General features: G+C 40.0%; 1 protein-coding gene across 6 annotated transcripts; it reads right to left on the bottom strand.

Moving 5' to 3' along the window:
- Positions 1-46,709: 46,709 nt before the first annotated feature.
- tmem275a (transmembrane protein 275a) lies at positions 46,710-59,801 on the bottom strand. Of its 6 annotated transcripts, none has more exons than XM_073062385.1 (3): positions 59,376-59,801; positions 56,934-57,073; positions 46,710-48,306 (listed from the first exon to the last, which is right to left on the bottom strand). In XM_073062385.1, exon 3 carries the CDS (start codon positions 48,248-48,250, stop codon positions 47,696-47,698), a length of 555 nt encoding a protein of 184 aa, XP_072918486.1. In that variant the 5' UTR covers positions 48,251-48,306; positions 56,934-57,073; positions 59,376-59,801; the 3' UTR covers positions 46,710-47,695. The 6 variants fall into 6 exon arrangements, with proteins under 6 accessions (XP_072918486.1, XP_072918489.1, XP_072918488.1 ...); XM_073062388.1 differs by lacking the exon at positions 59,376-59,801 and adding an exon at positions 59,279-59,314; XM_073062387.1 differs by lacking the exon at positions 59,376-59,801 and adding an exon at positions 59,174-59,277.
- Between the last annotated feature and the right edge of the window lie 12,288 nt (positions 59,802-72,089).

Genomic DNA, 72,089 nt, shown 5'->3' with positions numbered 1-72,089 from the left:
CAGGAGTCTTTTGTCCGATCCTGTGCCTCTCGTCCTGTAGCCTCGTCTTGTCCTCACCTGGTTCTGGAGTCTGAGCCCGAGTCAAGACTGAGGTTCTGGGTCCTTGTCCAGTCTCTGGCTCGGAGTCCAAGCCCAGGCTCCCCATTTCCATGTACTGGTTCCCTATCCTTGTCAAGTCCTAGCCCAGGCCTGGAATGCTTGTCTTGTCCAGGGCCAGTGTCATGTCCAGTGTCCTTTCTTCCCCACTTTCCTTGCTTCCTTCTCCTGCCTAGTCCTGTTCCTGGTAGTTCAGTGTCTGTGTCTTGCATTTGGGTCCGCTCCCAACGCCCCCATTATGACAGTAACAGTATCTCTGATCAGCAGTGCCACACACCCACCTGTTTTCCCTCCCTCCCTGTCCTTTCTGAAACATCTAAAGCCTGGCACTCTAAGTAGACATTCCAATCCCTGAGTCATCCAAGTCTCTGTAATGGCCAGTACATCATAGCTCCAAGTACTGATCCACACTCTAAGCTCATCCACTTTGTTCATTATGCTTCTTGCATTAAAATAGACACATCTCAAACCATCAATCTGAGCGCATCCCTTCTTTGTCACCTGCCTATTCTCCCTCTTGTACTGTCTACAAATTTTTCTCTATTTGTGAGCCAACTACTCCTTTCTCTGCCTCTTCAGTTCAGTTCCCACCTCCCAGTAATTTTACTTTAAACTTTCCCTTAGCCTTAGCAAACCTTCCTGCCAGGATATTGGACCCCTTCAGATTCAAGTGCAACCCGTCCTTTTTGTACAGGTCACACCTGTGTTACGTACTCGTGACACGTGACAGTGGTACCCTTGTCACGTGACTGGGGTTGAAGTTATACTGGACTTGAGGTAATGGTCTTGTGATGGTGGAGTGACGTCATTTTCCCGCCAGTAGAGGTCATGTGACAGGTTTTTTTTACAGGGTATAAGAGGAGGACCCCACCCTGTGGGGAGGGGCAGTTTGTGACTGGATTTGCCAAGTTGACTTCATGCCACTGCGTGATTTAATGTGATGATGCAGTTTAGTTGAAAAATGAAGTTTTATCTAATGCCTAAAGTTTACAAGGTCATTGCCAGCAGTTTCTTTACTGTGGAGAGTGAAGATAAAAGTTTAGGACGTTAAAGATCGAGGAGAATTGAATTTCGACGGTGGATTGGGTTCGACCTTGTCTGATCCTCATTCAGAAGGATTTCGTTGACTGTTCTCGTGTTAATCTCTGCGGGATAGCAGGAGATTGAGGACAGAGTGGAAGAAAAGGTCAGTGCCTTTAAACCGTTATGTTTCATAAAATTTCTTCATGGGAAGAGTTCGACGCCGGGGATCGAAGGAGAACGACGTGGAAGAGAATTTAAATCGCCTTAAAAAGTCTCTCCTTTTTAAATGGACTGAGCATTTTGAACTTTTGGCAATATCGCTTTAAGAACTGTGAAGCTGCCACACAGCAGCTGTTTTCCGGTTACGTTAGTGTTTGTTTACTTTTGGGGGGGGTTTGTTTTTAGTGTTTAATAAACGTGTTATTTGTTATAAAAACCCTTGCTTAACTCACATATATTTATTGTTGCCTGAATACGTAACATAAATATGGGGGCTGCGTCCGGATTGGATCGTTTGAGTTTAAATGCTTGTTAACTTTTGAATCGGTGTTTTGGAAACGGGGATTACTCGATTCTTTTGTTTGATTGGCTTGTGAGTGGTATTCGGCAACGATGAATATTGATGAGTTTCTGGATTCGCCAGGCGCGGATTTGTTAGTGAAGGCGAAAAAGACTGAGTTGTCTGAGATAGCTAGTAGATTGCAACTTAAAGGTATTTTGACGACTACATCAAAAACTGTTATACAGAGAAAAATCGCCTCTCACTATGTGGATTCGGGTGTTTTTGATGATTTGGTTTTAGAATCGTTTCCAATAAGTAATTTGGAGATGCAGTGCAAATCGAACAAATGATGTTAGAGCAGTGTAAATTAGAGGCTGCACAAAAACAGAGGGAGTTTGAATATGCAATGGAGAAATTAAGGTCTGGGAAACAGTCTTCTGGTTCTAAAAAACTGTTTGTTGCTAGTCAAGAAATTAAATTGGTCCCTCCATTTAGTGAAACAGAAGTGGAAAGATATTTTCAACATTTTGAAACTATTGCTCGGATGTCAGAGTGGCCGAAAGATAAATGGTCAGTGTTGTTACAGAGTGTAATTAAAAGCAAAGCACAACAAGTTTACACAGCTTTAACTGCTGCGCAAGCATTAGATTATGATATTGTGAAAACGCATATTCTCAAAGCGTACGAATTAGTCCCAGAAGCTTATAGGGAAAGATTCAGGAGTTTGGAAAAGTCTATGGAAAAGACTTATGTGGAATTTGCCTATGATAAAGCTATGTGTTTTGAGAGATGGGTTTCTTCTAAAAATGTAAATGGGGACTATGATACATTGAGAGAGCTGATTTTAATGGAGGAATTTAAAAGAAGCATTCCTGTTGAAGTAAGGACCTACTTAAATGAGAGGGATACTGATAAATTGCAGGACTGTGCTAGATTAGCTGATGAGTATGTTTTAATCCATAAGAATAAATTTCCTCAGGGCAGAATTTTTAAGAGGAGAAATAACATGGAGAATCAAGGTAAATCAGAAATTAAATCAGAGGTTAATGAGAAAGGTAAGGAGGAAGGAAACCCTGTGAAGGAAAGACAGTTTGGTCTTATTTGTAATTATTGTAAGAAGCTTGGCCATGTAATAGCTAACTGTTTCAGATTGAAAAAGAAAGAGAAGGAAGCAGTTCTAGATGCTTGTGTGCAACATACTGAAGCACTTGTAAAGTTACAGGGTTTGATAAACACAAATGAGGTTTTGTTAGAGTCTGACCAAGTTAGAAAGGGATATGCTCATTTTATAACTGAAGGGTTTGTATCCTTGAAAGAAGGATCTACTCGGGTGCCAATAAAAATCCTTAGGGATACTGGAGCTTCTCAATCACTGATGTTGGACAGTGTGTTGAAGTTTAATGAGGAGTCTGATACTGGTGAGGTAAATTACGTAAGAGGTGTTGGGTGTGATTTTATGCCTGTACATTTACATAAAGTAAATTTAAAGTCAAGGTTAGTTACAGGATTTGTTAAAGTAGGATTACAGCATAGCTTACATGTGAAGGGTATTTCTTTATTGTTAGGTAATGACTTGGCAGGTGGACAAGTTTTTCCTGAAGTGCATTTGACAATGGAGTCAGAGGAACCAGAGATGAATTCTAACACAGATTTTTCCTGTGTTGTGACTAGAGCTATGGCTAAAAAGATTGATGTGCAGAATGAGGTTGTTACTCATGACTGTTCAACTCAGGATTCGAGTTTTGAGGATGTGTCAGAGACTTTCTTACCTTCGTTGTTTGAACAAGATTCTGGGAGTAAGTCTGACTATGAAGATTTATCTCTGTCTTGGAAGGAGATGATAGCAGAGCAGTATAGAGATCCTGAGATTATAAAATTGAGAGAACAAGCTTTACTAGGTAGTGAAATTGAGAAGGTGTCAGTAGGATATTACTTGGAAAAAGGAGTGTTGATGAGGAAGTGGAGGTCGCCTACAATTCCTGCAAGTGAGGAATGGAATGTTGTTTACCAGGTAGTTGTTCCTAAAGTTTATCGAAATGAGATTTTGACTTTAGCTCATAGTGTGTCTTTAGGTGGACATCAAAGGGTAAGGAAAACTGTGGACAAAATTTTAAAACATTTTTACTGGCCTGGTCTAAGAAAAGATTTGGCGATGTTTTGTAAAACATGCCATACTTGTCAAATTGTGGGTAAACCAAATCAGGTTACACCAGTAGCTCCATTACAACCTATTCCAGCATTTGGTGAACCGTTTTCTAAAGTTATTGTAGATTGTGTTGGTCCATTATCAAAGACAAAAACTGGTTATCAGTATTTGTTGACTATCATGTGTACTTCGTCTAGGTTTCCAGAGGCAGTACCACTAAGGATTATAAAAGCTAAAACTGTGACAAAGGCTCTTATAAAATTATTTACTTATTTTGGATTACCTAAGGAAATACAAACTGATCAAGGCAGTAATTTTATGTCTGGATTGTTTCAACAGATAGTTTATAAATTGGGAGCTAAGCAAATCACTTCGTCTGCATACCATCCAGAGTCGCAAGGTGCCTTGGAGAGGTTTCATTCTACCCTCAAGAATATGATTAGGACATATTGTGTGGAAAATGAAAGTGACTGGGATGAGGGTATAAATTTACTTTTATTTGCAGTAAGGGAATCGGTACAGGAATCTTTAGGTTTTAGTCCATTTGAACTTGTGTTTGGGCAAAGAGTTAGAGGACCTTTAGCTTTATTGAAAGAACAGTGGATTAGTAAGGAAATACACACTAATTTGTTGGACTATGTTTTGAAATTTAAGGACAGGTTACATAAAGCTTGTAGCTTAGCCAAAGAAAATTTAAAGTTGGCTCAGGAGAAAATGAAAACTTGGTATGATAAAGAAGCTAGGATGAGGATGTTTAAGCCTGGAGATAAGGTGTTGGTTTTTTTCCCAGTGCAGACAAATCCTTTACAAGCTAGATTTCATGGTCCTTATGAAATTGTGTCTAAAATCAATTATGTGGATTACGTGATAAAAACTCCAGATCGTAGAAGGTCAACACAACTTTGCCATATAAATATGATTAAACCATATTTTCAGAAACAATCTGATACTGTGACTGTTGTGGTTAGTGAGAATGAGTTTGATTTAACTAGGAACATGATAGATGATTCATCTGACTTTCATTCTAAATCTAACATTGTTTCTGTTAGGTTACCTAATTCAACCATTCTGGAAAATATGGATGAGAAATTAGCACATTTACAGCTAGAGCAGAAACAGCAGATGAAGGAATTGATTTTTAAGTATAAGGATTTGTTTCCAGATGTTCCGAGAAGGACTACTATAGCTTCACATGATGTAGATATTGGAGATGCCAAACCTATCAAACAACATCCATATAGGATGAACATTGGAAAATGTGAACTTGCTGAGAAAGAAATTGAATATATGTTAGAGAATGATATTATTAGACATTCTAACTCGAATTGGAGTTCGCCATGTGTTATGGTGCCAAAACCAGATGGTAGTATTAGGTTTTGTACGGACTATAGAAAGGTGAATGCTGTAACGAAAACAGATGCATATCCAATTCCTAGAATAGATGATTGTGTAGATAAAGTTGGAAAAGCAAAGTTCCTTACAAAGATTGATTTATTGAAAGGGTATTGGTGTGTTCCATTAACGGACAGAGGTAGAGAGATTTCTGCATTTGTAACTCCATCTAGGTTATATGAGCATAGTGTTCTTCCATTTGGGATGAAGAATGCCCCAGGTACTTTCCAGAGGATGATTAACTCTGTGATTCAGGGACTGAAAGATACTGATGCTTATATTGATGATTTAGTGACAGGAAATGATACTTGGGAAGCACACATTATTACAGTGGAGAAATTGTTTGAAAGGCTTTCAAAAGCTAACTTAACTATTAATTTAGCTAAGAGTGAATTTGGACATGCCACTGTGACTTACCTTGGTTATGTTGTGGGTCAAGGTAAGGTAGCTCCTGTTCAGGCAAAAGTTCAGGCAATTTTAGAGATTCCCACTCCAATGGGGAAAAAAACTCTCAGAAGATTTTTGGGAATGGTAGGATATTATTGAAAATTTTGTAAGAATTTTGCTAATGTTGCCCTTCCATTAACTAACCTTCTGCAGAAGAATGTGAAGTTTGTGTGGACAGTGCCTTGTCAAGAAGCATTTGAAAAATTGAAAACAATGATATGTCAACAACCTGTGCTTAAGGCACCTGATTTTGAAAAACCTTTTTCATTAGCTGTAGATGCTAGTGATGAAGTTGCGGGAGCAGTATTAATGCAAAGGAATGAGGGTGATGAGGTTGATCATCCAGTAGCTTACTTTTCTAAGAAATTTAATAAGCATCAAAGAAACTATTCAACAATAGAGAAAGAATTGTTATCTCTTGTTTTAGCTTTAGAATATTTTGAGGTATATGTTGGTACAACTCAAAAACCACTTATTGTTTACACTGATCATAATCCGTTAGTTTTTCTGAGTAAGATGAAAAACAAAAACAGAAGATGATTAAATTGGAGTTTGATGTTACAAGAGTACAATATTGTGATAACTCATATTAAAGGTAAAGATAATGTGGTTGCTGATTGTCTATCTCGATGTTGAATGTACAATGTAATTTTTTTTATGGAGTGGTTTTTTTTAATTGTAACGCTCCTACTGTATTGTGAGTTGTAAGATGTTATATGATGGTATTGTATATTGTGTATGTTATATAATTTATACATTTGTTTTTCTTGTAAGTAATTGTTAAAATTTTTGTTCTTGTCAGACCAAAAATGTTTTTTTTGGAGGGAGGTGTTACGTACTCGTGACACGTGACAGTGGTACCCTTGTCACGTGACTGGGGTTGAAGTTATACTGGACTTGAGGTAATGGTCTTGTGATGGTGGAGTGACGTCATTTTCCCACCAGTAGAGGTCATGTGACAGGTTTTTTTTACAGGTAATAAGAGGAGGACCCCACCCTGTGGGGAGGGGCAGTTCGTGGCTGGATTTGCCAAGTTGACTTCATGCCACTGCGTGATTTAATGTGATGACGCAGTTTAGTTGAAAAATTAAGTTTTATCTAATGCCTAAAGGTTAAAAGGTCATTGCCAGCAGTTTCTTTACTGTGGAGAGTGAAGATAGAAGTTTAGGACGTTAAAGATCGAGGAGAATCGAATTTCGACGGTGGATTGGGTTTGACCTTGTGTGATCCTCATTTGGAAGGATTTCGTTGACTGTTCTCGTGTTAATCTCTGCGGGATAGCAGGAGATTGAGAATAGTGTGGAAGAAAAGGTCAGTGCCTTTAAACCATTATGTTTCATAAAATTTCTTCGTGGGAAGAGTTCGACGCCGTGGATCGAAGGAGAACGACGTGGAAGAGAATTTAAATCACCTTAAAAAGTCTCTCCTTTTTAAATGGACTGAGCATTTTGAACTTTTGGCAATATCGCTTTAAACAACTGTTTTTGCAACATCGCTTTAAGAACTGTGAAGCTGCCGCACAGCAGCTGTTTTCCGGTTACGTTAGTGTTTGTTTACTTTTGGGGGGGTTTGTTTTCAGTGTTTAATAAACGTGTTATTTGTTATAAAAACCCTTGCCTAACTCACATATATTTATTGTTGCCTGAATACGTAACACCTGCCCCAAAAGAGGTCCCAATGATCCAGAAATCGGAATCCCTGCCCCCTGCTCCAATCTCTCAGCCACGTATTCATCCTCCACCTCATTCTATTTCTATACTCACTGTCACGTGGCACAGCCAGTAATCCTGAGATTACTACCTTTGTGGTCCTGCTTCTCAGTTTCTTTCCTCACTTTCTGTAGTCTGTTTTCAGTACCTCCTCCCTATTTTGTGTATGTTACCTCCCACCTCAACTTCCTGATAGACAGACTGCAATCAGTAAGGGAGGAAACAACACCTTCATCATAATCATTACCAACACTGGTGCTCCGCAAGTCTGTATCCTCAGCTCCCTACTCTACTCCTGGTACACTGACAGATTCTTCTCTAGCTCTATCTACAGTTTTGAAGATGATACCACCGTAGTGGGCCATATCTGAAATAGTAGTGAGCTGGAAAATAGGAAGCTTAGATGACATGGTAGCATAGTGGTTAGCACAATGCATTACAGTACTGAGTTCAATTCCTGCTGGTTTCCTGGTTCCCTTCCACTTTTCAAGACGCACCATTGGTTGGTTAATTGGCGTATGTAAATTGTTCTGTGATTGGGCTAGGGTTAAAGTCAGGAATTGCTGGGTGCTGCAGTTCAAATAACCAGAAGGGCCTATTCCGCATGGTGTCTCAGGAAGTAAATAAATAGATAACTTTACATGGTGTCCTGACAGCAGCCATTTGCTCAATATCATCAAAGCAAAAGAGCTAGCCATTGACTTCAGGAAGGGAGAAGTGCACATGCTCCTATCTACATCAACGGTGTTGAAAGCTGAGAGGCCTGTAAGTTTCAAATTCCCAAGTTTAAAATCAACAATAATCTGTCCTGGTCCATCCGTGACCAAGAAAGATCACCAATGCCTCTACTTCCTTGGGAGGCTAAAAAAATTTGGCATATGTCCATTTTGCCCCTTACAAATTTCTATTGAAGCACTAGAGAAAGCATTCTATCTGGATGCATCACAGGTTGGTTATGGCAATTGCTCTGTGGTGACTGCAAGAAACTACAGAGAGTTATGGGCACAGCTCAGCACTTCACAGAAACCAGCCTTCCCATGGATTCTGTCTGTACTTCTGTCTCAGTAAAGCAGCCAACGTAGTCAATGACCTTACTCATCCCCAACACACTCTCTCTTTCCCCCCTTCCATTAGATTGAAGACACACACCACCAGGCTCAAGTACAGCTTCTATTCTGCTGTTCTCAGATCGATGAATGGTTCCCTACTCTGATAATATGCTCTTGATCTCACAGTCTACTTTTTTATGATCTTGCACCTTATCGTCTACCTGCACTGCACTTTCACTGTTCCTGTACACTTTATTCTGCATTCTTCACTCTGTTTTACCTTGTGCTACATCAATGCCTGGATGATGATTTGATCAGTGTGAACAAAATGGAAGACAAGCTTTTCCTCGTACTTTGGTACATGTAAAAATTACAAGCCAGTTCCAAATCCAAATGTTCATTTCCAGTTTCAGCCGTCAAAAATGAAAGCCCAAGTCTGGCCCACTCCACTCTTGCATCTCCAATCAGGGAAATACATATTGCAGACTCTGAAGTGCCCTGCTCTTCAATCTAATCTGTCAATTAACAATATCTTAAGTCACAACAAACTGGATTAGAGGTAAGTATCTCTATTGGCATTTCTTTCACCAAAATGGATATCTTAGACTCACAGATCCATCTCCAATGTTATGAAATATCACCAAGGACCACAGCAAGTGACCCTCCCAAAGATGTTTATAAGGAACCTTGGTGAGACTGTATCTGGATAGACAGATAGAACTGGCACAGAATGTTAGTGGTTGGAACAAAGCTTTACAGTACCGATAGTTGCCAGTTGGTATTCAATTCCTGCTGTTATCTGTAAGGAATATGTGTGTTCTCCCCTTGACTGTGTGGGTATCCTCTGGCCTCTCCTGTTTCCTGCCACAATCCAAAGATGTACAGTTAGGGTTAGGGTTAAGATGAATAAGTTGTGAGTATGCTATGTTGGCACTGGAAGCGTGGTGCTATTTCTAGGCTGCCCTAGCACAATTCTTGACGATTTGATTTGGCGCAAATGATACATTTCACCGTATTATTCAGTGTTTTGGTGTACATGTGACAGATAAAGCTAATCCTTAATTCCTTCAGGTCTGACAGAGTGGAATGCAGAAATGACACTTCTAATCGCTTGGATGTCTGAAGTCTGGAGTCACAGTCTCAAAATGTGGGCTTGGATTTTAGGAAAGAACTTTCTTCACCCAGAAAATGTCAAATCTTTAGAATTTTCTACCCCATAGGACTGTGAAGATTCAGTCACTAAGTATATCCAAGACAGAGGTCAACGTGGTCTCAGATAATAATGAGCTGAAGGGAAATGGAGTTAATGTAAGAAGGTATGCTGAGGTAAAACATCAGCTGTGATCAAGAGGAGTTAGTAACTGAGAGCAATACGTTGCAAGGGAGCAGGCAAATATGGAGAGGGTGTATACAGTCAACTGCTCCTCTGGGAGTTGGCTCAGAGCAGACGAACCAAATTACCTCCTTCTGTATTATCATATTTCTAAAAAAAAATTGAATTCTGGAGCAGGCACAAGGAGCTGAATGACTGACTTCTGTTTCTTTATTTTAAGTTTTCATGTAATATTTTGGCAGCATAAATGACAGGAAGTCATATTATTTACTGTATGCATATTTTGAATATGCCCAAACTCATTAGAGTTGACACTTCGCACAGTCACATCTCCCTGATGTTCTTTCACATTCACTTGTTTTTACAGACGGAAGCCTCAAGCCACATAGTGTAATTTGCAGATTTTGGCATCAAAGCCTGGCAGTTTTGCCTTTGTTCTCATGAAAAATTGGGGCAATGTCAGGTTACTGTCAAACCAACACCAAATTCATTGCCAAGTGAAGCAAATTCCTTTTTGCAAGGAATCGTCCTTTCATTTAATTCAGTTTTTTTTATTATTTATTCTTATTTTACAAAGCAGCACAGCATATCATAGAGCAGATACAGTACAGCATATTTACACAGCCATCCCATGACAAGAAAACAAATAACTTAGAAACAGAAAAAAGTTCTAATTTAAGTTTAAATTAACATACAATCAAAATTGATCCCACGTGTCTTGCACTTTTCCCTCATTGTTAATTCTTCCTAACATGTGTTCATATAATGGGAAGAATTTCCCGGGGAAGAAAATGTTAATCATTTCCTCAGTCCATTCCTTCACAGTGGAACATCTGGGTTTTTTCCAGTTTTGCAATATAATTCTTGCAGCTGTTGATGAGACCCACCTTTAAAATAGTAAATTTGTCATTGTTTACAGTAGGTATCATTGTCCTATCACCCAGGAGACAAAGCCATGGGCACAAGGGCAGTGTAGGACCCGACCAATTCTCCAACAAATCTAGAACTTTAAACCAAAATGGACGAACCATGGAATACTCCCAAATCACGTGAAAATATGTGCCCACCTCATTTCTACATTTCCAGCATAAATTATCATCAACAATCCCCATTGTGTAGAGTCTAGTTGGTGTCCAATAATATCTGTGTACTATCTTATACTGAATAAATTTCCCTCTCAATTCCCTAATATATTTACCCACATTTGATAAAATATTTGACCACTCGTTACCTTCAATATCGCTTCCAAGATCCTTCTGCTATACTTCTTTGAGATTGTTACACGATTCATCCACAGAGTGCTTGAACATTTTGTAAAATACTGATACTTTATGAACTTCCTGTGGTAATGTGAAGTATTCAGTTAAAGGTTTACTTTGTGGGTCACCGTCTTTGAATATACTACTAACGCAATGTCTTATCTGTAAATACTTCCAAAAATTCCCTTTATCTACAAAGTTATATTTCCTCTGCAAATCCACATATGACCTAAAAATCCCATTCTCATAGGGATCATCTACTGTATTTACACCTTTAATCTTCCATTCTTTCCAGTACACCATTCTTTTCCCAATGCATACCTCAGGGTTATTCCAGAGCGAGATGTATAACTGGTTTAAATGTGACATTCTGCAAGCTATATGAATTGTACTCCACACACTCCTTGAGTGAAATAGTAGAGGATTTAGATTAGTCTTGTTTTCCACATGTTGTGAGAGGGTGTTAAGGGGAGAATGTGGTGCAGCCAGGCTCCATTCTATAATTCCCCAATCTAAATCAACATCAGCTCTGTCCCAATGTTTAGCTAACTTGGTCATTTCAAAGGATAATTTATATGCCCTGACGTCTGGTAGACTGAGCTCACCCATGTCCCTGGACATACACATTTTACTCATTTTAATTCTGGGCTTAATTCAGTTTTAAAGGAGCTGCACAGCAGGCATAGGCGGGTAGGAACAAACGAGGTACTTATGGAGAACAAGAAAAGCAAGAGAATACTTAAAAAAGAAATCAGGAGTGCTTAAAAAAAAGGCATGAGGTTGCCCTGGAAGACAAGGTGAAGGAGAAACTTATCAAAATGTGGAAAGGCCTTCATAGAGTGGATGTGGAAAGAATATTTCCTACGGTGGCAGAGTCTAAGACCAGAGGACACAGCCTCAGAATAGAAGGACCTCCATTTAGAATGGAAATAAGGGGGAGTTTCTTTAGCCAGTGAGTGGTGAATCTGTGGAATTTATTGCCACAGGCAGCTGTGGAGGCCAAGTCTTTAAGGATATTTAAGGCAGAGGTTGATAGATTCTTGATTGATCACAGCTTGAAAGGGTATGGGGGGAAGCAGGAGACCGAGGCTGAGAGGAAAGTGGGTCTGCCATAATGAAGTGGCAGAGCAGTCTTGATGGGCCAAATGGCCTAATTCTGCTCCTATACCTTCTGGTCTTATGGAGAATCCTATGGGATTTCACAGATGCGTTAAGAGTAAAAGGATTACAATGGACAAAATTGATTCTCTGGAATATCAGAATGGTAATCTATGTGTAAAGCCAAAAGAAATGGGTCTTAAGTGGATTTTTGGCATCTATATTTAGTTGGGAGACAGACACAGAGCCTATAGAAGTGAGGCAAAGCAGCAGCAAGAACATGGACCCCATACAGATTACAAAGGAGGAAGAGTTTCTGTCTTGAGGCAAATTAGGGTGGATAAATCCCCAGCGCCTGAGAAAGCATTCCCTCATACTCTGTGAGAGGCAAGTGCAGAAATTTCAGGGACCCTAGTAGAGCTATTTAAATCATCCTAGTGACAGGTGGGGTACCGGACAACTGGAAGATATCTAATGATGTTCTGCTGTTAAGAAAGGCTCTAAAAATGAACCACGAAATTATAGGCTTGTGAGCCTGACATTAGTGGTAGGAAAGTAATTGGAAGGTATTCTAAGGGACCAGATAGATGAGTACTTGGATAGACAAGGACTGATTAGGGATAGTCAGCATGGCTTCATGTGTAGCAGGCTGTGTCTAGCCAATCCTATAAGAATATTTCAAGAAAGTTACCAGGAAAGTTGATGAAGGCAAAGTCAGGCATTTGACAAGGTCCCACATGACAGGTTGGTCAAGAAGGTTCAATGGCTTGGCATTCAACGTGAGGTAGTAAATTTGTTTAGACTTTGGCTTTGTGGGAGAAACCAGAGAGTGGTAGTAGATGGTTACCTTTCTAACTGGAGGCTTGTGACTAGTGGAGTGCTGCAAGGATCGGTGCTGGGTCCATTGTTGTTTGTTATCTATATGAATGATCTGGATGATAATGGGGTTAATTGGATCAGCAAACTTGCAGATGTCATCAAGAACGGGGATTTGGACTAGCTGGAAAAATAGCCTGAAAAGTAGCAGGCAGAATTTAATGCAGGCAAGTGCAAGGTCTTGCACTTTGGTAAGACCAATCAGCATAGATCTTATACAGTGAACTGAGGAGTGTGGTAGACAAAGGGATCTGGAAGTGCAGGTTCATAATTTATTGAAAGTGACATCACTGGTAAATAGGGTCATAAGGAAAGCTTTTGGCACATTTGACTTCATAAATCAAAGTATTGAGTACAAGAGATGAGATGTTTTGTTGAAGTCATTTAAGAATTTGGGGAGGCCCCATTTGGAGTATTATGTACAGCTTTGGTCATCTTCCTACAGGAAAGATATACAGCAAATAAGGTTGAAGCTTAGAAGACGATGGCACCTAACTGTGACTCCTTTGCTTGCATCTTCGAAAACAGTTCTATTTCTATCTTCAATATCTCTATTTTTCCCTTTCAGGGTTCTCTCTCTTTTAATCTTTTTATTAGTATTAGAAATATTATGAACAATATACAATTAAAATATTAATAAGGGATTACAAACGTATAAACTCCCATTACACATGAAGGAATACATAAGCAATGAATACAGTATAAGTAAGCTTTCCCAAAACATAAACCATATAGTGTATATATGAACAAGGTAAGTCTAGATATTCCATAATATATAATATAAAAAAAGAGAAAAAAAATCTATATATGAAAGTTAACTAATCTACTAATCTAATATCTCAGAAAAAAAAACAAAAAAGGAAGAAAAAAACTAAAAAAAAACTTAAAAAAAGAGAAAAAAAAGGCTGTTCATAGTATCTCACAAGCATACATAAACATCAAAACATCAATGTCGTCATCTCCGATCTTCTCAACATACATACGATTAAAGCTGAAAAAACCAATAAGCCTGGCACAGGGCCATTACATCATATGAAAATATTGAATAAATGGTCTCCATATCTTTTCAAATTTAATAGAAGTATCAAATACAGCACTTCTAATTTTTTCTAAATTTAGACATAACATAGTTTGAGAAAGCCAATGAAATATCGTGGGGGGATTAATTTCCTTCCAATTCAACAAAATAGATCTTCTAGCCATCAAAGTGAGAAAAGCAATCATTCGACAGGCGGAAGGAGATAAGTGAAGTGAGCCCATCATCGGTAAACCAAAAATTGCGGTAATAGGGTTGTAAATCAATGTTCAGTACCGCCAAAATAATATCAAAAATATCTTTCCAATATTTTTCCAAAATCGGACATGACCAAAACATATGAGTTAAAGACGCGATTTCTGATTGACATCTGTCACAAATAGGGTTTATATGAGAATAAAAATGAGCTAATTTATCCTTGGACATATGGGCCCTATGTACAACCTTAAATTGTATTAATGAATGTTTGGCACATATAGATGATGTATTAACTAATTGAAGAATTCTATCCCAATTCTCAATAGGAATAATAAGATTAAGCTCTCTTTCCCAATCATTTTTGGTCTTATCAAAGGGCACTGAACGTATCTTCATAATTATATTATAAAGTTTTGATATAAGCCCTTTTTGAAAAGGGTTTAATTCAAACAAACTCTCCAAAATATCTGAAGACACAAAATTTGGGAATGAAGGAAGTACCGTACTTAAAAAATGCCTAACCTGTAAGTATCTAAAAAAATGAAATCTAGGCAAATTATATTTATTTGCTAATTGCTCAAAAGACATAAAACAGTTGTCCAAAAATAAGTCGGAAAATCTTAATAATCCCTTAGTTTTCCAAGCCAAAAAAGCTTGATCTATAATTGAGGGGTGGAAAAAACAATTAGATACAATAGGACTATTTAACACGAATTGAGTCAACCCGAAAAATTTCCGAAATTGAAACCATATACGTAAGGTATATTTAACTATCGGGTTGTCGATTCGATTCGGCAATTTAGAAAGAGCAAAAGGGAGAGATGTCCCTAAAATAGAACCCAGAGCATAACCAGATACAGATTTAGTTTCCAAACTCACCCAATGAGGGCCAAAAGGACCATCCCATTCTTTCAACCAACATTTCAAATATCTAATATTAACTGCCCAATAGTAAAATCTGAAATTGGGTAATGCCAACCCACCATCCTTCTTTGTCTTCTGTAAGTATATTTTACCTAACCTGGGATTTTTATTCTGCCAGATATATATGAGGAAATTTTTGAATCAACATTAGTAAAAAAGGATTTCGGAATAAAAATTGGTACCGCTTGAAAAATATATAAAAATTTAGGTAAAATAACCATCTTAATAGCATTAATCCTACCTATCAGAGACAAAGATAATGGTGACCACTTAGTAAACAAGCCTTTAATCTGATCAATTAAGGGTAGAAAATTAAACCTAAATAATTCTTTATGGTTTTTTGTAATTTTAATCCCTAAGTAAGTAAAAGAGTCTTAAGTTACAGAGAAAGGTTGAACAAGTTAGGTCTCTATTCATTGGAGCGTAGAAGGTTGAGGGGGGATTTGATCGAGGTATTTAAAATGTTGAGAGGGATAGATAGAGTTGACGTGAATAGGCTGTTTCCATTGAGAGTAGGGGAGATTCAAACGAGAGGACATGATTTGAGAGTTAGGGGGCAAAAGTTTAAGGGAAACACGAGGGGGTATTTCTTTACTCAGAGAGTGATAGCTGTGTGGAATGAGCTTCCTGTAGAAGTAGTAGAGGCCAGTTCAGTTGTGTCATTTAAGGTAAAATTGGATAGGTATATGGATAGGAAAGGAGTGGAGGGTTATGGGCTGAGTGCGGGTAGGTGGGACTAGGTGAGATTAAGAGTTCGGCACGGACTAGGAGGGCCGGAATGGCCTGTTTCCGTGCTGTGATTGTTATATGGTTATATGGTTAACTAATTTAAACAGTAAAATACCATAGTTTGGGACCTGTCTATTCAAAGGAAACAATTCACTCTTATTAAGATTTAGCTTATACCCAGAAAACTCACTAAATTGAGCCAACAATGATAAGACTGCTGGAATAGATTTCTCAGGGTTAGAGATGAATAATAATAAATCATCTGCGTATAAAGATACCTTATGAATATCTGTTCCACGATTAATACCCAAAATATCCTGTGATTCTCTGATGGCAATTGCCAAAGGTTCTAAAGCGATGTTAAATAGTAATGGACTAAGAGGACAACCTTGTCTAGTGCCCCGAAATAAACGAAAATATGGAGATCTTTGATTATTAGTAAACACCGAGGCTACTGGAGTTTGATATATCAGTTTAATCCAAGAAATAAAGGTCGGACTGAAATTAAACTTCTCCAGCACATAAAATAAGTAAGGCCATTCAACTCTATCAAATGCTTTCTCCGCATCTAATGAAATAACACATTCTGAAGTATTGTGTGAAGGAGTATAAACAATATTCAATAATCTCCTAACATTGAAAAAAGAATAGCGATTTTTAATAAAACTGGTTTGGTCTTCCGAAATAATTTGGGGTAGTACCTTCTCCAGCCTGGAAGCCAGTAACTTGGAAAAAATCTTAGAATCCACATTCAATAAAGATATTGGTCTATAAGATGCACAATCAGTAGGGTCTTTATCTTTCTTCAGTATTAAGGAAATGGAAGCTCTATAAAAAGATTGAGGCAAATTCCCCAATCTAATTGCTTCTTCAAAAACCTTGCATAGCCAAGGAGATAGAGTAGCAGAAAAACATTTAAAAAATTCTACTGTGTACCCATCTGGACCTGGTGCTTTCCCAGAATTCATTGAGGAAATGACCCCTTTAATTTCCGCATCCGTAAACGGAGTATCTATTACTGAAAGATCATCAGATGATAGTTTTGGAAAATTCAATTTCCCGAGAAAATCACACATGGTATTACGATCCTGAGGGAATTCAGATTGATACAGGGAGGTATAAAAGTCTTGAAAAGACTTATTTATCTCATCATGGTTAACTATCAGATCCCCGTTCTGCTGACGAACCATAGTGATTTGACGTTTAACTGAAACATTCTTCAGCTGACTAGCTAACAATTTTCCCGATTTATCACTATGTATATAGAAATCAGATCTGGTTTTCATTAATTGATTTTCAATCAGAGATGTGAGTAATAAACTATGTTCCATTTGAAGTTCAACCCTTTGTTTGTAAAGCTCCTTGCTAGGAGTAGTCGAATATTTCTTGTCAATCTCTTTAATTTTATCAACCAATAAAAGAGTTTCCTTCGTAATGCGTTTTCTCAGACCAGCAGAATAAGAGATAATCTGTCCACGTATATATGCTTTAAAAGTGTCCCAAAGTATTCCGCAAGAGATATCCTCCGTGGAATTAGTTGAAAAGAAGAAATCGATCTGTTCCTTCATAAATTTAATAAAGTCCGGCTCTTGCAATAAGGTAGAGTCCAATCGCCATTGTCTAGCACTTAAAGCTGTATCCGTAAAATTAATAGAAAGTTTTAATGGAGCATGGTCGGAAATAGCTATAATATCATAATTACAACCAATTACTGATGGAATAAAACAAGAGTCAATAAAAAAATAATCAATTCTCGAATAGGAGTGATAAACATGTGAGAAAAAAGAAAACTCTTTGTCATTAGGATGACGAAATCTCCAAATATCAAAAACTCCATTATCAGTCAAAAAGGAGTTAATACCAGTGGCCGACTTATTGGGTAGAGTCTGAATAGGTGTAGATTTGTCCATCAAAGGAATTAGACAACAATTAAAGTCACCACCCATTATTAACTTATATTCATTTAAATTAGGTAAAGAAGTAAATAAGGACTTAAAGAAATCAGGACAATCCACATTTGGGGCATAAACATTAACCATAGCAACCTTTTTGTTACTGAGTAAACCTGTAATTAACAAAAATCTACCATTCGGATCCGAAAGGATATCATGTTGAACAAATGCAATAGAGGAGTCAATAAAAATTGAAACTCCCTTAACTTTGGCATTCAAATTCGAATGATACTGTTGACCCCGCCAAAACCTAAAAAAGCGATATTTGTCCTCCTTCCTCACATGAGTTTCTTGTACAAAAATGATATGAGCATTAAGTCTTTGGAATACTTTGAAAATCTTCTTTCGTTTAATCGGATGGTTTAATCCATTAGTATTCCAAGACACAAAGTTAATGGTTTGAGCCATGTTTCTAAAGTCATCCCTTTGGTATATAAAGGGTTAACCATGTTATAAACTCATGCACCCGGAAGAGGAACAAAAATAAAGAGCGGGCCCGGAAGTGACGACATCGTAGACATATTTGTAGTTCAAGAACAGCCCAAGTAAAAAAACTAAAACAAATTGATAAGAGAAAAATTAAAAAGGAAAACAGACCAACCCCCACCCCCACATGAAAAAGAAAAAAAGCCAAAATATGGCTTAAAAAAGGAAAAAATTAGACTAACTCTACCCCAATATCAGCGGCAGACCACTCCGTGTTTAAAGGATATATTAAAAAAAACCACCCGAACTTTAAGAATTATGATCGCAGTACTAAAAACTACGCTTCTTAATATGCTGAGTTGTAAAGAAAAAGGGAGTATAATCACTAAAAGTTTATAAATCGGGTTATAACCCAAACAAATCAAGAAGTATTTAAACTATGATAAGCGATGCATTATAGGAAGAAGACGAAAAAAGAAACAATAACGCCATCTTAAACAAAACCAATACTTTGCAAAAAACCACTATCTTGATATTAAACAAAAAATTCACTTCGAAAGGTTAAAAATATACCTTCAAGGGAACAAAAATAATAGACAAAAATATAGTATAGTTGTTAAAGTGTATAAGACAAAGCGATTAGTATAACGAAAACACACTTTAACTTAAATATGAAGTATAGGATAAACCTACACCAATAACCAGAGACTAACCCTGGTTTAAGGAATCGAAAACCATCTTTCACGATCAGAATCACTCATTTATTGGAGAGTAGTAACTGTATCAGTAGGGAAGTTCTCCTCCAAATACTTTTTCGCTTTGAAAGTGGACAGAAATACTTTACACGGAGCGTTCGGGGGGGAAATCCTGAGCTTCGCCGGGTATAAGAGCGCAGGTTTTAGATTTTTCTCATAAAATTCAGACATCAGAGGTTTAAAAAGCAGCCTTTTCTTCATAATTTCTGGACTAAAATCTTCCACCAAACGAAAGCAATAATCATGAAATTTAATCATCCCAGCCCTTCGAGCTTCACGAATGAGTTGTTCTTTGTCGTGTACGTAATGAAATCGGACGATTACCACCGGGGGCTTATCTGAAGCCGTCGGTGAACGACTCCAAATTCTATGTGCTCGGTCAAGTACCGGGGGGTTTTCTGGAAAAACCGACGGAAACGCATCTTTTAGAAATTGAGCAAAGTATTTCGAAGGATCGCCTTTTTCTATGCCGTCTGGGAGACCAAGTATGCGTAGGTTCTGTCTTCTGGACTGATTCTCCAAATCGACACTCTTGGCTTTAAGTGACCACCAGTTTAATGGTCGAAATTAAATCCTGTTGCAATTTTTCAATTGTCAAATCTCGTTTCCGCGCTTCATCTTGCAGAGACGCGATAAGCGCTTGCTGCTGGTTAATTACTGAATCCGTCTTAACCATATAATCTTGAAAAGCCTTTATATCTTGTTGAAAAGCCTGATGTTGTTCCTCAAATTTTCTATCCAAAACCTCCATAAGCAGTTCATAAGTTAACTCAGTACGTTGCGGTTGAGTTTGCTTCTTTCCATTACCGTTCGGGTTTCGCCCCGGTTCTCGTCCTTTGGATCTAAGAGCCATTTCTGTTTGCATATCTTCCAAAATTCACAATAAAATCTTAACGATAAGCCCAAGAAAGTAGTAAAAATCTTTTGGTGTAGGTAACAATAAGTTGAATAAGGGTGATCAAAGGTTAGAAAAAGTAAAGGTTATGGAGCGGATTTGAAACAGTATTCACTCCATGAGCGTCTCCCGCTGATCCTCCTTTTCAGGGTTCTTTTGAAGACCCTGACCTAGAGTTACACGCAGGCTTCAGTTCTTTGCGGGAATGGGATCCGTTCTCGGGGTTCCACGACTGGCCATTATTCGACATGCCAAGGGTTTGGCTTGAGAGTCTTGCTCATGCTTGGAAGCCTAAGATCTCGGGGCTTTGCAGACAGGTGGATCGAGGGTCAGTGTCTTGGCAGGAGGCTCATGTGTCGTCAGGGAGGCCAGAAAATCTTTTGCTGTAGGCCTGAAGACTCGAGGTCTTTGCGATCTTTGGACACAGAGCTCAAAAAAAGTGACAAAATGGACTTTTAACATCATAAACCAGCGGGTTGTTGTTATGTCTCCCACTCGCTGTGAAAATGGGGGGACACTCTCCTCTCCCTTATTAAGGAGAGAGAGAGAACCTGTGGTTTGTCGAATGTCAGATGAAATGTGAAGCCTTTTGGGTAACTTTAGTCTGTGTCTTTGCTATTGCTTATCACATGCTTGGGCTCAGTGACAGTACCGATGCGCCTTCTTTATTGCTGGTGGGGGGAGGGGGAATTGTTGCTCGCTTCCACTTATGCGCGGGAGGGGGGAGCTGGACGGTACTTTGGGATTCTTACGTTTAATTGTCATTCATTCTTTGGGCCCTTCTCTGTTTTTGTGGATGTTTGCGAAGAAAAAGCATTTCAGGATGTATATTGTATACATTTCCCTGACATTAAATTGGACCTTTGAACCTTTGAAAGAATACAGCAAAAATTTACAAGGATATTTCCGGGACTGGAGGACCTGTGTTGTAAGGACCAATTGAAAAGGTTAGGACTTTATTCCTTGGAAAGCAGAGGATTGACAGGAGATTTGATAGAAGAATACAAAATTATGAGGGATATAGATAGAATAAATGTAAGCAGGTTTTTTCCACTGAGATTGGGTGAGACTACAACTGGAGATCATGTGTTAAGGGTGAAAGGTGAAAAGGGGAACATGAGGGGAAACTTCTTCACTCCGAGGGTTGTGAGAGTGTGAAATGAGTTGCCCGTGTAAGTAGTGCATGCAAACTTGATTTCAATATTTAAGAGAAGTTTGGATAGGTACATGGATAGTAGGAGTATGGATAGCTATGGTATGGGTGCAGGTCAATGGGACGAGGCAGTATAAATGGTTTGGCATAGACTAGATGGGCTGAAGGGCTTGTTTCAGTGCTGTACTTTTCTATGACTCTAAACTATGCACTCAAACTAGATTTCCATTATAACTGGAGCATCAATAAAGCACAGGCACTAATCATAACAAAACCTGACTCTTCAAACACTCGTTCACCTCAAGCCCCCAGCTTCTACCACTGCTAATCATTTGAAATGCTTTAATAGCACAATCCAATTAAGTCACACAATCATTTGACTGGCAATTAAGTCTCCGGTGTGGTTATGTAAAACAAGCAAATCAGAAACAAATGAATCAGAACAGTAGGGCACTCAGGCCCTTGAGGCTGCTCTGCCAAGATCATAGCAATTTTTCTATGTCAGCCCAGTAACTTGTCCCCAGATTCTTTAATATCTAGAACTCTCTTTGTTTCAATTTTAAAGTAATCATAGACTGACCCTCTCCAACCACAAAGAACAGTACAGCACAGGAACATGCCCTTTTGCTCAAAACATTGATTCCCGCAATTATGCCAAAATATATGAATCTGAGCTGCTTGCAAGTGGTCTGTATTCCTCCATTCCCTCTCTGTTCACATGCCAGACCAAATGCCTCTTGAACTTTGCTATTGTATCAGCTTTATCAACTCTCCTGACGGCACTTTCCAACATCCACCAGTCTGTGGAGAAGAAAATTGCCTCATACATCTTCTTTAACAATTCTCCACCTCTCACATCAATGTTTCTAAAGGCCCTGCTTTTACCATACACTTTCTTCTTGCATTCGAACTCCCAAAGTGCAGCAGCTCATACTTGTCTGGACTGTTCCATCGTGCAATTGTCCACCTGGATTTCCAACAGGTCTATATCCTTATGTATCCTTCGACAATCTTCCTCACTATCTACAACTTTCCCAAGTTTTGTTTTGTCTGCAGGTTTACTAATCAGCCTTTGAATCCACCTAGTTTATGTGCATCACAAAAAATAGAAGTACCAGCATTGACTCTTGCAGAACACCACTGGTTACGGTCCTCCAATCGGAATAACAATTATTTACCACTATCCCTATGTCATTTGTGACCAAACATATTTTGAATCCAATCTTCCAAGTTATCAAGGATCCTCTGTGCCTTAATCTTCTGGATCAGCATAACTCATGAGCCAATGATTTACAAAGTCCATGTGGACAACATTCTCCATCTTATCCTCAATCAATTTTCATCACCTCCTCAAAACTCAATCAGGTTTGTAAGACATGACCTCCACCAAACAAAACCATGCTCTACTATTCCTAATAATGAGAATCAGGTTTATTATCACCGGCATGTGACATGCAATTTGTTAACTTAGCAGCAGCAGTTCAATGCAATACATAATATAGCAGAGAGAGAAAAAATAATAATGTAAATCAATTACAATATGTATATTGAATAGATTAAAAACATGCAAAAATCAGAAATATTGTATATTTAAAAAAGTGAGGTAGGCTCAATGTCCATTTAGGAATCGGATGGCAGAGGGGAAAAAGCTGTTCCTGAATCGCTGAGTGTGTGCCTTCAGGCTTCTGTACCTCCTACCTAATGGTAACAGTGAGAAAAGGGCATGCCCTGGGTGCTGAAGGGAATGCTTATTCCTAATAAGTTCACGGTTTTCCTAATACAAACAAAAGGATGAGGTTTCAGGTATTTGGAAACACATTAAAAAAAAACAGGCTGAAGTCAGCATGGTTTTCATAAGGGGAAATCTTGTTTGACAAATCTGTTGCAACTCTTTGAGGAAAAAATAAGCCGGATGGTCAAAGGAGAGTCAGTGGATGTGTACTTCAATTATTAGAAGGTCCCTGATAAGGTTTCACATGTGAGGCTGCTAAACAAGTTAAGAACCTATAGTATAACAGGAGAGATACTAGCATGGATAGATGAATTGCTGATGGGCAGACGGCAAAGTGTGGGAATAAAAGTGGCCTTTTCTGGCTGGCTGCCGGGACTAGTGGTGTTTTGCAGTGGTTAGTATTGGGTCCACTAATTTTCACATTATATGTTAATGATCTGAGCGACAGAATTAATGGATTTGTGGCCAAGTTTGTGGATGATACATAGAAAGATAGAGGGATATTTAATGTTAATGAACAGAGAGTCTATAAAAGGACTTACACGAACTAGGAAAATGGACAAAGAAGTGGCAGGTAGAATACAGTATAGGGTAGGGTATGGTGATGCACTTTGGTAGAAGGCATAAAAGTGAAGACTACTTTTTAAGCAGGGAGAAAATCCAGAAATAGGAAGTGCAAAGCTACTTGGAAGTCCTCGTGCCGTATTCCTTAAAAATTAACTTGCTGGTTGGGTCAGTGGTAAGGAAGGCAAATGCAATGTTAGCATTAATTGCAAGAGGACTGGGATATAAAAGCAAGAATTTGAGGCAGTGGTCATACAACACCAAGTATTGAGAGCAGGTCTGTTCACCATATCTTAGGAAAGACGTGGTGGCATTGGAGAAGGTTCAGAAAATGTGTACGAGAATTATGTGAATTAAAAGATTAATGTATGAAGAGTGTTTAATTGCTCTGGGCCTGTACGTGCTAGAGTTTAGAAGAATGAAAGGGTATCTCATTGAAACCTACTGAATATTGAATGGCCTGGATAGAATGGATGTGGAAACTGTATTTCCATAGAGGGGGACTCCAGAGGGCACTGTCTCAGAATAAGAGACATCCATTTACAATGGAGATGAGGAGGGATTTCATTAGCCAAAGTGGTTTGAATCTGTGGAAGTCATTGACACAAATGTCTGTGGAGGCCAAGTCACTGGATATATTTAAAGCAGTGGTTGATAGGCTCTTTATTAGTAAGGGCATCAAGGGTTGCAGGGAGAAGGCAGGACAGTGGGGTTGGGAGGGGAAATAAATGTTGGAATGGTGGAGCAGAATCAACAGGCTGAATGTCCAGATTTCGCTCCTGTGTCTTATGGCCAAATCCTCCAGGATGGAAAATACTAAAGATTCAAAAAATGGCTGCAGAAATGTCTCTTAATTCCAGTTATGAAGTGTCTACCCTTTGGTTTGTGACTGAGACCTCCAGGTCGAGACTCCCCAGCCAGGGGAATTGTTCCCTTTGTATTTACCTTGTCAAGATATCTTAGAATTTTGCATATTCCAGTGAGGCTGCTTGATTTTCCTAAATGTGAGGGAACAAAGGCCTAGCCTACTCTTTTTGTTCCTCTTACAATTGACCCACCATCACAAAGAAAACACTGGAGTGAATCTTGCTGTACCATCTCTGTACCCGCCGTACCGTGAAGCCCTTTGACCCATCACCTCTGACCCAAACTTTGCACCCATCTACACTAATCCCATTTATTTATTTTATTTGATTTTGTGATACAACGTGGTAACAGGTCCTTCTACCCCAGTGAGCCTGTGTCAGCCAATTACACCCATGTGACCAAGTAACCTATTAACCCTTTCATTTTTGGAACATGGGAGGAAACCAGAGGATCTGGAGGAACCCCGTGGGGTCACGGGGAGAACATAAAAACTCCTTACAAACAGCAACAGGATTGAATCGGGGGCTCTGTCACTGTAATAACATAACACTAACCACTACTCTACTGTGCTTTACCTTTTACTTAGGTAAGGGGATCAAAATTGTACTCAATATTCTAGATGCAAGTTACAGGTTCCTCTTTATTTACCCTGTTTATTACATCCACAAAGTACTTTCATGAATTTTCAAACATATTCACCTCTTATTACACCATAAAAACTCTGCTTTGTTATCTTACGATTTTCTACATGTCTGGTGTGATTTTTATTTTAAATATGGATCTAATATTTTTAGGGGGATGAGCCATAAATTCTAACATTTGTAATTCATTTACAGGCTTGTCAAGTACAATGTGCGTTCTATAAAGTGACTAAATATAATTGAAAGATTTCTCCACTGTATAGTACGACTGTGCTTCATTGTTGCTTAACTCCTCTTCATGTAGATTGGCAAGTGTAGAATATTGATGTCAGCTTGAAAATCACAGTCATTTCAATGTCACACATAACACTCAGGTGATATATCAGTGATCCATCTGCCTTAATACAATCTGCACCAGGTGAAAAACTGGGGTTTTGGAACTGTCGAGAGAGATAGTTTAATTGCAGCCTTTATTAACTTTGTTTGTTATTTTTTATCCTCATCGAGAAAAATAGAAATGTTTCAAATAATAACTTCATTTGTGTACAACAGTCCCTGCCCAACTGTTGCATTTATAATCTGCTCAGACACCTTGCATGCTGTGAGTATTTTCTATAAAAGTAGTGCAACATATTTGTCTGCTTCTTGACAATTTCTTTTCAAGTAGCTCCACGGAAGCAATAATAACAAGACATTGACTCCAATCTACAAAAAGAGATATTAACAAACAAGGGAAAATCTGCAGATGATGGAAATCCTACCAACACACACAAAATACCGGAGGAGCTCAGCAGGTCAGGCAGCATCTATGGAAAAGAGTAAACAGTTGAAGTTTTGAGCTGAAATCCTTCAGCAGGGTGACTCCTGAAGAAGGGTCTCAGCCCAAAACGTCCACTGTTTACTCCTTTCCATAAATGCTGCCTGGCCTGCTGAGTTCCTCCGGTATTTTGTGTGTGTGGAAAAGAGATATTAAGGTAGCCTGTTCAAAAAGCCGAATAATGTCTTAAAGGAGGAAAGACAAAAACAGAGTTTCAAAGAAAAAGTAAATTTATTATCAACGTACCTATATTTTACCATTCTCTTACAGAGATTTACAGGAAAAGGGAAATACAACAGTATTTTTGAAAAAAAACACATACATAAATATAGGCTAACAAACAGCCCATGTGCAAAAGAAGACAAATTGTGCAAAAAAGTGTCCTTTAAAGTGAGCCTTTTCAGAGCTGAGATGAATGAATTTATCCATGCTGGTTCAGGAGCCTGAGAGTTGAAGGTTAATAACTGTTCCTGAACCTGGTGGTGTGGCCCCTGTGCCTCCTGTCTGTTTGCAGTATCGAGAAGAGTGCATGGCCTGGATGGTGGGGTCCTTGATGATGGATGCTATTTTCCTGTGGCAGTACCCCATATAAATGTGCTCAGTAGTGGGGAAGGCTTTGCCTGTGATGGACTGCAGTTTATCCACCTCTTTCTGTAGACTTCTCCATTCATGAGCATTGGTGTTTCTATACAGGTCCACAATCCCTTATGCAAAATCCTTGGGCCAGTTGCACTTCGAAATTCATAATTTTTTGGATTTCAGAAAATTGATAATTATATTGACAATTCACCTGTCTCAGTGCGGGTGGACTTTAGGACCCGGGGAAGCTCTGGACCTATGCACATCCTCCCATATACTTTAAATCATCTCTAGATTACTTATAAAACCTAATACAATGTAAATGCTATGTAAATAGTTGTTATACTATTTTGTTTAGGAAAAAATGACAAGAGAAAAAGTCAGTACATGCTCAGATAACAAGCGCTGGAGAGAGAACTTCCGGGTTTTCCCGATCTGCGCTCTTCTACAAATACTATTACAGTTTATTTACAGAGTAATATACTGATAAATGAAATAGTGGGATAATTATAGATCATAAATACACTAGTACATTTAATTTCCAACAAAAACATTCAATAAAACACAAAAATATACAGCTTCAAATGAACCGAATCAAACACATGGTAAATGACTTAATGGAATAAATGTAGAACGTAAATACTCTAGGACATATACAGGTTCAAACTAAGCTAAATATGTACAGGTATCTCTCATCAAGTTGCATTACATTTGGCAAACAAAGCTAAATACTCTACAGGTATCAAGATCATTTCAAGCATTAGCAACTGCGTAAATGGCATCTTTAACATTGAACTCTTGGATTCCTACTCCTCTGTTGACTGCAGAAAGCATACAAGTTTGGCGGGGGGATGTGAGGAGCAGTTGTCCAGGAACAATAACATTTTACAGTTTTCTTCCAGTCCAGCTTGCCTGCAATGAGCTCGTGCCGCTGGTACAAAGTGGTTACTGAACCAGTCAGAAAATATTTCCTGGGTTACCCAGGCTTTCTTGTTTGCATAATAATGCACAGGTAAATTGCATACACCTTTCAGACATCTCGGATGTTGGCTTTTTCCAATCACTGTCAACTTCATTTTTTTGCCCTATACAGTGTTTCCCTATTTTTCATTAGTTTATGGTCATCACTGTCAGTATAAAACTTCAGTAACTTGTCTTTCTGTTTCTTTAAATCATATACAGTGGTAGTTCCGACACCATATTCTTCAGTAAGACGCCGCACAGACACACCACGATCAAGCTTCTGCAATAACTCCACTTTCTGCGTTATTGATAATGATAGATGCTTCCTTCTCTTTTTCTCATTGTTACCCATAGGGGTATCTGCAGCTCTTTTTGACATTTTCATAGTGAACAGCAAAAGCATGTGTAACCAGTATGAGCGCTGAGCCACAACTGACGTCTGGCAGCCTGAGTGACGTCTGCTGTTAGTGCGCCAAAAACTCCTTGTTACGACATGCTCCACACTCCACAAAAAAAAACTTTGGTTTTCGGAGCTTTTCGGATTTCAGATAAGGGATTGTGGACCTGTACTTGGTCATGGTGAAACTAGTTAGGATACTCTCCAGTGTGTATCTATAAACATTTTTCAATGTTTGAGGAATGATTTCCAGTAGAAGCTCAGGGCTTCTGCTCCAGTAGGTACATTTACCATTGAGGGAATGATTAAGTATGCAGATGCTCAAGAAATCAGAATAGTTGGTCAGATTTCTCTGTATATTATAGAATTGAAAAGTATTACAGTGACTGGGGGGGGGGGGGGGGAGAGCAGGAAAATGCCAGTAGGGAGGCCAGAGTAAATGCTGAGAGGGCTTTACAAACAAATATGAGAATTTTAAAACCAGGACATTGCTCAAAGTTCAAAGTAAATTTTTTTATCAAAGTACATAAATATCCCCATATACAACCCTGAAATTCAGTTTCTTGTGGGCATTTGAAGTAAATGCAAATGAACACAATAGAATAAATGAAAAATCATACATGACAGAGATGGACAAACAACCAATGTGCAATGACAATACTGTGCAAATACAAAAAAACAAAAATGATAATAATAAGCAATGAATATTGAGAACACCAGATGTAGAGTCCTTAAAAAGTAAGTCTATAGGTTGTGGAATCAGTCTAGAGTTGGACTGAGCAAAGTTATCCCCTCTGGTTTAAGAGCTGGATGGTTGAGGGCAAATAACTCACCCCGAACCTGGTGGTCTGGGCCTTCAGGTTCCTGTACCTCCTTCCTGATGAGAAATGAGAATTGAGCATAGGCTGGACGGAAACGATAATGCCAAGGAATTTAATGTTGCCGATTCTCTCCGCCTTTGAACCCCTGATGAGAACTGGCTCAGGTACCTCTCATTTCCTCCACCTGTAATCAATAATCATCTATTTGATTTTGTTAATAATGAGTGAAAGGTTGTTGTTTTGGCACCATTGAGACAGATTTTCAATCTCCCTCCTATATGCTGGTTCATCACTGCTTTTAATTCGGCCAATGATAGTGGTATTGACAGCAAACTTAAATATGGCATTGGAGCTGCATTTAGCCTCACAGTCATAAGTATACAGCAAATAGAGCAGGGGCTAAGCACACAGCCTCGTGGTGTACCTGTGCTCATGAAGAAGATGCTGTCATAAATCTAAACAGACTGGAGTCTGCAAATATAAACCATATAACAATTACCATCTCGGCCCTTCTAGTCCGTGCTGACACTTACACTCACCTAGTCCCACTGGCCCGCACTCAGCCCATAACCCTCCATTCCTTTCCTGTCCATATACCTATCCAATTTTACTTTAAATGACAATACCGAACCTGCCTCTACCACTTCTACTGGAAGCTCATTCCACACAGCTACCACTCTCTGAGTAAAGAAATTCCCCCTCATGTTACCCTTAAACTTTTGCCCCCTAACTCTCAACTCATGTCCTATCCCCCCCATTATTTTAAATGCCTCTATCAAGTCCCCCCTCAACCTTCTACGCTCCAAAGAATAAAGACCTAATTTGTTCAGCCTTTCCCTGTTACTTAGGTGCTGAAACCTAGGTAACATTCTAGTAAATCTTCTCTGTAAATGAGGAAATTGAGGATCCAGTTGCACAAGGAGATATCAAGGGTTAGGTCTTGGAGCTTATTCATGAATTTTGAAGGGGTTATATTATTGAATGCAGATCTATAGTCAATGAAGAGCATTCTGATGCCTCCAACTTCGCTGTCCAGATGTTCCAGAATTGAGCGAAAGGCCAGCGAAATAATATCTACTGTTGACCTGTTGTAATGGTTGGCAAATTGGATCCAAGTCCCTCCTCAGGCAAGAGCTGGTATGTGTCATCACCAACCTCTCAAAGCACTACATCATAGTAGATGTAAGTGCTACTGGACAATAGTCAACGAGGAAGGTTACTCAAGTTCTTTTTGGGCACTGGAAAATTGAAGCCCTCTTGAAACAGTTGAGTATCTCAGGCTGCTGAAGCATAATGCTTAAGTTATCAGTGAACAATCCAGCCAGATGAGTTAAAAAAAGGCAGAAAACAGATGAATTTACGGGTTCATAAGCAATGAGTTTCATGTCATGATAGTTATAATTTTTTTTAAAAGAGCAGAAATGGCTGTCTACATTGGAAGATAGACATGTTCAATTGCACAAGAGATAACTGGAATATATATACTGAGTGAATGGAAGAGTATTAGAAGATTATGGCTGGGAGAACATGTCCATGGAATCACATTGGATCAAAAGGGTAGGCAGGAATGCAGAGGTGACGTTGCTCTGTTGGTAAAATAAATGACATTAAATCATTAGAAAGGGGTGACACAGGGTCGGAAGGTGTTGAATCATTGTGGATAGAGCTAAGGAACTGCAAGTGTAAAAGAACCCTGATGGTAGTTATATACAGACCCTCAAACAGTAGTACGGACGTTGTCTACAAATTACAGTGGGAGATAGAAAATGCATGCCAAAAGGGCAAGTTATAATAATATGAACAAATTCATCCCGAAATTTAAGAAGAGGTTAAAGTCAGATGTATCAGTATTACAGTGGAGTAAAGGGATGGCCAGAATTGATTGGAAAAGAACACTGGCAGGGACAACACAGCAACAATGGCTGAAATTTATGGAAGGAATTCAGAAGGCATGGGATATACACATCCGAAAGAGGAAGTAGTATTCTAAAGGCAAGGTGACATTGCCATGGCTAACAAGAGAAGTCAAAGCCAACATAAAAGCCAAACAGAGGGCATATAATAGAGCAAATACTAGTGGGAAGTTAGAGGATTGAGAAGCTTTTACAAACCAACAGAAGGCAACTAAAAGTTCATTAAGAAGGTAAGGATGAAATACAAAAGTAAGCTAACTAATAGTTTTAAAAGGATATCAAAAGTTTCTTCAGATACATAAAGTATAAACAAAAGGTGAGAATGGATATCAGACTGCTGGAAAAAGATGCTAGATAAGTTGTAATGAGGGACAATGAAATGGCGGATGAACTGATCAAGCATTTTGCATCAGCCCTCACTGTGAAAGAGACTAGCAGTATGGTAGAAGTTCCAGGTGTCAGGGGGCATGAAGTCTGTAACATAACCATTACTAGGGAGAAGGTTCTCTGGAAACTGAAAGGTCTGAAGCTAAATAAGTCACTTGGACCAGATGGTGTACACCCCAGGGTTCTGAAAGTGGTGTCGAAAGAGATTGTGAAGGCATTTGTAATGATCTTTCAAGAATCACTAGATTTTGGAATGGTCCTGGAAGACTGTAAAATTGCAAATGGCACTCCACTCCTCAAGAAGGAAGAGAGGCAGAAAAAGGAAATTATAGGCCAGTTAGTCTGACCTTAGTGGTTGAGAAGATGCTGGAGTCAATTGTTAACAATCTGGTTTCAGGGTACTTTGAGGCACTTGATAAAATAGGCCGTGGTCAGCATGGTTTCCTCAAAGGAAAATCTTGCATGAAAAGCCTGTTGGAATTCTTTGAAGAAATATCAAGCAGGATAGACAAAGGAACATCGATTGATGTTGTGTATTTAGACTTTCAGAAGGCCTTTGACAATGTGCCACACATGAGGCTGCTTAACAAGCTACAAGCCCATGGTATTACAGGGAAAATACTAGTTTGGATAAAGCATCAGCTGATTGGCAGGAGGCAAAGAGTGGGAATAAAGGAAGCCTTTTCTTGTTGGCTGCCAGTGACTAGTGGTGTTCCACAAGGGTCTGTTTTGAGACCAATTCTTTTTGTGCTATATGTCAATGATTTGGATGATGGAATTGATGGCTTTGTTGCAAAGTCTGCAGATTCAGATTCAGTTTATTGTCATTTAGAAACCACAAATGCAATGCAGTTAAAAAATGAGACAACGTTCCCCCAGAATGATATCACAAAAGCATATGACAAAAGAGACTACACCAGAAAATCCACATAACGTTTGGCAATCCCCAATCCAGAGTCCGGAGAGGCTGCTGTGTATTAATATCACGCTACCGTCTAGCGCATTCCCCGGAAAGGAGCTCCAAATCCACCAGACAATAACAAGACCAAAAACTAAAGTTACAAGACCTGCACAAAACCACATAATTACAACATATAGTTACAACAGTGCAAACAATAGCATAATTGATTAAAAAACAGACTATGGGCACAGTAAAAATAGTCCAAGATGTTAAAGGACTGTAAGTTCAAAAGAAATCACCACAGTTTCCACAAGTCCCCAGGGTCCTGACAGACTCGCCATCCCACGCCGGCAGCAGAAGGGAGTACCCCCGCTATGGACTTCCAAGGCGCCGCCCGACTCAGCCTCGCAGACACAGCACACAATGGAAGCTCCGTCAAAACCAGCCTCGCAGACGCAGTACACACCGAAAGCGACCTGAGTCCATCGAAAGGACTCCAAGTCCGTCGAACCTCCAAGCCAACGACCATCCCCTCTGGCACAGCTTCTCCGAGCACCATCCTCTGCCAAGCGTATTGAGACGGCCAACGGCCATCGGATTTCTTTTTTTAAATTCTGTTGGCTTCTTCAGCTTCTTTGTTTCGCTCCTTTAAGTAAGTTTCCCTATTTTTCCATGCTATCTTCTTGAACTTTGCATTCAGTTGGAGATACTTGTTCTGATCTCTATTGGCCTAAACTTCTCTTCACTGCTCAGCTACTTGTAGAGACTCCACAGAGAGCCATTTTGCTTTTCTGATCTTCTTTCTGTTTGCAATATTTTTTGTTGCCACCTCTTGTACAATGCTCCTTACTTCTATCCATAGTTCATCTGGCTTTCTCTCTACCAGGTTTAATCCATTGAATCTGTTCTTCACCTCCATGGCACATTCTTGAGGGATGCTATCAACATCAAACTTTGCTGGTACGTTAATTTTCCTGATGCTCATCAGTTTCGCTCTGAATATTGCAACAAGCAACTTAAAGTCTGAGCTCTTGGTCTTGTTTTAGCTGACTGTATAGAGGTTTTCCATCTCTGATTGGAAAGTATATGGTCAATCTGGCTTCGGTGTTGACTCTCTGGTGATGTCCATGTATAGAGATGCCTCTTAGGCTGTTGGAAGAGGGTATTTGTTATAATCAGAATTAATTTGGCAAAATTCTACCAGTTGACGTCCTGCTTCATTCCATACTCCAAGGCCAAAGTTGCCCGTTACTCCTGGTGTTCTGTGATTTCCAACTTTGGCTTTCCAGTCTCCAATGACAAGTGTAACATTCTTTTCTTGGTGTCATATCCAGGAAGTGCTGCAGTTCTTCATAAAACTCGATAATTTGATCCTCTTTGGCATCTGTGGTTGGGGCATAAACTTGGATCACTGTGATGTTTGAAGGCTTGCCTTGAAGTCGTATTGCAATCACTCTAATTTTGGGGGGGTTGCACCCAATCACTGATTTTGATACTTTTTTTTGGACAATTAAAGCCACTCCGTCCTTTGTGCAGGTTTCCTGGCCGTAGTAGAAAATCGCAGATTCCCAATATGTCGATGCTTAGTTTTGCCATCTCGTTTTCAACCGCATCTAATTTACCTTGATACGTGGATCTTATGTTCCAGGCTCCAATGGTGTATCGATCTTTACAACATTCAACCTTCTTTTCATTTCCAGGCACACTGGCAGTTGACTGTCCTTTCAGCTTTAATCCAACTGCATCATTAGCTCTGGTACTCCTCCTACTTGTCCTCCATTCTTCCGCATTAGTATGTTGGGCACCTTCAGACTTGCAGAGCTCATCGTTCAGTGTCATTCTCATATAGATTAGAGAAATCAAAGAAACACTTCATGCAAAAATGAGTATAGTAATAGACAAAGAAGGGCAGGACCTTACAGAAGCAGAAGACATCAAAAAGAGATGGCAGGAATATACAGAAGAATTGTACAAAAAGATTCCAACAGCGAAGACACCTGATCAGATCCCTTATCGATAGAGAACCGGACATTCTGGAAAGTCGAATGGGTGATAGAAAACATTGTCAATAATAAGGATGTGACAGGATTCCAGTTGAATTGTTTAAAACTTTAAAAGGTGATGCTGTAAAAGAGTTGCATGCAATTTGCCAGCAGATCTGGAAAACTCAACAATGGCTTTTGGACCGGAAAAGATCAGTTTATATCCCAATTCCCAAGAAGGAAAATATAAAGGAATGTTCACATTACAGAACAATTTCATTGATTTCAAGGTAATTCTAAAGATAATGCAAGCAAGGCTCCAGCAATATATGGAACGAGAACTGCCGGAGGTACAAACTGGTTTTAGAATAGGCAGAGGCACCAGAGACCAAATTGCTAACCTATGCTGGATAATGGAGAAATCAAGGGAATTCCAGAAAAGTATTTTCCAGATCTGCTTGAATACTCTAAAGCCTTCAACAGTGTGGGCCATAATAAACTATGGCAAATCCTTAAAGAAATAGGGATAACTGGACATTTGATCTGACATGAGAAATATATACGAAGATCAAGAAGCAACAGTTAGAACTGAACACGGAACAACAAACTGGTTCGCGATTGGGAAAGGAGTACAACAAGGCTGCATACTGTCACTCTATTTATTTAATCTGTATGCTGAACACATCGTGAGGAATGCTGGTCTAGAGGACTCAACTGTTGGAATCAAAATTGTCGGATGAAATATTTACAACCTCAGATATGCAGATGATACTATAATGGCTGAAAGTGACTAAGATCTGAGGAAGCTTCTAATCAAAGTGAAAGAAGAAAGTGAAAAAGGTGGCTTGTAGCTCAATATTAAGAAAACCAAGATTATGTCGACTAGCCCTACTAACTCTGTGGTAATAAATAGAAAGCAAGTGGAAGCAGTGACAGATTTTGTCTTCCTGGTTCAAAGATTTCTACAGATGGTAACTGCAGCCACGAAATTAAACCACACTTCCTTCTGGGGAGGGCAGCAATGGCAAATTTAGATAAAATACTGAAGAGCAGAGCCATAACATTGAATACAAAGATCCGTATAGTCAAGTCTATGGTATTTCCATTTGTGATGTATGGCTGTGAGAGCTGGACTATTAGTAAGATTGAATACAAAAGAATCGATGCCTTTGAACTTGGATGCTGGCGGAAAGTGTTAAGAGTTCATTGGACAGCAACAAGCTCTGACAAGTCCATACTTGAAGAAATACAGCCAGACTGCTCACTAGGAGGCTTGATTATGAGACAAAAGCGCAAATATTTTGGCCACTTCATGAGAAGGCAGGATTCTTTGGAAAACACTCATGTTAGGTAAAACAGAAGGAGAAGATGACAGTGGCTACAATGGATAGATAGTATTACTCAAGACAATTTGTATGACCTTGGGGGATCTTAGAGAGGCAGTTTCCAACAAGAAGGCTTGGTGTTCAGGAGTCCATGAGGTCACAAAGAGTCAGATTCAACTTTTAACGACTGAACAACAACAAACTGGATAATGCCCCAGCAATGTTCAAGAATGGCACTGGAAAACTCAAACATATCGAGGGTAAGATAAAGTTAAATGAAATTGGCCCACACAAGTCTTGCAAAGCTTGTCCAGTTCCTTATACCTTCTGTGGTAAAGTAGCCAGTGAGCTAGATCACATGGACCCAGAACAAATTCTTTCCAAGGGTGAGGGGAACCATGGGGCAACACCAGTGGTTCCAGTAGTCAAGACGAATGGGCCTGTCAGGCTCTGTGGTGATTTTAAGGTCACATTCAACCCATTACTGTAAGTAGATCAATAACCTCTGCCAGGAAAGAGGATATCTTTGCTGACCTTATGGAGGAAAACGTGGACTTAGCTGAGGCCTACCTACAGATACAAATGGAAGAAGAGTCCAAAGTGTTTCTCACTGTAAACACTCACAAAGGGCTTTATCGCTGTAATAGGCTTATTCTTAGACAGCACCTGCACTTTGGTAGAAAGCTATGGACCAGGTGCTGCAAGGCTGCCTTGGCATTCGTGTTACCTGGACGTGATCATTGTTACCAGTAAGGACGACAGGGAACATCTCTAAAATCTCATTACAGAGTTAAAAGATTAGAAGATTATGGGCTCAGAGCAAGATGCAACAAGCGTGAATTCTTTAACCAAGCCTCACTTACTGTGGTCATACTATTGACCCACAAGGATTACACAAGTGTGCTGGAAAAATTCAAGTAGTGGTGAATGCCCCAAGGGTAGCATGGTTGTGGTCCTTTTGGGATTTGTCAATGACTACAAGAGGTTCCTGCCAAACAAGGCTACTGAGCCCCACTGCTTGAACAAATTACTACAGATCGGGAAGAAACAGCAATGAACAAAGAGGTGGCTTTCCAAAAGGTAAAGGAAATGATGATGTCAGACACTGTACTCACACATTATGATCCGCATCATCCAGTGAAGCTTGCCTGTGACGTCTCGTCTTTTGTTATAGGTGCAGTCGTGTCAGAAATCATGAGCGATGGAAGTGAATGCCACATAGCCTTTGAATCACATTCACTTACTGCTGCAGAGAAAAATTAAGCATTGATTGACAGAGAGGCTGTGAGTCTGGTTTGGGGTGTAAAATATTTCAACCAGTATTTGTATGGGAGAGAGTTTACCCTCATTACCATTCCTCACTTAAAGTAAAAACAAAGTTTACACACAGCACTCGGGCTCCCTTGTTTTTCTTCTAATCGGTTTTATGGTTTGGAGTTACAAAACATTACAGGTTTTCCCTCTTGACAGATACTCTCATGTTGGCCTCAGAAACTGAAATCACAGGGTTGTCAGGGGCTGTGGGAGTTTGTTTTGTCGGTCAAAGCAAATGCAAGTTGCTAAACACAAGAATACTAGGTGTATAGGACAGTATAAATTAGGGTGAGGACTGAGGAGTTCTGAACAGGCACATGCTCTTGGAGATATAAGATTGCATTTGGAATGGTTCAGTTGAAAAGACAGTTACCGCAGTAAGATGAGCCAAGGCAGACAGGGGACGTACAAAGACTTGGAAGCAGAAGAAGAGAGACAGGCTATACCAGCAGCAGTAGAGAAACAGTACAAAAAGTTACATCTGAACCCAAAGAGGTCCAATTTCCTAGCAGGCAGGTTGAATAGAGCTGTTAGGGAGGGTTTAAACTAACTCGGCAGGGGAGTGGGAACCAGAGTGATAGAGCTGAGGAAGGGTAAAACAGAAATAAATCAAAGATTAACGTGCAACAGAGATTATAGAAAGGACAGGCAGGAGATGAGGCATTATCACAGCCTGTGGGATGAGTTACAGGGCAATAGAGGCACGGTGCAGTTAAAACACCAAATACTGGACTGAAAATGTATTTGAATGTACACAGCATAAGAAATAAAAGGATTGGGGATTACCAAACATAATGTGGTTTTTCTTGTGTGGTCTGTTTTGTGCTTTTTTGTGATATCATTCCAGAGAACGTTGTCTCATTTTTAACTGCATTGTATTTGTGGTTCTAAATGACAATAAACTGAATCTGAATCTGAAAAGGGATGATCTTGAAATTCAGCTACAGATTGGCAAATATGACATTGTGGCCAACTGTAAAACTTGGCTAAAGGATGGCTACCATTGGGAGTTGAATGTCCAAGGATATATGGTGTATCGGTGTATGGGTTAATAGGCACAGAGGGTGGTGTGGCTCAGTGTCTAAGAAATAATATTAAATCATTAGAAAAGGATGACATAGGATTAGAAGGTGTAGTCTCTATGGGTTGAGTTAAGAAATGGCAAGGGTAAATGGACCCTAATGGCAGTTGTATACAGGCCTCCAAACAGCATCTGGGATGTGGATTACAAATTACAGCAGGAGATAGAAAAGGCGTGTCAGAGGGGCAACATCGTGATAATCATTGGAGATTGTAACATGAAAGTGGATTGAGAAAACCAGGCCAGTACTGGACCTCAAGAGAGAGAATTTGTAGAATGACTAAGGGATGGCTTTTTAGAACAGCTTGATTTTAAGACCACTAGGGGATCGGCTGTGCTAGATTGGGTGTTGTGCAATGATCTGGGGTGTTAGGAACCCTTAGGGAACAGTGATCAAAATATGATAGAGTTCACTTTGAAATTTGAAAAGGAGAAACAAAATTCTAATGTGTCAGTATTTTAGTGGAATAAAGGAAATTACAAAGGCATGAGAGCGGAACTGGCCAAGGTTGACTGGAAAAGTACGCCAGAGCAGCAATGGCTAGAGTTTCTGTGAAAAATGAGGGAGGTGTAAGACAGATATATTCCAAATAAGAAGAAATTTTTGAATTGAAGAAGAACACTACCAAGGCTGACAAGTGAAGTTAGAGCCAAACTAAAAGCAAAAGAGAGGGCATAAAATGAATCCAAAGCTAGTGGGAAGATAGAAGATTGCGAAGCTTTTAGAAACTTGCAGAAGGAAACTAAGAAGGTCATTAGGAAGGAAAAGATGATTTATGAAAGGAAACTGGTAACTAATATCAAAGAAGATACTAAAAGCTTTTTTAAGTATATAAAGGGTAAAAGAGAACTGAGGGGAGATATAGGACCAATAGAAAATGATGCTGGAGATATTGTAATGAGAGACGCAGAGATGGCAGAGGAACTGAATGCATATTTTGCATCAGTCTTCACAGTGGAACACATCTGCAGTATACTGGACATTCAAGAATGTCGGGGAAGTGAAGTATGTGCAGTGAAAATTATGACAGAGAAGGTGCTCAGGAAGCTTAATGGTCTGAGGGTGGTTAAATCTCCTGGACCTGACGGAATGTACCATTGGGTTCTGAAGGAAGTAGCTGGAGAGATCACAAAGGCATTAACAATGATCTTTTAAGAACTGATAGATTCTGACATTGTACCAGATGACGAAAATTGCAAATGTTACTCCGCTATTTAAGAAGGGTGGGAGGCAGCAGAAAGGAAACTATAGGCCTGTTAGCCTGACATCAGTGGTTGGGAAGTTGTTGGAATAGATTGTTAGGGATGAGATTATGGAGTACCTGGAGGCACATGACAAGATAGGCCAAAGCCAGCATGGTTTCCTGAAAGGAAAATCCTACCTGACTAACCTACTGCAATTTTTTGAGGAAATTACAAACAGGGTGGATAAAGGAGATGCTCTAGATGTGGTGTACTTGGTTTTTCAGAAGGCCTTTGACAAGGTGCTGCATATGAAACTGCTTAGCAAGATAAGAGCCCATGGAATTACAGGGAAGTTACTAGCATGGGTGGAGCATTGGCTGATCGGTAGAAAACAGAGAGTGGGAATAAAGGGATCCTATTCTGGCTGGCTGCCGGTTACCAGTAGAGTTCCACAGGGGTCAGTGTTGGAACCACTGCTTTTTACGATGTATGTCAATGATTTAGACTATGGGATTAGTGGTTTGTGGCTAAATTTGCCAATGATACAAAGATAGGTGGAGGAGTGGGTAGTGTTGAGGAAACAGAGAACCTGCAGAGAGACTTAGGTAGTTTAGGGGAATGGGCAAAAAAATGGTAAATGAAATACAATATTGGAACGTGCATGGTCATGCACTTTGGTGGAAGAAATAGATTGGCAGACTATTACTTAGATGGGGAGAGAATTCAAAATGCAGAGATGCTAAGGGACTTGGGAGTCCTTGTGCAAGATAACCTAAAGGTTAACCTCCAGGTTGAGTCGGTGGTGAAGAAGGTGAATGCAATGTTGGTATTCATTTATAGAGGAATAAAATATAAGAGCAGGGATGTGATGTTGAGGCTCTATAAGGCTCTTGTGAGACCACGCGGAGTATTGTGTGCAGGTTTGGGCTGCTTATTTTAGAAAGGATATACTGACATTGGAGAAGGTTCAGAGAAGATTCATGAGAATGATTCCAGGAATGAAAGTGTTACCGTACGAGGAAAGTCTGGCAGCTCTTAGGTTGTATTCCCTGGAATTCAGGAGAATGAGGGGGAATTCCAAAATGTTAAAAGGCCTGAACAGATTAGATATGGCAAAGTTATTTCTCATGGAATGTGATTCTAGGACAAGAGGGCATGACTTGAAGGATTGAAGGACATCCATTTAGAACTCAGATGCTGAGAAATTACTTTAGTCAGAGGGTGGTGAATCTGTGGAATTTGTTGCTACGAGCGTCTGTGGAGGCCATCATTGGGCGTATTTAAGGCAGAGATAGATAGGTTCTTGATTAGCCAGGGCATCAAAGGGTATGGGGAGAAAGCAAGGGAGTGGGGATGACTGAAAGAATTTGATCAGCCCATGATTAAATGGCGGAACAGACTCAATGGTCAGATGGCCTACTTCTGCTCCTATATCTTACAGTCTTATGGTCTTAAGGTGTGAATACTGGGTCAAAATACAAAACAAAGGTTGCAAACATTGTCATTTGCTAGGGAGCAGATGGAGTCAGTGGGTCTTCTCAATCATTGCCCAAGACAATGAATGTAGTCTGCCCAATGTTCAGTTAGAAGAAGTTTCTACTTAACCTATTTTGGATTCTGAACAAATAGGCTGACAATTTAGAAATTATTCAGGAAGGCAGAGACATGACAAGGAAGGCAACTGTGACCATCTGACATTATTGAGTTATGCTCATAAGGGACAAAATAGAGCTAGATACTTCACAAATAGTTACAAGAGCACTACATTCAATCTGACTGGATTGTTATTGAAATTTGCTTCTGCTGATAAAGACACAGTACTCTTAGATACTGAACAATATATTCCAAAATCAACAATACATCTTTATTGCTTATCCGTATCTATGGAACATGACGTTCCAGACACAAAAGAGAAAAAGACAATACTAATAGACCACATCACTTAATCATACACCAGGTGTAATCACGGACATTTTCTTAATTCCAGAGATAATATTTTTGTATCTTTTCTGAAATTAAATAATCATGGCACATTAAATGCTTTGACTCTGTAGTTAAACCAGAAAGATTTCAATGAAATCCTCTTAGGTATTAATCCACCTTTTGATGAATCACTAGCACATGAAAGGCAAACTTGAATAAATTTGCTTCAAATTTTTCTCATAAAATGCTCTTGAAGTGTAATATCAAAGGGAAGATGTTGAAGTCAAACAGAGTGATGACTACAACCTATGTTATCACCATGTCAAGATGTTGACTAGTTCTTCTAGAGGAGTTATTAAATGCTACAAGGCTATCACACAAAACCATTAATGCCTCAACCTTCCTTCAGAGTTAATGGATAATGCTGAGATATGATTAAATCCCTTCAGTTTTACAAAACACTGAGACAGTGAAGGTAATTTTAAGCTTTATCACTGGGTGATAAATGAGTAGGAATGAATGGGCAGTGTATTTAACCCCACTTACATTTTCCCTAGAAGTCCAATGGCTTGTCAATTCACTGTCGCCTGTTTTCTGATCAATGATAACACTTAAAATCACCTCAGTGAATCTGAAGCACCATAGATTACCAATTTTCCTGTCATGCTATATAATATTTCTTATCATTCTTTTGAAAATGTTTTCAGCAGATTCTGAATAATTTTTATATTGTAAAGTCCAAGCCAATCAGACATTAATTATATAGTCGGCTTCAATTAGTTGATAGCAAAATCGATCAAGAATTTAAAATGCCAGGAGAATGGAAGAGTGCCAACTGTTCTAATGGCAGGTAGTGGGGTGTTGGAATGAATGGAGAATGACTTTAGTTGGAGGAAAAGGTTCAAATATGAAATGAGCGGGAAAAGGATAAGTATTTTAATGGGTTGTGAGATGGATCTAAGTAGTGAGTGGTGGCAAGAAATTGAGAGCCAGTTTGAGCCTGAAGAACTTCGGAGGTGAGAGTGACTCTGCAAAGTGGTGCTGTTTCGGATGGATGGGGCCACTGAGGTAACTTTTGATAAACAATGAACCCTTTCATTTGCATCACCCTATTGAACAATGGAAGATTTTTCCACAACCCCCCCCCCCCAAATGATGTTCACCATATGTGGGGAGGAGTTATAAGGGTAGTCTCATCATAAAGGAGAACTTTTGCCTGAAAAATCTTTTGGAATTCATTGAGAGAATAACAGGCAAGATAGACAAAGGAGAGTCAGTGAATGTTGTTCACTTGGATTTTCAGGCCTTTGAAAAGGTTCTGCACCTGAGTTTGCTAAACAAGGTAAGAGGTCATGATATTGCAGGAATGATGCTAGCATGGATAGAAGATTGGCTGACTGGCAGGAGGGAAAGAGTGGAAATAAAGGGGGCCTTTTCTGGTTGGCTGCTGGCAACTAGTGCTGTTCCACAGGAATTGGTGTTAGGACTGTTTCTTTTCATGTTATAGTCAATGATTTGGGTAACAGATTGATTGCTTGGTGCGGATGTTTACAGGTAGTGTGGAGGAAGCAGGGAGTTTGTAGAAGGACTTAAACAGATTAGGGGAATGGGCAAAGATGTGACAGATGGAATGCAGTGTTAGAAAGTGTATGGTCATATGCTTTGGTAGAACAAATAAAGGCATAGACCATTTTCTAAAATTCAGAAATCAGAGGTGCAAAGGGACTTGGAAGCCCTTATGCAGGATTCCCTAAAGGTTAACTTGCAGTTTAAGTTGGAGACAGGAAGACAAATGCAATGTTATCATTCATTTCAAGAGGACTAGAATATAAAAGTAAGGATGTAATGCTGAGGCTTTATAGAGCATTGACCAGACTATACTTGGAGTATTACGAGCACTTTTGCGTCCTTCATCTAAGAAATGATGTGCTGGCATTGGAGATGGTCCAGAGTAGGTTCACGAGAATGATCCTGGGAACTAAAGAGTTAATGGAACTAAAGAGGAGTACTGATGACTCTGAGCTTGTTCTCGCTGGAGGTTAGAAGAATGAGGAGATATCTCATTGAACCGCCTAGATAGAGTGGACACAGAAAGGATGTTTCCTATAGTGGGGGAGTCTAGGAACAGAAGACACAGCCTCAGAATAGAAGGATGGCTCTTTGGGACAGAGATAAAGAGAAATTTAATTAGCTAGAGGATAGTAAATCTGTAGAATTCATTGTCATAGATGGCCTTAAAAGGCTAAGTCTTTGGGTATATTTAAAGCAAAGGTTGATAGGTTCTTGATTAGGGGCTTCAAAGGCTTCAGGGAGCAGGCAGGAGAATAAGGTTGAGAGGGATAACAAATCAGCACTGATGCAATGACAGAGCAGCTGTTATTGACCATTGCCTTCATTCTGCCCCCATGTCTTATGGCCTTATGGTAATAACTATAACCATCTTTATATTGCAAATATTTTTAATACAAAATATTTGTTGAATCAATACATGCCATTATTCCAGTAGTAAGTCACTTACTATTCCTAAGATGAGATCAATACCATCTAATAACACACTGGAAAACACCTTTGCAACCACAATTTGAATCTCAAGGTAAGATAGAGTATCCCGATCATTATCTTTTACCCTGTGAGCCTTTACATTCAGCACATCATGCTTTTTCATTCCTGACAGCTGCAATGGTCACCAGCTACATTGTCACCTCCCCAACCCTTTCTGCTTTTCACAGAGGACCACATCCTCAGTGATTATCTGATCTGTTGATCCATTCATACCCATTCCCTTTTTACCCCTCACAGTGGAAGTAATACTGGTCTTTACATCTCCTCCACTATCTCTGTCCAGGGGCATGAACTGTCCTTCCCAGTGAGAAAGAGGCTAGCAAGCATCTCCTCCAACCTTGTCTACTGCATTTGGTGCTCCAGATATAGCCTTCTCTACATCAGCAAGAATAAGTGTAGACTTGGACATTGTTTCATAGAACACTTCTGTTCATTCCACAAAGGCCATTCCAAACTCCTAGATGTAGACTCTCTCAACTGCCTTTGTCATTCCCACACTGACCTGTCCTTCTCTACTGCCAGGATGAAGCCAACACACACTGGAGGAGCAACACTTTATATTGCACCTACAAGCTAATGGTTTGAATGTTTTTTTTTCCCAATTTTTGATAACCTCCCCCTTTTTTTAAACTCTATCCTATTTTCACAGATTCCTCCCCCCACCCACCATGCTGCATTTATTTTGTTTCTTTCCCCTCTCTCTGTCTGCCGGTACCTCCAGTTGAACTCCGTCTTTTCGTGTGTTTTCCCCCAGCAGTCAGTCTGTAGTTTTATATTGCCATGTGCTCCTGCTCTACGCTGGCCCCTGTATTACTGAGTACTCCGTCTCTTGTCTGTTTCTCATTATTGCCTGTATTGCTGCCACCTGTGTCTCATTGTGCTCCACTTATCATCTGCCCCTCTGTTTATTGCTCAGTGTATTTCAGTCCTGTTTGTTGCTGGATTATGCCAGTGAATTTTCCTGAGCCTTTCCAGTATTTGTAGCTGTACTCTTATCTGTCTGAATATCGACTCTGCCTGTTTCCTAATTCTGGTTTTTGGATTTCTCTGGATGTTTTGGTCTCTGCCTGAACTTTGACGCTGACTTTGTTTGCACCTTGGGATTTGTTACCCAATTAATATCACTGTGTGCCCAGTACTGAGCCTGCAATTGGATCCCTGCTCCAGCATCCTGACACTGTCCCAATCTTCCAACTCCACCCCCACTCACCTCTCCTACTGGGAGCTGCCTTCCTGTCACCTTGCACACCTCCTCAGTCCACCAATCACCTAGGAATCCTCTCTTGCCATTCCCCTTCTCCTTTCTATGCCAGTCATCTCATCTCACCTCTCCATTCTCAGTCCTGATGCATAGATTCAGCCTAAAACATCAACACTTTCTTTTGACTATGGATGCTGCATGATCCGCTGAGTTCCCTCAACACGTTGTTCGCTGCTCCATACTCCAGCCTCTGCAGTGCCTTGTGCCTCTAAAAGGTTCTGTAGCTGTGTCTTCAGTGCCTATTTCCTCAGCTTTGAAATCTACAGCTCATGGGATGGATCTTTAATTCTTGAGGTGGTGTCAAATGGCAATTCCACAAATTGTAATTCTCTTCCCATCTTTATTTCCAACTGAGACGTGAGGTATTCTGAGAAAAGGCAGCTGCAATCACATTAAAAAGCACACTACTCGTGCTGCCCATGCTTTTTCTCTATAGCTATTTGTCCTTCCTGCTCTATTATTAAATATATCAGCTTTACTTTTAAATTTCATATTGTTATTTGATGTAATTATTACCCTTTTATTATAATTTTTGTATTCTCTGAACGTCTGCCTCAGCTGGATATAGTGAACTCGGAGAAATAGTTATCACATTTTATCTGGTCTGCACCATTAAACCTGTGGGAGTAGAGACACAGGCTGCAAACGCTGGAATCTGGAGTGAAACACTGCTTGAAGAACTCTGCAGGTAAAGTAGCATTTGTGGAGGCAAAGGGATGTTTGATGTTGCATCAAGCATTATTGGTACAACCACAGCTGGAAAAAATCCAATTGTCAAGTAAAGCAGAAACTCAATAACCTTGTACTGTTCATGGTATAAGAAGCCATAGATGGTTCAGCTGCTGCCATAGATGAATCAACGTGTGTGATGCCAAGAGCCCACACTCTCAGAGATTTAACAAAGGTGCATAGGAAGATGCAATGAAGAAGTGGATGACCAGACAATAACCTATAGAAATGTTAAAGGAAGTTAACAGTTATTTCAATCTTCCAAGGGGATGATGAATGTCTAAAGATCAACTACTGAAGCCATTACATGAATGATATTTAGTGCTGAAATACAAAACAAGGCTTTCCTGATATATGAAGCTTACAAAAACCACAAAAATAGAATCCAGAATGTTTTTGTGGAGTTCTTTAGTTAACCATCATGACACAACTTTTCTCCATGATTTTGACACACCATATCAGAGTAGGTGTTTTATAACATATTGGTGTTTTCTGCAGTTTTGCATGGTAATTTACAGTGGGTCCATAATCTTCTTTCCAGTGAAAATGCACGATTATTGTATATTGAATCAATTGCCGGTGAAACACATAAACAGAAACATAGTAGAAATTCCAAACTGCACTTCCACAAGGCATGCTTAAAGTGTCATGGCTGACAGGTCTATTTTAATATCCAAAGGGCCTTTCAATTCCAATTAAAAATTGTATTTACTGAGAGCATTAATATAATAAAAGGTTGTTCAACGTGGAATGAAACTATTTGATATTGCCTCAATTGGTAACTTTCAGCATGGTAAATACTCCAATTACAGTTTGAGGTATTTCAGTCCCAGGAACTTTATGTCTCATGCTACATTAAAGATGCTAAGTAAGTGGTAACTTTTAATGCTGACCCGCCTGAGCGATTGAAGAATATACAGTTCAGTTGTATCAGAAAATCTTTACACCAGTACTGCGTTGAATAGAAGAGAAATTTTATTGAAGTGTTTGCAGACACCTGATGTATTTGACTTCCAATAGCTCTCAGTGTTGAATTTTAATTTGTTCCTTTTAACTTTTAGAGACTCTGACTAGTCTTCATCCTCTTAATGTGATTTAACGTTAAGACTGATTGGACTGTTTCATCAATTACAGAATATTTATAAAGAGTATAAGGCAATAAAGGGCTTTCAGAATGAACATCAGTACTCTGTTAGTCATTATTTTAAAGCAGTGGATCTTGTTTCTCACTTTTGTATTGCCATCTTCCCAATATTTGAACAATTAAAAGCCGCAATAATTCCCACTGTGGTATTCAGTATTGCAGGCCTTAACCAGTCTCTTGATGATTTAATTATCTGTATGTTCATTGTGCCACTCTCTTCATTCTATTCAGTATCTTTAAACCAGACAAGTTATTGTCTCCATCTCAGCTCCATTCATATGAGCAATGAGTCGTTCACTGTAAGAGTACTCACTCATGGCTGTATTTCACTAATAACTTGCATTCAGTTAATTTTTTTAATGTTCCTTGCAACCTAGTCTGCACTAAAACTTTGGGTTTTTTTTCATGACTAATCCAAAAGCTGTTGCACCTCCATCAGATGTTTCCCTGTCTTAGTTGGGAGGAGTGCATGGTACAGCCAACATCAGCCAAATCCAATGTTTACAAAATCTTTTCTAAGCAGTATTGCTACTTATACTACTGCAGAAAATTCAAATAATAGTCCTCCCACATACATTTAGTATTTTTACACAAATAAGTTGTCCACTTGTGCTTGACGGATACAAGAAAACATTTATTTAGTATTATCTTTCTGTTGAGAATTACAACTGATACTCACACAATGACGGTTTGGAAAAAATGCTTAGTTAAATTTTAAAAAAAACTTCCTTGCACCTTCAAAAAACCTCAAACATTCAATCTTAAATACATAATATATACCATGATTGGCATTTACAGATGTTTAATACTTCTCTTTCTATCCCTTGCCAGTTTTATTACCTCACAATATTCATCTGGACGACAGCGTTCAGGAAAGGTGCCATTTAAAATATTCCAACTACATTTATTATCAAAAACTGATAAAAAGGGAGAAAGCATGCTTATTGTTACATCATGCTCTATTCCTCTTGCCGACTTTCCTTGATCCTGCTGGTTAATCACTTCAGCAATAACAGAGCATTGATAAAGAATGTAAGCCATTGAAGAGATTTCAAATGAATACCAAAGCATTCAAGGGAGGTTTGGTTTTCTCAAAATTTGCTAACAAGGTCAATCTTCTAACAACATTTTAATAAATCAGTTAAATGTGAATTAAAATAAACAGTTCTTGCATTTAGCTCCAAATTATTAATAGGGGCAAGGATAGAACAGTACATATGTGACAAAAGTATGTTTTTGGCAAATATAGCTTTAGATTCATCCACTCTTCAATTAATCAAATTAGGTCACTTGCAATTTGCTTAGATGGCAGATGTGCAAATTGGGTCTAGTGAAGTTACAGTCAAATGCTGCTTTTGTATGTTTCAAATTTCACTGTTACACTTAAAAATTATTCTCATTGAATTACATTTGGCCTTCCTCAATAAGAAGGCAGGACATGTTGAAATGTCTCTGTTCACATAAAACAAACTTTAAAACTGAATTTCATCATGGTATGGACATAGGTTTTTCGAATTTAAACATGGGTTTCTGCTGGTGAAAGTTTCAAGAGGCTTAGCCATGGCACTGTACAATGAAAGAAGCTTTGTAATCAAAGCTCAGACTAGTTCTATGAGGATGAATCCACGTCCTGGGGTAAGTTCAGCTGTACTGCTTCAGCTCCAGGTGTATACTTAGCTCCAGGGTTGTTGCCATCCATTGTAAAGAGTTTACATGTCTTTGAGTTTTCATGTACTGGGGTAGATTTCTTAGAAGACACCGGTGAGTTTGTTGGGCTAAGCTGAACTGCAGTTGTGTCTTGCACAGTGTGTTCACTAGTCTCAATCTCAAATGTAGCATGACCGGGCTTGATGATACCAATATTGGATCCAGGTTTGGACTTCCTCTGACCATGGGCAGGGGGTCTCCGACTACAGATGCAACAGGCTACAAAGAAGGTAAAAGCAACCACCAGCAAAATGGGCCCAATAATGATGGGAGGATTGTTCACTGGCAAGAAGGTGCCAAAGGCAAAGGCTCCCACGAGAGTGATATTAATCCCTGCCAACATGATACAGAGGCCACAGGCACAACAAAGAGCTGGAGACGGAAGACCCTGTGGTCTTGTCTTCTTCTGCCCAGACTTCTGAGGGACTGTAGTGCTATTTTTCTCGGTAAACATCATATCTTTGATCAGGTGATTATGTCAACTCAGTCAAGCACAGTAATTAATTACCTTCACTGTGAAAACAGAAAACATGTCCATCAGCTAATTAACAGATGCAAGCGGATATCATAACTGATAATCATCATACAGAAGGCACGCTCGGTTAACCACAAATAAAGAGCTCATAAAGCAAAATAGCCAAAAAAAAATTGATGAGGGTCAGAAATATAAGTAAGTACCAGGGTAAAACAGATTGATAAATTAGTCAACATAAATCTATTTAAAAATTACATAAAAAGGGAGCACATGCTCATAATTCACATTTAAATAGGGATATTAAAGAAGGCTGTACATGTAGAATTTTGTAAATTGGTAAATTTTAAGAAATCAATAAAGTTGCACAGTGAGTTCATAAATCTCTAATTTCATCATTTAGTTTCTATGAGCAAATTTTTCATTGTACAATGCTTGATGCATTAAAGCATGTTGTCTTATGGGGCTAAATTAGGTTTAAAGTACATTTCATTAGTTCAAAATTTGTAAAGCACTTTATGGCACATTGATTGGGTAATAATACCCATCTGCTATATGGCCACCATCCATCCAGGCCATGCTCTCTTCTTGCTGCTGCCATCAGGAAGCAGGTAGAGCAGCCTTAGATCCCACACCACCAGGTTCAGGAAGACTTATTACCCTTCAACCAACATGCTCCTGAATGAAAGTGGATAACTTCACCCACCGAAATACAAAACTGATTCCTGAGCCTATGGACCCACTTTCAAGGACTCTATAACTCATGTTCTCAATATTACTTGTTTGTTTGTTAGTTAGTTAGTTAGTTTGTTTGTTTATTTGTTGCTTTCATTGTTTATTTGTTTATTTTGTTTATTTGCACAATCTGTTGTCTTCTGCACATTGGTAGTTCATCAGTGTGTGAAGTTTTTCATTGATTATATTTATTGTATCTACAAGGAAATCAATCTCAGGGTGACATAGATATACATCGATAATAAATTTATTTTGAACTTTGATAAATCAATGACTACAAAATTCACAGGGGTTTTTATTGGATCCTGTTGAGAGAACTCTAGGGAAAAACAAGCAAGATCCTCTCGATAACTTCTCTTTGGGCACCATACTCTTTTGACTTGGCTATGATTGTGGACCAGAAGAAAAAGAGCAAGTACAAAACATTCCTAGTGGTTTTTTTTTTTGCTTAGACCTACCTTTCAGCATGTGTGGTGAGGAAACTGGTTGCAGAATCTGTCCCCTTTAAAAGATTAGCAGTCAGCCGTGTTGCTGTGAATGTGGAGCAGGCAAAGGTCACTGACACTTGCCAGCCATTCATCATATGAGGTGGTGTCCCAATGAATATACTGTACAAGATCCTGAAAAACAGGTGCTGATTGGATACTTACTTTGCACAGATTCCTTCAAAATCCTTGCTTAAAAAATGGATCATGACTATGTGCTCTTCCACTACAGAATTTTAAGTAGATTTAAGTATGCTGACTGATTTATCAATCTGTTTTACCCTGCTATTCATTTATATTTCTGACCTTCATCAAATAATAATAATTACTGATTGGTAATAAACTCCAGCATTTTACTGGAGTACATTGAATTCCAACATTTACAAACTTGTATGGACTTTGTTGGAAAGAGAAAAGTTTGAAATGACCATGCATCAAGAAACCACAGTGATAGCTGAGTTTTATTTTGCACAGGGAACCCCTGTACTTGAATGCTTCTTCTATGTCTTCACAAGACCTGGGATATTGCCTCAACCATTCACTCAACAAAAACTTAGCTGAATGTGAGCTAAAATACTGTTTTGAACACCAGCATTATCCCGTGTTTTTTTAAAAATCTGGGTGAAGCAAAAGGTGCAAATCGTGTAATCCAACAGGGATTGAGGTTATAGAGTTAACACTAGGGCCTCTTAATGCACTAACTGAAAAAAAAACTTCAGTTTTGTTAAATGATACTCTTCATAGAGTGGATTTAACTGTTCAATACTCAATAAAAATAACAAATAATATCCTTTTATTTTTTTTCTTTTTATTTCATGTATGAATTTAATTTATGTTGTGAATTTTTAATATTTACAGGAACTTGGGATGCGCGATTAACCATTTAAAGCTGGATTCTCTATGTGATACAGGGAATGTGGAGTTTTATTTAGCTTTCTGAAAGAGTTACTGTAATTTGGAGACACTGGGAATGGTTTCAAAATTTGGAAAAAGCTGAGAATGATTTTGAGCTTCAGCAACAAAGAGAAAATGGCCTAGTCATTAATATTATCTTCCATAACCTTCTCCCTTCCAAACACTCATTTCTTCAGGCCTGCTTTCTGCACACTTTCTCCCACTAGCATGAAGTCACTCTATCTAAGCCTTTCTACCTCCCCACAACCTCTTCACATTTAAGATTGTTCTGAAAACATATTCCTTCACTTGGCTTTTGGTCATCAATCTGAACAGCTTTCTCAGGCTCTGCAACTGTTCTGTGAAAGACCTTGCGGTTAATTCAATACATCACCCATTACCCAATATCAGCTGGCGTTCATATTTTCCACTGCATAATGTGGCTCAGAAATACTTCAGACTTTTAAAATTCCAGCATAATTTCTGTTCCAACCTTCTAAACATATGTGAGTTGTCTTCACACCATCAACCAGCACTCTCCCTACTGAGTCACTATGTCTAAATCCTGGTCCTGTTGCATGAGCATGAAATCCAGGCTGACACATCACCATGAAACTGAAGGAAGGCTGCATTATTGCTGTTGCATCTTTTGTTCAAACCAAAACCCTGTTTTTCAGTCTTTTGCAATTTGTCATCATTTATCCCTTGTGTTGCCATTGGAAGCATGATTGCATAGTTGTCAACATTGTTCCTTCTTTCCATTACATTCATTTTCTAGTTTTCTTTGTGAGCTCCCTCTACCCCAGCTAAATGAGCAGGTAATTGACTTCTTCTAAGACTCGTTTGCTTGAGTCTGGTGCTAGGTGTACCAGAAGAACATGGGACCTAGAGTGATCTGCTCTTCCATGTATCTGTCTTACTGAAAAACAATGAAACCCTTCTTCTGAAGATGTGACGGGACCTCGCAATACAAAGGCATGTTGAGCCATTATTCTTGCCAATGAACCAGAAGTATGAGGCATTTCATATCAATCCAAGTTAATATGAAATTCATCATTATTAAGGGCATCAAAAGTTCATATAGAGGAGGTCATTAGATATCCTTGCATGTGACATGGACACATTCAGCAAAAGTTATCTGGACATTCTGGAATGATAACTAATATGAATTACTGGACATAAAACAGATGCATTGTGTGCAAACTTCAGATATGGCATTCATCATATTGGTCTTCCTTGTTTTGATGCAACCATAATTTGAAATTAGCTTTGTAACAATTTACATAACACAAGAGTTTGTTATGGGACCATTTTGAAAATTGCATAGATAAGCTAACTGAAGCATGCGCTGAACAGATTTTGACTGCATTCTAGCTACAGTGTAATTCAATGTTCATCTTTAAATACATTCAGGCTCTCCTGGCATCTTTATTGAGGCTGCTCATTAGTGCTGGGAGAGCCTCTAAGAAAAACAAATCTGTGGTGTACATGACTGCAAGTATTTGCCAGATATTTTCACTTGGCCATTTGATGTACATCAAGCTCTATCTCAGTTCTTTTACCCTCAGTACTCCTAGAAACAAAAATATTTAACTTTTATTTAAATAATTCTTCAATCTCCCCTTTAAAGTTCTAGTACTTTGCTAAAGATGCTATTGGCATCTCGCCTAATTGCTAGCACGTTGAATTGTTGGATGCTGATTGACCTTAATTGCTGTTTGCTTTCAGCAAGCACCGTTGATATTGACAGACTGTAACCAGGCTTTATTCAATAGTCTATAGTGGCACAAAGGTGAGTGGATATGTTCGAAAAATGTTCCTTTGGATGCTCAGAAGCTTTGACCTGAGACAGGGTGATGTGCACTTACTGGTTTCAAACATGTAAAATGTTTCATTGTGAAAGAATTAAGTGTTATTGCCAGGATATATAAACATGTTGAATCTCACCATTAGTATTCCCACCTTAACAGCAACTTGAATCCATAACAGAAGAAGTTATTTGCCGTAAGTACCTCATAACTCACAATCTGACTTTATTTAGATGAATTAGAAATAATTAATGTTTCTACTTTTTTTTAAAAAAGTTTCAAGCATTAATGACACATTAATAAAGAAGTGTTCTATCAATGCTTATTGGATTGAGGCACTATTCTTCTGGGAGAAAAATGCTGTCCAGGTTGGTAGGTTATTTGCGGCCACTGGGTAAAAGGATTTGGAGACACAAGATTGGGAGCCTGCTTCACCGAGCACCTACGCTCTGTCTGCCAGAAGAAGTGAATCTCCCAGTAGCCACCCACCCTTTTACTTCTACTTCCCATTCCCATTCCAACATGTCAATCCATGGCCTCCTCTACGAGTGTGATGAGGCCACACTCAGGTTGGTGCAACAACACCTCGTGTAGCCTGGTAGCCTCCAACCTGATGGCATGAACGTCGATTTCTCAAACTTCTGGTAATGGCCCCCACTCCCCCTCCTTCGCCATTCCCTAACCCCCTTTCCATCTCTCACCTTATCTCCTTGCCTGCCCATCACCTCCCTTCTCCCTTTTCTTTCTTCCATGGCTTTCTATCCTCTCCTATTAGATTCCCCCTTCTCCAGCCCTGTATCATTTCACCAATCAATTTCTCTGCTCTTTACTTCACCCCTCCCCCTCCCAGTTTTACCTATCACCTTGTGTTTCTCCCTCCCCTCCCCCCACCTTTTAAATCTAATCCTCGTCCTTTTTTTCTCCCATCCTGCTGAAGGTCTTGGCCTGAAACGTCGATTGTACTCTCATCCAAAGATGCTGCCTGGCCTGCTGAGTTCCTCCAGCATTTTGTGTGTGTTGCTCGGAGATACAAGATGCTACAATCTGGACTGAAAACAAACTATTGGAGCAATTCAGATGGTCGAGCAGCCCCCGTAGAAGCAAAGAGATGATTGACATTTTGGGTTGAGACCCCGCATCTGTAAATGAGTAATTTGTTGTGTTGATTAGTTCCAAACAGGTAAAAGTTCATACTGCCTATAACTTAGTACAGAACAGTCATCTCCACTCAGGAAAGTCTCAAGGACAGTTTAGGTGGAGTTTAAATTTCTACAATTGAATAATGAAGGCATTTTTCCTTTTTTTGATTTTGGAGAAGCTCAAATCATGACACACTAATGACATGTTGCATTAGGAGCAGTATAGAACAATTTTTATACAAGGTTATACCAACAGTATCCTTTTTCTTATTCCAAAATGCAATATTGAACAGTTACTGCAAGATATTGTGCTGAACCAAAATGGCCACGTTAACTTATAACTACTAAGGTCGCCAAAGTCACTGCATTCTGTTAAATCATCAGAAGGAATACAACTGTTTAAAACATATTCCTTCAGGAAACATGTTCACATATAAAATATGCAGGGTCACGTCTTGTACTACTGTGACAGAATTAGCTTTGCTCTTTGAACAATGTTAGAGGAAAAAATACAAATAACAATGACATGAAATGAATTCAGTAACAGGGAATTCTGACATGGTTCAAAAGGCTTGATATATGGAGGATGATGCTCCTGGCCAGTGGGTTTAGATCAGGTGCTCACCATCTCAAAATAAAGGGTTAGACATCCAGAACTGAGAAGAGATCTCCTCTCTCAAAGAGTGGTGATCCTATGGAATTCCCTGACACAAGACTATAGAAGTAAATTCACTGAAATGATAGAGTTATTGACACTTATAAGGTATCTAGAAGTATGGGAATAGTTGATGCTGAGATAAAGAACTAGCTATGGTTGCACTGATTGGCAGAACAGGCTCGAACAGATGAATGTCCTATTCCTGTTCTTTTGTTTCCATATTTCTATATAGTGAACTAAACCAAGAAAAACATGATTGGGTTTATATTCTGGTTAAGTCTATTTTTTTTTTCAGGGAATGCTCCCTGCTTCTTGCAATGCATTGCGGGAAGCACAGGGCACAGTATGAAGGTGCTATATGATATTACAAGGCTGCCTTGCTCAAGGTAGATTGCTCAGTCCCAACTTGCAGAAAAGACGGTCCTCTCATCACTAAAGGTTCCCAATTATTGAGCGTCAGCTTTTTGTCTTCACTCCCTGATCCAAAAAGTACAGTACATATACTTATATTGTCAGTGACGGAATAGTTAAACTTGCCTTTCATCAGCGTAACTTTCTGCTCTTTCAGATTTTAACTTGTAAGAACATAAAAATTATGAAACAAATAAGTATATGGAGGGTTCAAGGGTTATGAGCCAAATGTGGAAAAATAGGACTAGTTTGGTGGGCATGAATATTTAGCCAAACAGCCTTTTTCTGTGCTGAATTACTGTGTGAATTCATGACACAGACTCTAGTCCACTCTTTATCAAACTATTTTAAGACTTCCATCACTGTTGCTAGATCTCTTTATTCTCTTGATATCCAGAAAACTATTGACCTCTTTTCTGAACAAGCCCAATGACTTAGCCTGCTGGACGGAAACTATAAAATATTCACCACCCTCCAAATGAAATAAGTTTTCCTCATCTCAATCCTAATTTGCCTTTGCTTATTCTTTGATGAGACCTCCTTTCTTCCATACTCTAGAGAATACAATCTCCATCTACAAAGTCTAACCCCATACAAATCCACTTTTGCTGGTGCCCTTTCTGCACTCCTTCCATGGTATATACATTCATACTTAGATAAAAAGATCAAAATTATAGATATCTGTGTAAACAAGCACACAGTGGCCACTTTATCAGGTACACCTGCTTGATAGTACAAATATCTAATCATCCATTGATATGGTAGCAACTCATTGTATGTAGACATTGTTAAGAGGTGTGGTTGTTGTTCAGATCAAACATCAGAATGAGGAAGAAATGTGATCCAAGTGACTCTGTCCATGGAATGATTGTTGGTACGAGATGAGGCGGTTTGAGTATCTCAGAAACTGCTGATCCCCTGGGATTTTCATGCACAAAAGTCTCTACAGCTTTTGCAAGAAACAAAAGAAAAACATTTGGTACGTGGCTGTTCTGTGGGTAAAAACCTCTCGATAATGATAAATGTCAAAGGAGAATTGCCAGACTGTTTCCAGCTGACAGGAAGGCATTTCTGAATGCACAACACATCAAACCTTGAAGTGGATGGGCTACAACAGTAGAAAACCACAATCATACACTCAGTGTCCACTTTATTAGGTACAGGAAGTATATCTATATTCAATTGAAATGAGGCTTCCTTCTTACTGCAATCAAACTTTCTCATTATCTGTCTCATTATAAAGACTAACACACCATTCCTCCTCCTAATCATGTTTCGCGCTTATGTTGACCTACAGTGACTTGTTTACCAGCATTCCCAGATCTCTCTCAAATATCATCACTACTCCTTCACTTACTCTGGTTATGTGCACCAACATGGATGGTTTCACATTTTCCTACATTATATTCTATTTGCTTGTTCCTCATTCACTCCCTCAGCTTATCCATAAACTCCAGAATCCTCTTGATACCCTCCTACAATCTTGCTGGTTTGGTATCATCAGTGAATGCAAAACATGGATTTTTTTCTCTCTGCAGCAACTTGTTGATCAACATTGTGCAAGGTTTGGTTCCAAGTATTGATCACACTCTTCAAAGCCAGGGAAGCCAAAATTTACTCCCATTCATTGCTTCCTGACAACACCTGATTCCACATGATGCAACACTGTAGATCAAACTCTCTGGGATTTTTTTGAAAGTCTTGTGGGAAAAGAGTTTTGGGCAGTTATAGGGAGAAATTGGCCAGGCTAGTTCTTTATTCCTTGGAACATAGGATAATAAATATAGAAATGTTTAAAGTTATGAGAAGCAAAGTAAAGAGGTGTGGTGACTATATCTTCCCCAAGGTAGAGGAATCCAATACTAGACAGCATAGATTTAGAGTGACATGGAAAACTTTTTAAAAGGGTCCTGGGAGGGTAGTGAGTATGGACAGGTACACGGAGTGGCGGGGCGGAAAGCAGGAAATTAGGAGCTCCTGAAGTGGGCACCATGGTCGGCATGGACTCCTTGGACCAAAGGTTTTGTATCTGTGCTGTGTTGCTCTCTGATGCAATTACTCCAACTCAGTGGAAAGTGCGATCAGGCTCTTGTCACCTTGTGTGTCCAGTGTCGTTTTTAGTCTGAAACTTGAATGTCATCACTGCCTCCCAATTCTGACAGTCAATGCGATTTTATAACGCGGACCTTCTCAGTCTTCTAACTTTCAGAAATATGCAAATAATCAGCCCTTCGACACGACACGCGATCAGGAATTCGCCAGTTCCTCTTCTGATTAGATCGGAACTTTTCTCCGAATGATAGAGGATTCGGACAGTTAGGGCAAATGATTTACGGGTCTTTCCGTATCCTCTCCCCAAGTGATCCAGCCCTTTTCCCTGTAGCCGATTATTAGTGTTAAGAAAGAAAGCCCCGTCTCTGAAAGGAAGCTTACTAACCTGCCATTTCGAGCCGTCGCATATTTTCCTCTCAAGGGAAGGTACGAATGGGCAGTTGAAAAGAAAAGCAACCCACCGCCTCCCGAGGTAATAACACTCACCACATTCCTTTCCCTCGCCAGTTCCCTCAGACGTGACAACGCTCGATCGGACAGGCTTGTAAGCAGATTCATATGTGCTCGTCGACGTTTAACTAATTTAACTTGGGGTCACCAAGCCTTTGGACGATCTCAGAAGAGCCCTGTCACAAGAAAAGTATCAATGTGGTCGGACATGGCACGAAGTTGTCAAATGTTGCAATAAAATGGTCGCAAACTGGGCACAGAGTTACTTTCTGACGATTAAGTACAACACATCTGCATGCATTTCATCTATATAGTGCGAGATATAAAAATAGATGATTTGCCTGTTTGTTTGCTCCCACTGCGATCTGTAACATCACTATATATATATATATATATATATCTATATTTATATATATCTATATCGAAGTAAACCTCAACAGCATCCGCAGCGACCAGCCCGTTAGCTGGTTGGGACTAGGCAAGTTGGGTATTGGACGGTAAAGAAGCTAGACAAAGACCGGGGGTGGGGGGGGGGAGTCCCAGAGCGGCTAAAAGAAACACGAAAAAAATAGGATAAAATGTGGGGAAATTGAAATCCCTTAAGTCCCGAAGAGTCCGGAAAGGGCTGGGAGACGGTTGAGTAGGAAATGAAAAGAGCGTCCAAAGACTGAGTGGGTTGAGTCGAAGCCAGCGCACAATACGTGCACTGTAATAGCCTGTTGAAGCAATATTTTAGAGAAATGCTGCGGTCCTTCACATGAAAGCAGCAGAATGCAGCCCTTCGCTGAAGCTCTAGACTCCAAAGATCGTGCAAAGCTCTGCAAAGAGCTTCAGAAGACCACAAAAGACAGCGCAGCTATGAGGTTCGTCAACATTCAGAGATGCGGTTTACAGAGTACTGTATTTACTTTTCTTCCGAATCGTGAGGGGATGCGGCGTCTCACGTATGACTCGAGCCCCGGCGACCATCTCCAGTCAGTGAGCACCCCCTGAGCACCGCCAAGCGGACACCGCGCTATTACTATGCTCCCACATTCGGGGGACAGCAGTACAAATCGTCCACTTCAGTTCTCGGATCCCTGCTTTATGGAGCTGCGCGTTCAGAGCGACGGCACTGCAGAACTGGCCAAGTCGGTTAGCTGAGGCACCGCGCCTGCTGCAGTCTGGTTCGTGAATATGGTTTCTGAATCGATCCCCGACACAAAGTATCGATTTAACATAACATTTGCAATAAAAAAAGGATATTCGGTGAAATGAGCGCTTCCCGGAACACAACAAACGAAGGAACATTCAGGTTTGCCTGCATACAGGCGATTGGCACGGTATATAAGAGGAACTGCTTTGGGGATAAGGTATCCGCTCACCTTTTTTCGAGGAACCTTCTCATCACACTGCGATCACACCACGCAAAGCCCCAACTCCTCCTTTGAGACAACAGGACTTCCGTTCCACGCGCAGCCACACCGATAAGACCAGGAAAATGGTGAGCGTAGGGAATGGGATGGGGAGGGAGGAATAAAGGGTATCGACCCGAAACGTCAACTCTTTATCCCTGTCCATGACCCGACCTGCCGAATTCCTCCCGCATTTCGTGTGTTAATAAATCGATCGGTCAGCTGGCAGAGCAGTCAGATTCACGCCCGGCTCTCCGGCTAAGACAGAGGATTGTATCGTGGTTTATCGATACAACCGTGCTCAGAAGTTAGCCGACATTGCTAAATTCAGTTAACTCATTAAATGGAGCTCTGGATGCCCAAGACATCCCAGGAAGTCCATAAAAACACCGATTCCAAATTCTAATGGTTCAGTGCAGCGTTCAATCTCTCTTCCAGTCAGTGTCTCTTCCGGAACAGGCTCGGAAACATCTTCATTCAACAAAACTAAGTATTCCCTTCCTGCCTGGGAGGAGATACTGCAACAACCCGGCTCCCTGACGTAGATCCCAGAAGGTAACCGTATCCCCAGAAGGTGCTATCTCTTTCTCTCTCTCTCTCTCTCTCCACACACACACACACACACACACACACACACACACACACACACACACACACTCACTCACTCACTCACTCACTCACTCACTCACTCACTCACTCACTCACTCACTCACACACACACACACACACACACACACACACTCACTCACTCACTCACACACACACACACACACACACACACACACACACACACACACACACACACACACACACACTCACTCACTCACACTCCCTCTCCCTTATCCCCACCGTGGGCTCTGTTCGGCAAAATTGAGAAACTACCATCTCGTCTCTCGCTCTGGCAGTCGGTGTGAGGCGATTTCGCTGCAACAGCGCATCACGGTGGACGGACCCAGCCGCGCCGACCCCAGGTGGAAATATCGTTACCACTGCATGATGTGTCGTGGACAGGCTCCCTCCGTCTTGGTCCGAGCAAAGTTCTCTTAATCCTTTGCCGCTAGTCGCTGGTCTCAAAAGCACTTACCGAGATTCCGGGGGTCCATCGCGCTTAAATAGCTGCGAGAAATCCACCGCCGGAGTTCAGAGTGCGTTGGTAATTTCTCTACCTCCGAGCGCGTTAAATTGGATCTCACAGTTATCTGTGCGAATTCCGAATCTGTGACCAGTTCTATCCGCAGGGAATAACTCTTTGTGCTCCTGTGATCTTTCCTGCAATATTCACTTTGCGTGAATGTCTAAGGTTAAGATTAAGATTGCTTATTTCTTGCAACCCATCGCATGGATAACCAGTCGCGTTTACTGTTTCAACTGCTGTTCACTCCTCCACTCCTCCCCTGGTCACAGGGCTCAGCCCTGCGCGTGTGCAAATTTCTTCACAAGTTATGATGAGACGTTAGAAGTAGAAACGTAGAAGCGACAGAGCATTATTTTCCCACCGAAGCTTCCTTGCTCCATAGAGGCTACCCGACCTGCTCACTGTCGTTCAATATTTTCAAATCAAAATTATCCATCCTATGCTGTATGTTGCTTTTTATATGGTTCGTTCACTATTTTCTGAGTGGTCTCTGTAAATGCATTAGGTGATTTCTCAGGTAAGGGCATTTTCGGCACAGCTTTGTGCGCCGAAGTGCCTGTATTCCGCCGCAGGCTGCAGGAACGTGTGGCTCCCAGTCATACGTTGTCATGCACAGGTCTCTGTGGATCGTCGCCTTGTCGTGGTGGAGAGGCATGTGAGTTCCTGAGATCCCAAGAGCGATGTTGTCTGGAGCTTAGCTTCTGGTAGGGTCACCCATGCGGTAAGGTCAAGGGGGAGGTTCCAGACATAGAACAATCCAACCAGGACCTCAGTGGTGGTGCCGACGGAAGATGGTGATGCATCACAACCGCGGTGAAGGTGGAGGAAGGCTGCTGCAGTGAACAGTCCCAGTCGAAATGCTTTCCATGCCACTAGACCCTGACCCCGGTCTGTCAAGGACCGCGTGGTAGCTGCCCGTGCGTCAGCCTCCCCACGTTATGCAAAAGCGCACAGGCGTTCTCCATTAAGGGAATAACCGCTCAAGAGAACATCATACTGGACTGGGGTGATCGCACTACTACTATGCACCTCCCATCTGTATGTCTGAATCACGTGCTATATTCCGGAATGGTTCCTGACCCGGTGTCCTCTCGCTGCTGCAATCTGTCTGCACCCGCAACTCGTCCGCAGCCTGCTGACCACCCTGGTCTCCAGTTCAGGAAGACCTCAACTATGAAATTCCCAAACCGCTTGTCGTCCCTCAGAAATTATTTCTTCCTCACCTTGAGTCTGTAATGTCTTCCTTCAACCAATTTTTCCCCACCTACAGCAATGTTTCACGCTGCTTCTTTAGCAGCGTCTGGTTTTTTTTTTTTTTGGCTTCATTCACCTCACTTTCGGAATAAATATTCAATCCTTCTACATATTTATTGAGTGCTGACGCTGTCCTGAGGACATTGGTTTCTTCCTTGTTCTGGAGCTCAACCTGCCAGCCTTCTTTACTGAGCTGAACCTGTTCTCTTTTAATTCCTCTCATTGTCATCAAGTAGGGAGTGTAGCTATGGGAAAATCTGTAAACTATGCTGTTCTCTCTGTGAAATATGTAGAGCAATCCTTTATCCGTCCTGCTCCAGCCCACTCCTCCGGTTCTGATTTGAGTGTGTCTGTATTCATGCTTCTTCCAACAGAAAACAAGCATTTCGTCATGAGAGAAAATCTGCAGATGCTGGAAATCAAGGTAACACACACAAAACGCTGGAGGAACTTAGCAGGTCGGGCAGCATCTAGGGGAAAGAGTAAACAATTGACATTGGCGACCAAGACCTTTCATCAGGACTGGAAAAAAGAGATGAGACGTCGGAGTAAGTGGGTGGAGGGGAGGGGAGGATGTATAAGGTCGTAGCTGGAAAGTGAATTGGTGAAAGAGATGAAGGGCTGGAGAAGGGGAAATCTTTTAGGAAAGGGCTGAAGGCCATGGAAGAAAGCAAAGGAGAAGGAGCACCAGAGAGAGGTGGTGCACAGGTAAGGAGAGACAATGAGAGAGGGAAGAGGGGGTGTAATTACTGGAAGTTCGAGAAATCGATGTTCATGCCATCAGGTTGGAGGCTACACAGACGGAATATAAACTGTTGTTCCTCCAACCTGAGTGTGGCCTCATTGCAGCAGTAGAGGAGGCCATGGACTGACATGTCAGACATTTCATCATCTTTGCTGCCATTTTCCATTCATTTCTCACTTTCAACTAGTCCATCTTTGCTCTAAACATTCCCATTTGAGAAAATAAGTTAGCAGCAAGATCCCTTTGACTCCATCAACTATCCTGACCATACTTAATCCACACAAAATACTGGAGAAACTCAGCAGATCAGGCAGCATCTGTGGAAAAGAATAGATAGTTGATGTTTTGGGCTGAGTCCTGAAAAAGAGTCTTGGCCTGAAAATCGACTGTCTATTCATTTGCATAGATGCTGCCTGACCTGCTGAGTTCCTCCAGCATTTTGTGTGTGTTGCTTTGGATTTCCAGCATCTGCAGACTTCCTCATGTTTATACACTTAATCCACCTTGCTTCCTGCAAGAACTGCATTCCAATCACCCATTTCCTCACTTCCAACACACCTATTCTGATATTGGCATCTTCCACACTAGTTATGATGTATTTTTTATTTCTCTCCACTATGATTGACTAGTCTCACAAATGAGTCTTTTCCATTTACCCTCATTCCCAACAAGAGAGACCCACTCCAGCAAGGGCTCCACATCCACCTCACCAGTGTGCGCATTTTATGGATCATCCACTGAAATTGCTGAAACCCCCAACAAAATAATATTGCAGGTCATATCTTCCCTTGCTATTCAGTATTTCTCAAGTACCATTTTAATTAAAATTTATTTAAACCTTACATCCATCCCACAACACAAGGGAGTAAATATCTTTGTGTTATGACTCCGTTACAATGAACAGCCATGTGAATTTATAAGTCTAGTGGCTTGTGGAAAGAAGCTGTCCTGTAGCCTATTGATCCTGCCTTTACCGCTGCAGTAATATTTGCCAGACGGAAGCAGCTGAAGCAGTTTATAGTTGGGGTGACTGGTGGCCCTGAAGATCCTCCAGGCCTTCTTTCTGCACCTGCTGCTGTAACTATCCTCAACGGAGGGAAGTTCATGTCCACAGATGTGCTGGACTGTCCGTGCCACTCTCCATAGAGCTCAGTGATCAAGCTTGGTGCAGTTCCCGTACCAGGTGGTGATACAGCTGGTCAGGATCCTCTCAATGGTGTCCCTGTAGAAGGTCTTGAGGATTCGGGGGCTCATGCCAAACTTCTTCAGTCACCTGAGGTGGAAGAGATGCTGTTTTGCTATTTTTTTCCCACAAAGCCGGAGAGTACAGTCCAGGTGAGATCATCAGTGATGTGTATAGTGAGGAACTTGAAACTACTAACCCTCTCGCTGCAGACCCATTGATGTTAATCGGGGCGAGCTTGTCTCCATTCCTCCTGTAATCCACAATCAGCTCCTTTGTTTTTTGGACATTGAGGGAGAGGTTGTTACCTTGGCACCACTGTGTCAGGATGTCAACCTCTCCTCTGTAGGCTGTCCAATTACCGCTAGAATTAAGGCCAATCAAATATGTGTCATCTGAAAATTTGATCGGTAGATTGGACGTGTGTGTGGCAGCACAGTCGTGGGTGTACAGCAGGTAAAGAAAGGGACTCAACACACAACCCTGGGGGGGACCTGTGTGAAGATCAGAGGGCCAGAGGTGAGGGAGCCCATCCTTACTACCTGTCGGCGAACCGATAGGAAGTCTAGGATCCAACCGCACAAGGTGGGGTGCAGGCCGAGATCTCGGAGCTTCCTGTCAAGTCAAGGGAATTATGGTGTTGAAGGCTGAACTGTAGTCCAGGAACAGCATTCTCAAATAAGCATCCCCTTCTCCAGGTGTGTGAAGATGGTGTGTAGAGCTGTGGCTATGGCATCATCGGTCGGCCGGTGCAATCAGTAGGCGATCCAGTAGGGGGTCCAGTGTGGGTGGTGGCATGCTGCAAATGTAGTCTTTAATCATCCTCTCAAAGAATTTGCTTATAATTGTGGTGAGTTTGGCATGGCACCAATCATTCAGGCATGCTACCTTGGTTTACTTAGATACAGGGACAACGATGGACGATTTGAAACAGGAGGGTACTACACACTAAGAGAGGGAGAGATTAAAAATGTCCATAAATGCACCAGCCAGCTGTTCAGCACACACTTTGAGGATGCACTGTGAGATGCTGCCTTGCAGCTGTTGACACATTGGGATGTTCTATGTACCTCAGCCTCAGAGATGACCAAGGTACAGGTCACGTTGGTGTTTCCTCTGAGATGTTTGGTTCACTCTTCCATCTCCATCAATATCTATTCTCCCTCACACAACAACTTCCCTACAGCTTCAAGAGATTCATATTCACCCATATATCTTCTTCCTTCCTTTTGGCTAAAGAGACAAACTCTTCCTGGTTTTTAGAAATTCAGGAGTGATGGAGTTACATGGATCTAATTCAAATCAGGACCAGTTTTCAGATATATCTGTTCTACTGTGAATTACAAGCAGGTTTGAAATTGTGGACTTCAGGAAGGGTAAGATGAAGGAACACATACCAATCCTCATAGAGGGATCAGAAGTGGAGAGAGTGAGCAGGTTCAAGTTCCTGGGTATCAAGATCTCAGAGGATCTGAACTGGTCCCAACATATCAATGTAGTTATAAAGAAGGCCAGACATTAGGAGTTTGAAGAGATTTGGTATGTCAACAAAAACACTCAAAAACCTCTATAGATGTACCGTGGAGAACTTGACAGGCTGCATCACTGTCTGGTATGGGGGTAGGGGTGGAGCTACTGCACAGGACTGAAAGAAGCTGCAGAAGGTTGTAAATTTAGATGGATCCATTTTGGATACTAGCCTACAAAATACCCAGGACACCTTCAAGGAGCGGTGTCTCAGAAAGGCAGTGTCCATTATTAAAGACCTCCAGCACCCAGGGCATGCCCTTTTCTCACTGTTACCATCAGGTAGGAGGTACAGAAGCCTGAAGGCACATGTTCAGCGATTCAGGAACAGCTTCTTTCCCTCTGCCATCAGAGTCCTAAATGGATATTGAACCCTTGGACACTAACTCAATTTTTTAATATATATTATTTCTGGTTTTTGCACGATTATTAATCTATTCAATATACATATACTGCAATTGATTGATTGATTATTTTGGGGTTTTTTTCTATATTATATATTGTATTGAACTGCTGCTGCTAAGTTAACAAATTTCACGACACATGCCGGTGATAATAAACCTGATTCTGATTCTGAACTTAAGGGACAGCTTTGCAGACAGTACCATCAGCATAGCACTGATCCACAGCAGAAGGCTGACTGCTCAGGAGACATGGTTTATGAACTGACATGACCATGGAATGCACTCAAATGCATTAGCAAAATCTAAGTTAATGAGGTGTGTTAATTGACCTGCATCAAACTAGGCATTAGACACCTTCAGCTAAGTTATTTTGCATCATTATGATCAAGGAAGCTTCCAGACCGGCTAATCAAACATTTTTCATAAGCATATTTGCACTGTCTGTCTATAATTGGGAGATCTGTGCATCCAGAGGGTCAGACCTCACGTCGGTATCTAGCTGCTCTGCACTTAAAAACCTACAGACCACGCATTAGAATTACTTTGTTCCAGCAAAGATCATTCAGAGGTGTCTTGGCAGTGAAAGTGTGCTCCTATTGTAAATATGCAATGCAATGGAACCATTTTGCAGTCACAAAATATTGAAGTAAATAATGTCATTGTAGCTTTTCAAATTGTACTGAATTACTTGTACTTATCTTTGTTCTCATTAGTATAAAAACTCATTAGACTTTGAATGACTGCTTGTCATATGAACAAATGGTTTTAGTGTCTCCCAGCTTTGTTGACAACAGCTCAGCATTTAACACTATCATTCCCATGGTACTGATCGACAAGATACAGAACCTGGGCCCCTGTACCTCCCTCTGCAACTGGATCCTTGATTTCCTAACCAGAAGCCCACAATCTGTACAGATTGGTGATAATATCTCCTCCTTGCTGATGATCAGCACTGGTGCACCTCAAGGGTGTGTGCTTAGTCCACTGCTCTACTCTCTCTATACCCATGACCGTGTGGCTAGGCGTAGCTCAAATACTATCAATAAATTTGCTGATGATACAACCATTGTTGGTAGAATCTCAGATGGAGATGAGAGGGCGTACAAGAGCGAGATGTACGAGCTAGTTGAGTGGTGTCGTGGTAACAACCTTGCACTCAGTGTTAGTAAGACAAAAAAGCTGGTTATGGACTTCAGGAAGGGTAAAATGAGGAAATAAGAACCAATCCTCACAGAGGGATCAGAAGTGGAGAGAGTGACTGGTTTCAAGGTCCTGGGTGTGAAGTTCTCTGAGAATCTAACCTGGTCCCAACATATCGATGCAGCTATAAAGAAGGCAAGACAGCAGCTATATTTCATTAGGAGTTTGAAGAGTTTTGGTTTGTCACCAAAAACACTCATAACCTTCTATAGATGTACCGTGGGGAGCATTCTGACAAGTTGCATCACTATTTGGTATGGGTGGGCTGGTGGGGGCTATTGTGCAGGACCAAATGAAGCCACTAAAAGTTGTAAAATCAGTCAGCTCCACCTTGGGATAGCCTCCATAGTATTCAAGACATCTCCAAGGAGTGGTGCGTCCATTATTAAGGACCCCCATCACACAGGACATTCCCTCTTCTCATTGTTACCATCAGGAAGGGGGTACTGAAGCTTAAAGGTGCACACTCAGTGATTCAAGAATAGCTTCTTCACCTCTGCCATGTGATTCTTAAATGGACATTGAATCAGTGAACACTATCTCACTTCTTCTTAATATATATTCTGTTCTGCACTATTTTTAATCTAACCATTTAATATACATATATATACTTAGTGCAATTGATTTACTTATCTTTTTTCTATATTATCATATATTCATTGAACTGCTGCTGCTAAGCTAACAAATTTCACAACACATGCTGGTGATAATAAACCTGAATCTGATTCAGTGCTTCTCACCGGCACTTCAATTCACAGCAGAACTCTGATCAAGCAGCAATTCACATCTACATCTTTCAATTTAATATTTTTCACCCAGTACCAACAAAGTGGGTCTCCTCTATGTTAGAAAAAACTTAAGTGCAAACTTGGTGACTGTTTTGCTGAACTTCTTCATTTAGTCACCAAGGATGCCCCTTCGTCTCCAGTAACTTTCCACTTCAGTTTTCCTTCTCCTCATATTGAAATTTATAATAAAGCTGAAGGGACAGCACCTTATCTTCTTTCTGAATTCTTTGTAGCTTTCTGGACTCAATACTAAATTCAATAATTGAATATTATCATCAATTACATCCTTGTTTTCCATATTTCCAGTTTGGAATTTTCAAATTTCATTCGTCTTCTCCTATTTCCCGAGATAAACCTTCTGTTATTCACCATCTTTCTATGGGCACCGCCACCATCTTTCTGGTCCTTGGAAACATCTGCAGTCTTCTTGATTATCCCTGAATTTAATTGCTTCACAACTGGCCTTCTCCATGCCAGTTCAAAAACTTTTCTAAACTTACTCTCTCCTTTAACATTCACCTGAAGCATACCTCTTTGATCAATCTTTTGCCCATTTGCTCTATTATTTCCTTAACTGGCTCTGTGTTTAGTTTCACAATAGCAGAGGATATATTTCATAGTAAAGGTGTTTTATAAATGTTTTCTGTTTTTGTGTAATTTGCTGACATAAATCAGACAAGAAACAGGATGTGAACTCTAGCACCTGAAGTCACAGATTCTGCCTGGTTTCTGCCTAGTTTCTTCAAAGTAACTTCATCCCTATCTCAATGAGCAGGGGTCATTAGTCTCAAGTATTCCTAGCCTGTGAACTAATTGTTTGTTAATGAGAATATTAGTGAGAATGCATAACAAAATCAGGCAACAACTTAAAAAGATAAATAGAAGTATTTATAAATATGTAATGTTTCATATCAGTAACTTTCAGGTGTTTCAGGTCTTATTTCAGATTTCCAGCATTTGAAGCTTCTGTTTTGTTTTTTGATTTATAACTATTATCGTTATTTTTATTCCATTAATGAATAGTTACAGATTTTAGGGCTAGGACACTGCAAATATGTAGGATAGATTGAAGATATAAGGTAGAGGGACAAGGGACTAGTAATCCCAAAGACATCTCATGTCTTTGCATTCTCCTAATCGCGGCCCATCTTTCTGCCACCACTCTCCCTTTCTTTTCCATCTCACCTGTTCCCTTTCAAATTGACCTCTGTATCTTGCCCCTCACTCCAACTTAATTTACAGCAGTTTTCCTGTTCATCTGTTTCTTTATCTTTCACTCTTCTGATGGTGGTTGGCAAGAAACCAAAATTTATTTCAATGTGCTTTCTTCTACTTCTCACATCCCCTCAATTCCATCAGAGGCTTTGTTAGTTGTCAACCTATATTTTATCATTTTAAGTCAAATATGGATAAAGAAATACATTGTAAGGTGGGATTTCATTTTTACTGCTGTCAGTTCTAGCAGAGTAAATTGTTACCCTTTCATAGATTCTACACGATTTCCAATTCATTAACTTCAAACTAAGTTGTGAAAATTGAAATCTAGTCTTTCAATCTGCCTCTCCATCTGTTCAGGTGTCTTACTCTGTCTGAATCACTTTTCCTTCCCAAAGAGGTGTTAAGTTAGTACCTTTGTCAATTAGCATAAGCAGGTGGGTATCACTCCCTAAGGAAACAGTAGTTCTTCCACACCTGCCCGTAACCAAGAACCATTTGCAACAGGTCTTTGAAACAGAGTACTAACCAATACCTGCCCAACTTCCTTAGATGTTTCCATGGATGTTTCTTCCAATTCTTCAATCCTTTTCCCAAATATTAATATAATCATTCACAAAACATTTCAAGGTTATCAGCTATACACAGAGATTTTAGAAAGGTTTATCATTTTACTAACTTGCATAAATGCCAATGCATAATAATAGTGAATTGACGTGAGCCCATATGTCATGCTTACTGGCCTATGAATTGTTGGAGCAACTTGAGGTGACGTGATGTACGTTGACCTCTGGCCCCCAATCTGGCAATGGTTGGGATCGTGACAAGGATTTAGAAATGACATTATTCCAGAGGAGGCAGTCGGTGCCGTTGCATGACTTCACTGCCACTGAGGGTGGCAAAACATAGAACATAGGAGCACACATATTTTCAGGAGAATGAACCATCCCTGAGAATTTATACTGTTGCCCTTATCAAATGCAAGCATATATTATTGTTGGTAATAGAAATGCCTCTCACTGAAAGTCCACATCCTGGTCCTCCATACTCTTCAAGACATAGTTATTAGCGTGCCGTTCAATAAATTCAGCAATTGCAGTTGTAAAGAAAATATTTTCCTTTGAAGGGCTGGGGACCCTATATATTCTTTAAATTAAAGCTCTGGTCATAAGAGCTTGAAGACAAGCTTATATTGCATCTGATGAAAGGGAAGTTCCCCAAACACCCTACTTCCTGCTTCCAGTGTGGAAAATAGAAATAAACTGCAGAATTTGGAAGTCTGAAATTAAAGCAGAAAACCAGGAGCGTAAACAGTCCTTTCAGATGAAGCAGTGATTCACTTTCACTTCTCACAATCTAATGTACTGCATTTGGTATTCACACCGTCGTCTCCGCTACATTGGAGAAGCCAAATATAGACTGGGGTGGTCACATTGAGAACAATGACCTTCCAGTTACCTATCACTTGAATTCAACATCACACACCCACTCTGTGGTCTCCTACACGGTTACAATGAGGCCCAATTCAACCTTGAGGAATAACACCTTATTTTCCGTATGGACACACTGCTGCTTGGGCTCAGTATCCAGTTTTGCACTCATTATTTGTGTCCGTATTGGATCTGGTCATTTGGACCTCTGCCATCATTTTGCCTCTGTTTTTGCTCCTTCAATTGGTATAGTCCGGGCTGCTGGATATGCAACAGGGCCTCACTATTTACTGCACATTCCACAAACAAAGTAGATTATTGTCCTGGTAAATGCACCTTTAATGCATTTGGACTTACCTTATCACAGATGTCCTTTTGCTCTGCCCATCCCTCCCCTCTCTTCTCTTCTCAGTAAACTGTTTTTCACTCTTTCTCAGATCTGACAATGGATCCTTGGAGTGAAGCATTAACTCTGTTTCTCTTTCCACAGACGCTGCCTGTCTTCCTGAGAGGTTTTATTTTAGTATTTTCTTTTCAAATACTGTAATCCCCGTCTGATCCCAGTGATTTCTTCACGTTGTTAGTGGGGTATATGTTGTGCTACAAAAGTTGTGAAATGTGTCCTTGGAACCTGCAGGGCCACCATAGTTAATGGAATCCACATAAACATAAAGAGAAGGTTAGTTTGTCACAGGAATGACAATTTCAAACTTGTTCCCTTTAAACACTTCAAATCATTGTCATTTGCAATGTACTGCCAGGAGGCCTTATAAATTGTGATATGTGACTTACTTTGAGATGTGTGACTTACATTGAGTTCGTCCCAGATGTTTTGATTTCACTGTCAGTGGAAGGAGTAAGGACAGCAATACCTGTGTCCACATTTTTCATGTTTTATTTTGTTGTAATCATGTTCCATTTTGTATAGAAATTGTGTATAATTTGTTTTCCTTGTGAATGATGCTTATATGATGTTATGTAGCTGGAATGCTGCTACATGTAAGTTTTTCATTCCACCAAGTGCAATAAACTTAAGTTTGACTTTGAAGATGATTTTGGAAATACCACTGCCATTAAATGCAGTTTTCTGTTCTCATTGTTACCTTTCCTAACCTCAATAACAAAGAGGAAAATATTTCACAATAGCATCCACTCTTTATAATGTTACTTTATCTGTCTCCTCCATCCTTAACATGTAATTTTCCTATTCTCACTGGATAGGATCTTCCCAAGGTAGTGCACAGCAAATAACTATTTTGGAACCCACACTTTTCCTTGCAACAAGGTCATCATAGACACCCATAATGTTCAGACCTGAGTCAGCAATCTCATTCTTCTAAGAGCAGATCGAAAGATTCACCATGTTCAGGGCTGAAGGGCCTGTACTGTGGTGTAACGTTTGGAGATCTATGTTCTAACGTTGATCGAGGTTTCAGATGGTAATGTGATATCAATTATATCTCCAGTTCTCAAAATAGTGTGGCCCTCAGATTTGAAATGCCCTTTGGGTGCAAGGTTGTAGAATACAAACTAGTGAGTTTAAAAACTGAGCACCTTGTGGGGGGGAGCTGGAAATTGTTGAAGAGGGCCACTTCCCAAGATATTCCTCTGCTGCATGTGACAGAATTTATTTCCCCAGTGGGCTGGCATTGAAACAGAAGTTATTAGTAAGCTAGTGACCTTTAAAAAGGCTTTGCTTTTCTGCAAAGGTTCCCAGATACGGGCAATGTATGTCAGTTTCAACAATAGATTTTTATAGTGGAGAATAGAGTAACACATGCAGAAATTTCATTCTGCATAGTCTCAGAGAAAGGAGAATCAAGCCTGGTGGAAAGAATCATTATGAAATTTGTGACCTGGAATACAATTTCCTAGCTAACTAGTAAGACCCCCAGAGTAATGAGGTTTCTATAACTAAGGCAGCATACTAAGAATATGATGGCTGTTTTACTGAGCACTGCATTGAGTTCAAGTTCTTGGAGACACAGAGTAGGTTAGGTCTCCAAACCTGATTACTCGCTTTGGAGGATGGAGTTATGGGTGACAATTTGAAAAACCTAAATATATCCAATATAAAATAAACATAAGGAGATGGGATATTGTAAAAGGTACACTGGAGTAGAAAGATTCTTTGTCTAGCATAAGTTCAGTTCCATCTGCAAGATGGGAGGTCTCAAACATTAAGGTGGTGGAAATCATAAATTGGGATGATTGAAAAAGGAGTCTACTTGGCCGATGGTAATCACGTCATCTCAGAAGTATTTTAAGTGACACTCTTAAACTCCTTTTCCATAGCTCTGCAAAAGCCTCCAAAATGGTTTACTATTCTCTCCCTTTGATTGCCGCTCTTCCCAAATACTGTACATTACCTCATCCTTTGCCTACCTGACCAGCCCATCAACAACCTAAAACCATCTTCCACTTTATTACCACTGCCAATTTTTGTATCACTTAAAGACAACTTGAACATGGTCCCTACATTGCAGTGCTAATCATAAATATAATGCCTCATAATCTCCCATTGTCGTGTTGATTGGTAGTAGGATTATTTAGATTACATCTATTTCTATTTTTTTATTTCTCTTATTCCTAGCAATGCAGGTAATTTTCTTAGAGAGCAATCTCCTTCTTTGACAAGGCTCTGCGAGAGTCCTGTACCCGGGGATAGCACTTAAAGAATCAAGTAAGCTGGCCATCCGTTTCTTTCACTGACATAACTCTTTAGATTCCACCTGGGTGTGACATGGCAGTGCTATGTCCTATATGTGTCTACATCTTGCAGGATAGGTTTATCTGTGATGGTGTTTGATGTGGTTGTTGAGAATGACACAGAGTGTGACAAGGTACAGTTTTGTCCAGTGTTCCTGGCAAATAACAAACAGAAGACAAGATCTATAACAATTAAGGTCTAAGAAAC

The sequence above is a fragment of the Hemitrygon akajei genome, chromosome 12 (genome assembly GCF_048418815.1).
Source record: "Hemitrygon akajei chromosome 12, sHemAka1.3, whole genome shotgun sequence".
Lineage (NCBI taxonomy): Eukaryota > Metazoa > Chordata > Chondrichthyes > Myliobatiformes > Dasyatidae > Hemitrygon > Hemitrygon akajei.
This window is presented reverse-complemented; position numbering and strand designations above follow the sequence as displayed.

Excerpts from the sequence above, each read along its gene's own strand:
- tmem275a (XM_073062385.1), bottom strand. The coding sequence starts at position 48,250 with ATGATGTTTACCGAGAAAAATAGCACTACAGTCCCTCAGAAGTCTGGG.